Source organism: Muscardinus avellanarius (genome assembly GCF_963383645.1).
Source record: "Muscardinus avellanarius genome assembly, chromosome: 5".
NCBI classification, from domain to species: Eukaryota; Metazoa; Chordata; class Mammalia; order Rodentia; family Gliridae; genus Muscardinus; species Muscardinus avellanarius.
In genome coordinates, this window is record NC_137790.1 from 129934062 (window position 1) to 130005625 (window position 71564).

The following is a 71564-nucleotide window of genomic DNA, read 5'->3' on the forward strand; positions in this document are numbered from 1 at the left end:
AGCATCGCAGACCTGTGGGGCTCGCACCTGGTCAGTTCTCAGAGCCCAGGTGCCTGTGGCCAAAGGCTCACATTCCAGGCAGCAGTGGAATTCTGCCTCCCGATTCCACTGGAAAGGCTCTGACAGGCTGCACTTCCTTATAATCGTCCTTTTATTTTCCAAATGCAACACATAGAATGTTTCTCTCCCCCCCTCCCCCCCCTCTCCTTCTCTCTCTCTCTCTCTCTCTCTCTCTCTCTCTCTCTCTCTCTCTCACATCTGATAAATTCAGATGACCTTTCTGTGTGTGTGTGTGTGTGTAAAGATTAAAACATAGAGAAAATCATTATCCTGCCAGTCAAAACTGTCCTGTTTGGTGTAGATGCTGTGTGTGCACTTGCAATCCCAATCCTTAGGAGACTGAGACGGGAAGACGACAGGTTCAAAGCCAGCCTTCATCACTTAGGGAGGTCCTCAGCAACTTAGTGAGACTCTGTTTTTATTTTTTTTTATTTTTTGGTGGTACTGGGGTTCCTGGAAGCCCTTCTATCTCCGGGCTACACTCCCAGACCTATTTTTACAATTTTTAAAATTTGGAAACAGTGTCTCCTAAGCCAGCGCGCGGCTGGCTTCGAACCTGCGTGATCCTCCAGTCTCTGCCTCCCAAGCGCGGGGATTACAAGCGTGCGCCACCACGCCCGGCTCTCAAGACTCTGTTTTTAAATAAAAAATAAAAAATAGAAAGCCGGGCGTGGTGGCGCACGCTTGTAATCCCAGCATTCGGGAGGCTGAGACAGGAGGATCGCGGTTCGCAGACAGCCTCAGCTACTTAGGGAGGCCCTCTGCAACTCAGTGGGACCCGGTTTCAAAATAAAGAATAAAATATAGGGCAGGGGGTGTAGGTCAGAGATCAAATGCCCCTGGGTTCCATTCTCAGACCCGCAAAAAAAAAAAAAAAGGATTGGGAGTGTAGCTCAGAGATAGAATGCCCCTTGGTTCCATCCCCAGTACCACACACAAAAATAAATAAATAAATAAATAAGTAAATATTAAAAAAAAAGAAAAAAAAAGATGCCCAGGCTCTTAGACATACCCTAGCTTCTGTGGGCTGTGTGCCTGCCAGGCTTTGGTGTCTAAAACAGGAGATTAATTCAGAGTGAGTTTTTTTTTTTTTTTCTCAAGCCAAAAAAAAAAAAAAAAAAAAAATTTGGCAATTGCTAGAACTAAGGAAACGAGCTGAGAAAAAGCCAAGCAAAGAATAGTGGTTGGGTGATTCATGAGGTGGGGTTCTCCTTTCTGGTAAAATAATAATAATATTATTATCATAAGATCGCAATCTGCCTGTGGCTGTCTTGTTCCCTAATGACCATGTTTTCATTGGGAATTCTAAGTGTAGGTTAGGCCTGGGAAGGGGAGGGAGTTGAAATGAAGGACTCTGATTATAAGTGGCCTATTGTCTCTGGAGGCCCCCCCCACGCAGGCTGGGACATGACCTTTTGCTGGCCTGCAGCTCCGGCGCGGTTGTCCCTGTCTGGGCAATGTCATTCATTATATATATATAGATAGTTTGTTTTTTTCCTGTGGTACTGGGGGTAGAACCCAGGGGCTTTTCTACCTCCGGGTTATACTCCCAGACTTATACTTTATTTGGAAACAGGGTCTCACTAAGTTGCTGAGAGCCTCACTAAGTAGCTGAGGCTGGCTTCGAACCTGTGCGATCCTCCTGTCTCAGCCTCCCAAGCGCGGGGATTACAAGCGTGTGTCACCACACCCGGCTACGTCATTCATCATTCATTACTACATTTTTTTTTTTTTTTTGGTATTAGGGATTTAAGTTATACCCCCACCCCAGGCCATTTTATCTTATTTTTTATTTTTTATTTTTTGGTGCCGGGATAGAATCCAGGGGGCATTCTATCCCTGAGCTAAACCTTCCATTCCCTGGGGATGGAACCCAGGGACATTCTACCTCTGAGCTACACACTCAGCTCTATTTTTTATTCTTTATTTTGAAACAGGGTCTCACTCAGTTGCAAAGGGCCTCACTAAGTAGCTGAGGCTGTCTGCCAATCACATTCCTCCTGTCTCAGGCTCCCGAATGCTGGGATTACAAGCGTGTGACACAATGCCCGGCTGCTCTAAGGCAGATTTTTAGAAGCTCTTTCCTAAACAGGCGTGGTGTGGCAAACCTGTCATCCCAGTACTTGGGAGGCTGAGATAAGAGGATCGCAGGTTCAAAGCCAGCCAACCTAGTGCGATCCTGTTTCAAAATAAAAGTAAGCTGGGGCTGGGCATGGGGGTGCACACTAGTAAATCAAGCATTTGGGAGGCTGAGATAGGAGGATCCTGGTTTGAGGACAGCCTCAGCTACTTAGTGAGGTCCTTAGCGACTCAGTGAGACCCTGTTTCAAAATAAAGAATAAAATATAGGGCTGGGGCGTAACTCAGAGGTAGCATGCCGCTGGGTTCTATCTTCAGTACTGAAAAAAAAAAAAAAAATCTGCCTTGGTAGCCAGGCGTGGTGGTACATGCCTGTAATCTCAGTATCTTGGAGGTTGAGACTGGAGGATTGGACTTTCAAAGCCAGCCTCAGCAACTTAGTGAGGCTCTTATCAACCCTGTTTCAATTAAAAAATAAAATAAGGCTGGGGGTATGTCTTATCCCCTGAGTTCCATCCCTAGAATCACATACACACACACAGACATAAATCTGCCTTGGTTTGCTGGAAAAAGAAATAGAGATTCTTTACAGGTTCCTTTAACTTCTTCCTTATTGCTATTGTGAGGACTTTCATTGTTTTAACCAATAATAGCAGAGGTGCAGCCAGGACTCTTTCCTTCAGACAGGAAGACCCCAGGAAGAACCGTCAGTGAGATACGGTCCACAATATACAATTGGTGGCTGGCTGTCAGTTCCAGAGCTAAGGAAGTTTTCTAGGCATCCAACTCTGACCAGATTAAGAAGAAAAATGGGCCATTGTCCTCTCAGAGAGCACTTGCAGGGGAGTCCCTTCAATGATGATAGTTTAGCTGGGTATAGTGGTGCACGCCTGTAATCCCGGGACTTGGCAGGCTGGGGCAGGAGGATCGCCAATTTGCAGCCCGTCTCAGCTATGAGTCAAGACCCTCAGCAATTTAGTGAAAGCCTGTTTCAAAATAAGTACATAAAAGCTGGGCGTGGTGAACCACTTTTATAATCCCAGCATTTGGGAGGCTGAGACAGGGGGATCACGGTTTGAGAACAGCCTCAGCTACTCAGTGAAGCCCTTTGCAACTCAGGGGGACCCTGTTCCAAAATAAGGAATAAAAAATAGGGCTGGGGGGATAGCTCAAAGGTAGAATGCTCCTGAAAAAAAAAAAAAAGGACATAAAACAGAACTGGGGGTGTATCTTGGAGGTAGAATTCCCCTGGGTTCTATTTAATAGTACTACAAATAAACAAACAAACAATGATTTGTCAGCAAGACTGACCCTGTCTCAAAATAAAAATAAAAAGGGTTGGGGGACAGCTGGGTATGGTGACACTCACTTGTAATCCAGTACTTGGGAGGCTGAGACAGGAGGATCACAGGTCTGAGGCCAGCCTCAGCTACTTAGTGGGGCCCTCTGCAACTTAGTGAGACCCTATTTCAAATAAAGAATAAAAAATAGGGCTAGGGCGTGTAACTCAGAAGTAGAATGTCCCTGGGTTCCATCTCCAGTTCTGCAAAAACCAAAAAAGAGTTGGGGGTGTAACTCAGGGGTAGGGCACACCTAGGTTTAATCCTTAACACCACAAAAGAAGAAGAAGAAGAAGAGGAAGAAGAAGAAGAAGAAGGAGGAGGAGGAGGAGGAGGAGGAGGAGGAGGAGAGCTTTTTATCAATCATCACTTAAAAAAGAAATTTTTATTTTTAATTTAATTTATTTATTTGTTTTGCGGTCCTGGGGATGAAACCCAGCCTCCCAAATGCTGAGATTACAAGCGTGGGCCACCAAACCCAGTTTAAAAAAAAAAAAAAAAAGGAATTTTTATTTTTGAGGGTCTGGGGAAAGAACCCAGAGGCATTTGACCTCCGAGCTACACCCCCTGCCCTATTTTATATTCTTTATTTTGAAACAGGGTCTCACTGAGTTGCAAAGGGCCTCCCTAAGTAGCTGAGGCTGGCTGAGAACCATGATCCTCCCGAATGCTGGGATTACAAGCATGCGCCACCACGCCCGGCTACAAAAAAAGTTTTTTAAAAAGCAAAAGTTAGATAAAAATATCTTTTCCTTAGGGAGAGGGAGCAATGACAGGTGCTGGGTGTGTGGTGGTGTAGAGTGGCATAAAATTCCAGTGACACATTTTTTTTACTGGAAAATTGGGTGGGGACTAGCTGGGCCCAGAAGGAAAGAATAGATAAAATTCCCCTTCCTGGGGCTGAGGGTGTGGCTCCGTAGTAGAGCTGAGTTCAGCAGGTATGCGATGTGCAAGGCCCTGAATTCAATCCCCAGCACCCACACCCCCACACACCAAAACAAAAATCCTTTTTCTTTCTTTTTTTTTTCTTGGTGGTACTGGGGGTGGAACCCAGGGGCTTTCTACCTCCGGGCTATACTCCCAGACCTATTTTCTATTTTATTTGGAAAAAGGGTCTCACTAAATTGCTGAGAGCCTCACCAAGTAGCTGAGGCTGGCCTCGAACCTGCACGATCCTCCTGTCTCAGCCTCCCAAGCGCGGGGATTACAAGTGTGTGCCACCATGCCCGGCTTACAAAAATCCTTTCCACAACTGAAAACTAAGGGGTGTGAGGCTGGACCTGGTGGCGCACACCTGTTACCCCCACACTTCAGCAACTTAGCAACACTCTCAGTGACTCTGTGAGACCCTGTTTCCAAATAAAAAACTGACAAGGGCTGAGGGTTTAGCTCAGAGTAAAATGTCCCAGGGTTTAATCCCTAAGACAATAACAACAACAAATAGATAAAATAAAAATAAGGATGTACTGATAATCTCTGGTTACATCTGGGTTTTGGAAACTGTGTGCTTGTAATTGAATCTTCAAAGTATGTGTGTTCTTTTTGTGTGTGTGTGTGAGTTTGGGGATAGAACCTAGGGGCATTTGATCTCTGAGCTACACCCCCAGCCCTATTTTTTATTCTCTATTTTTTTTCTTTTTTCTTTCTTTCTTTATTTATTTTTATTGGTGCACTGTATTCATACATCTTAGTGGGATACAAACTTTTGTAGACATACATGCACACATCGCTCAGTCAGCTATTTTTTATTCTCTATTTTTTTTTTTTTTTTTTTGGTGGTCCTGGGGGTGGAACCCAGAGGCTTTCTACCTCCGGGCTATACTCCCAGACCTATTTTATATTTTATTTGGAAACAGGGTCTCACTAAGTTGCTGACAGCCTCACTAAGTAGCTGAGGCTGGCTTTGAACTTGTGCGATCCTCCTGTCTCAGCCTCCCAAGCGCGGGGATTACAAGCGTGCGCCACCACGCCCGGCTTTTATTCTCTATTTTGAAACAGGGTCTCACTAAGTTTCAGAGGGCCTAAGTAGCTGAGGCTGGCTAGGAACCTGTGATCCTTCTGTCTCAGCCTCCCAAGTACTAGGATTACAAGCATGAGTTGCCATACCTGGCTATTTTTTATTTTATTTTTTATTTTTTGGTACTAACGATTAAACCCAGATTACCTCCAAGCTCCACCCCAGGACTGATTTTATTTCAGATTACCTCCAGCTCCATCCCCAGACTGATTTCTTTTATTGGAAACAGGGTCTCACTAGGTTGCTGAGAGCCTCCCTTAGTGGTTGAGGCTGGCTTGGAACCTGTGATCCTCCAGTCTCAGCCTCCCGAGTACTGGGATAGCAGGTGTGTGCCCAGCTAGAAGGTGACTTGTAGTGAGGCCGCGGCTGCTGGGCCACTGTCCTCTCTCCAGGTTTCCTCCCTGCTGCTCCGGTTCAGGTTCTCCTTCTGGCTTTTGTCTTCTTACCCTCATCTCTTAGATGCGGTTTCCAGTTTCCGGGGCATTTCTCCGTCCTTCTGCCTGGCGAGTGATGGCTTTGGGCATGTGACTCGCTTGATTTCTGCCCCGTGGCCTTGCCCAGCCTCTGCGAATGGAATCGAAGCTTGAGGCAGCCCTGCTGGGTCCTGGGCCGTCGGTGATGTGCTGGTAAACGCTTAACAAGCGGTTCTCCAGGAAAAACAAAAGCGCAGCCTTGGTTTGTAAACTTTGACATTTTTTGTGGTGCCCGCGCACCCACTGGACCAGTTCTGAACTATTGATGTAGCTCAGCTCTGCGCGTGGAGTCGGGAAGAGGAGTGTGGTGGCCCCTGGCCTGCCAGAGGCCACATTTCGGATGGCCCAGCTTGTCCAGGTGGAGAAGACCAGGCAGACACATCTTTCCCTGCAATCTCCTCTGAGGGAAACATCCTGCGCATGCTCTGGTGGAGTTTTACTCTCTGGTGCCTCCCGCTGTCCTGCCTCTCACCGAGTGGGGTAGCGCTGGCCTCATCACAAGGCAGATGCCGGGGGCCAGCTCCTCCTGAGAGGCACCTGTCCCATCTGTGTGGCTCCAGGGCTGTTCAGGAAGAAACCAGCAACTTCCTGTAGCAATGGCAGCTAAGCGCCAGCTGATTGGTCTGTGCTTATTTATTTATTTTTATTTTTATTTTATTTTTTTGCTACTGGGAATGGAACCCAGGGGCATTCTGCCACCAAGCTACATCCCCAGCCCTATATTTTAATTCTTTCCTTTTCTTTCTTTCTTTCTTTCTTTCTTTCTTTCTTTCTTTCTTTCTTTCTTTCGCGGGTGTGGGGATGGAACTAGGGGCATTTAATCTCCAAGCTATACCCCCTGCCCTATTTTTTATTATTTTATTTTGAAACCGGGCCTGTCACTCCAGTTCTTGGGAGGCTGAGATAGGAGGACCGCAGGTTCAAGGCCAGCCTTGGCAACTTAGTAAGCCCTTGTTTCCAAGTAAAAATTAGATTTGGGCTAGAGGTGTAGCTCAGAAGTAAAACACCAGCCCGGCGTGGTGGCTCACGTTTGTAATCCCAGCATTCAGGAGGCTGAAACAGGAGCATCTCAGTTCGCAGCCAGCCTCAGCTACTTAGTGAGGGCCTTTGCAACTCAGTGAGACCCTGTTTCAAAATAAAGAATAAAAAGTAGGGCTGGGGGTGTAGCTTGGTGGTAGAATGACCCTGGGTTCCATCCCCAGTAATGCAAAAAAAAAAAAAAAAGTAAAAAACCCCTGGGTTCAATCATTCCCCTATAATTAGCAGAGAATACAGATTTTAGTTCCTGGTTATGATCTTCTTAAGTTCCCGTTCCCAAATCCAATGGATATGTTTATTTCATCGTGGATGACCAAATGACCAAGAATGGGCTGCGGAGGGAAGAGCTCGCTGACCAGACAGTCCCCTCCATCACGCCCAAGTGGCTGAGCTTTGCTCAAATGTTGCTGACGGAGGCGCGCAGCTGTAAGGGGGCTGAGAACCCCAGGTGTCGGCACAAAGCTGTGCACCGGAGTCAGCCGTGCTGTTTTATGGGCCTGGCCCTAGGCTGCCAGCCAGCGGGGCCTACAGGGCAGCCGCCCCGGAGCCAGGCGCGGCCCAGGGCATGGGAACGCGTGTTTGTCCGCCTGAGCTGTTATTTCACTATTGTCTGCCGTGTGACTGGTTATGACATGTACCAGATCGGCCCTCGCCCCCTCGTCCTCCTGGCACGCCTTAAAACAACTCTCACCAAGATCCAATCTGGATGTGTCTGTTAGCTGCGCTGTAACTTTCCACTTGCAGGCAGATACAGTAAGAGATTGCAAGCCCGAAATTCACAGCTTTCAAAAACAAGGATTTAAAAGCATTAACCTGGGAGAAATTATTATTATTAATTATTATTATTTGGTATTGGGGATTGAGCCCAGAGGCATTTGACCTTCAAGCCACACCCCAGCTGTTTTTACTTTTTATTTATTTATTTATTTACTTTTATGGGTCTGGGGATGGAACCCAGGGGCATTTGACCTCCGAGCAACATCCCCTGCCCTATTTTTTATTCTTTATTTTGAAACCAGGTCTCACTGAGTTGCAGAAGTCCTCACAGTAGCTGAGGCTGTCTGCAAACCGCGATCCTCCGGTCTCAGCCTCACGAATGCTGAGATTACAAGCTTCCGCCACCAAGCCCGGCATATTTTTATTTTATTTATTTATTTATTTATTTATTTATTTATTTTGCAGTACTGGGGATGGAACCCAGGGGCATTCCAACTCTGAGCTGTACCCCCATCCCTATTTTTTAGTCTTTATTTTGAAACAGGGGCTCACTGAGTTGCAAAGGGCCTCACTAAGTAGAAGCTGAGGCTGTCCGCGAACCCACATCCTCCTGTCTCGGCCTCCCCCATTTTATTTTGAAACAAGGTCTTGCTAAAGTTGCTGAGGGTTTGCTTAGTCATGGAGACTGGTCTCTATACTGTAATCCTCCTGTCTCAGCCTTTCAACTACTAGGATTACAGACGTGTTCCACCAGGCCAGTCTAAAAGACAGTCTTTTAAAAGAGGAGAGGTAACTGGATTTGGCGTTAATTAAAAGATAACAAGAATTAAATAAAAATTACAGGAGGCCTTTGTTTTGGACTAAGATCCAGGGCAGAGATAGAATTGACCAACCAGGATATATTTCTAAAATAAGTCAGAAGTCTTGAGAAAAAATAAGCCTTAGTTTGTGGTGTGTGTGTGTGTGTGTGTGTGTGTGTGTGTGTGTGTGTGTGTGTTGCTAGGGAATGAACCCGGGGGCCTCCACCCCTCCAAGCTACACCTCAGTTCTTTTCCTGATTTGGAAACGGGCTTTCACTAAATCACTGAGGCTGGCCTTGAACTTGCAAGCCTTCTGTCTTAGCCTCCCAGATATGCCTATTTTTGTACTATAAATACACCCACTGAGGTCGGGTGTAGTGGCACATACAGTAATTTGGAGGCTGAAGAATAACCTCAGCAATTTAGCTGAGGCCCTCTGAAACTTAGTTAAGACCCTGTGTCAAAATAAAATAGGGCAAGCCGGGCGTGGGGGCGCACGCTTGTCATCCCCGCGCTTGGGAGGCTGAGACGGGAGGATCGCGCAGGTTCCAAGCCAGCCTCAGCTACTGAGCGAGGCTCTCAGCAACTTAGTGAGACCCTGTTTCCAAATAAAATAGAAAATAGGTCTGGGAGTATAGCCCGGAGGTAGAAAGCCTCTGGGTTCCACCCCTAATACCACCAAAAATAAAATAAAATAGAGCTAGGGGTACTGCTTAAAGGTAGAATGCCCCTGGGCTTAATCCCCAGCACCATACATACATGCATACATGCATACATGCATAAATATACCCACTGTGCCTGTTTCAAACTATTAAAACAAGCCCCACCAGACCAGGCTAAAAGTCAAAATGAAGTCGTTTACGCTGAAGTTCCATAGCGCCAAGCTGAAACGAAGCTGTTTATCCAGCCTTTTGAGAAATCGCAGACGAGAGGAATAAACAGCCAACCGTCCCAAACAGGGGAGTTTCAGTTGGCATGATAACAAATTTCCTTCGGCTTAATCTTTACCAGGGATAGGTAACCTGAGGTGACCTGTGTTAACCAATCAGTTCCTTTTCTATTGTTCTGAAATGAGCGTGTTTTTGTTCTTTGGTGTTCGCTCTCATTAATCCTTTCCTGCTCTCTAAAACCCACCTCTTCGGCTGGGCTCCGTGGAACACTTACTCTATTTTATGGGAGAAAATGTCACCCGATTCTGCAATTGAAAAGAAGGTCAATTATGGTTGTTAAACTAAATTGTTACAACTTTGTTCCTTGGCACAAGAGAAGTAGGAAAAATGATAGTTCCACATTGGCTAATAGGGATATTCGCCAAAGGGCTAAATGTAAAACATCCCACAATTTAGAGGGAGGCGTGTTCGCGTGGCCGGGGCTTATCCTGGGCTGTGTTCTTGGTCCTGTAATAAGGCGATAACAATGTCCAGCCCTGAGATAACACTGTTGAAAGAATGAATCTAGACATTGATTATTTCTGAGGACATAAACAAGCGTAGTCCCAGCCTGGCGTGGCGGTACACGCCTGCAATGTCAGTACTTGGGAGGCTCAGAGAGGAGGACTGCAGGTTTGAGGTCAGCCTGGCTAATTTACCGAGACTCTGTCCCAAAATTTAAAAAGAAAAAGAAAAAAGGCCAGAGGTGTAGTTCAGTGGCAGAGCTGCCCCTGGGTTCAACCCTCAGACACATGCTCACATGTACACACACACGTAGTTGAAAAGGATTTTCTCATCCCTACAAAATAAATAAATACGCAAATAAAGAAATGATTTAAAACACAAGGATTTTTGTCTGTACCTAAGCTTGTCCTTTTTTTTTGTGTGTGTGGGTCTGGGGATGAAACCTAGGGGCATCCGAGCTACACACCCCCTGCCCTATTTTATATTATTTATTTATTTATTTATTTTTGGTGGTACTGGGGTTCCTGGAAGCCCTTCTACCTCTGGGCTACACTCCCAGACCTATTTTATATTTTTGAAACAGGGTCTCTTACGCCAGCGCGGCTGGCTTCGAACCTGCGCGATTCTCCTGTCTCCGCCTCCCAATCGCGGGGATTACAAGCGTGCGCCACCACGCCCGGCCTTATATTCTTTATTTTAAAACAGGGTCTCACTAAGCTGGGGAGGAGCTCACCAAGCAGCTGAGGCTGTCCTCAAAACCGTGATTCTCCTGACTCAGGCTCCCAAGTAGTGGGATTACAAGTGTGTACCACCATGCCCCGCTCCCCATCCATGTGTGTGTGTGTGTGTGTGTGTGTGTGTGTGTGTGTGTGGTGCTGGGGATTGAATCCAGGGGCATTCTACCTCCAAGCTCCACCCCAGCCCTATTTTTTATTCTTTATTTTGAAATGGTCTCACTGAGTTGCGGAGAGGCTAAGTAGCTGAGGTTGGCTGCAAACCCAGGTCTTCCTGTCTCAGCCTCCCAAGTACCGGGATTACAATTGTATGCCACATGCTTGGCTTCCCCCAGATATTTTTTTTTTTTTTTTTAATTTTGAAATAGTGAGAGTCTCACTGGTTGCTGAGGCTGTCCTCGAAACTTCTATCCTCTTGTTTCAGACTCCCAAGTACTGAGATTACAGGCATGTACCCAGTTTATAAAATATATTTAAAAATGATTCCTAGATCTGGGCGTGGTGGTGCACACTTGTAATCCCAGCATTCGGGAGGCTGAGACAGGAGGATCACAGTTCGCAGCCAGCCTCAGCTACTTAGTGAGGCCCCTGTTGCAAAATAAAGAATAAAAAGTAGGGCTGGGGGTGTAGCTTGGAGATAGAATGCCCCTGGGTTCCATCCCCAGAGCCCCCCCCCACACACACACACACAAAAATTGGGCTGGGATTTTAACTTGGAGGTAGAATGCCCCGGGGGTTTAATCCCCAGCACCACCAAAAGAAAGAGAAAGAAAGAAAGGAAGGAAGGAAGAAAGAAAGATTATTTCTAAGTGAGACTTAGTCCAGGAACTCTGCTCTGAGCCCATTGAAGACATGCCAGGGAATCGGGACGAAGGTGGCTCTTACCCTGTGGAACCAGCGGTCTCATTGCCAAGTGGCTTCCACTAGACCTGGATTAATCAGCTAGACCTGGATTAATTTAGCACTTGCTGAGCCCTCGGGGTACCTGGTAAATCTCTGGCGCTTTCTTTTTTCCTCTGTAAAAATCAGATAATTCCGGCTTTACAGGATAACTGTGAGCACTGGATTGTAGTAGGTGATAAAGAGTCCAGGCAGGGCTTGGTGGCACACGTCTGTAATTGCAGGACTCGGAAGGCCGAGAGAGGAGGCTCACAGGTTTCAGCCTCAGCAGTGGAGTGAGACTATCTAGTGAGACTAATGTTTCAAAAAGGAAAAAATAAAAGAGGGCTAGAGGTGTAGCGCAGAGGTAGGAGCACCTCTGGGTTCAACCCCAATAACACACACACACACACACACACACACACACACTAACAAAACAGAAAGGTAGTCAAGTGTACATTTCCAGCACACAGCTTGTGCTCCTATGTTTTAGCTTTTGTTGGTTTTTTCCCTCCACAGTGCTGGGGGTTGAAACCATGGCCTTGTGAGCTCTAGGCAAAAAATTCTGGGCCACTGAGCTACCAACAGCCCTCCTCCTCTTCCTCCTCCTCCTTCTCCTCCTCCTCCTCCTCCTCCTCCTCCTCCTCCTTCCCCTCCTCCTCCTATTATTATTTTGCGGTACTGGGGGTGGAACACAGGGACATAAACCCAGGGGCATTCTGCCTCAGAGCGACACCCCCAGCCCTATTCTATATTCTTTATTTTGAACCCGGGTCTCACTGAGTTGCGGAGGGCCTAAGTAGCTGAGGCTGTCCACGAATCATGATCCTCCCGCCTCAGCCTCCTGAATGCTGTGATTACAAGCGTGAACCTTCACGCCCGGCAATAATAATAATAATACCAATTATTATTGGTAGGCAATGCGGTCACCAACACTGACCAGCTAACTGTTTTTGGAACAGACATGTAGACTTGCTGCAAAAATGACCTAGCAATGGTACCCAGGGACAGAGGACCAATTCAGCTCAGTTTCAGATTCAAGCAGCCCAGTGGAGTACTTACAATTACGCTTACAATCGCTTATAAGCGTGCGCCACTCTCCAGCTCACCATTGACTTTTTAGCCAGTTTTCTGAATTCATGGACTACAGATAATTTTGTGGTTCTGGGGATGGAACCCTGAGCCTGACTCACACATGCTAGGCAAGTGCTCTAACACTCAACTACATTCCAGCCCCTTTTTTGGGGGGTGGGGGTGGGCTAGGGATGGAACCCAGGGGCATCGACCTCCAAGCTACACCACCTGCCCCAGTTTTTATTCTTTATTTTGAAACAGGTTCTCACTGAGTTGCAGAGGGCCTCACTAAATAGCTGAGGCTGTCCGTGAACCATGATCCTCCAGTCTCAGCCTCCCTAATGCTGGGATTACAAGCGTGCACCATCACGCCCGGCTCCTCCAGCCCTTTTGTTTTATTTTGAGACAGGGTCTCGCTCGGTTGTCCAGACTGGCCTCGAATTTGTGAACCTCCTGCCTCAGCCTCCCCGGTAGCTGAGATTATCTAGCCACCACACACGGTTAGGTGTTTGTTTTTGTTTTTACTATAAATATCTCTCATTCAACATTTGGAACATATTTATACCAGAAAAAAAGAAATCATTCCTTGTCTCTGTGCAATTCAGATATAACTGGCCATCCTACGTCTTGTCTGTTAATCCTGGAGGGAGCTAAGGGGAGCTAAGGCGCGGGCTCTGGGACCCTGCCTGCGGTGGGTGCGGCTCTGGAATGTTCCTTTGCACACCTGGCCCTAGGGCTTCTTCCTGGGTGCTCCTGGCTCCTGGCTTTCTCCTCCTTGTTTCTACCTTTCCCAACAGTTTTTCCTGCCAAACAGCAAGCCTTGCTGCAGGAATGAACTAGCCAGCTGGCAGAAGGGAGAGGCAGGGCGCGGCGGAGCCCTGGTTTAAAAATAAACAGCGGCCAGCTGGCCCCAGGCATCGCAGCCCACTCCCGGTCCAGGAGATGCTAGCTGCCTGCTGGGTCCCCGCACCCCCACCACCCTCTGTTTAGGGACTCATCTTCTTGCGGTGTGTGTCAGAGAATGAAAGGAGGAGGACTCTGGCTGAGAACTTTTGCTTGTGGAACCAGAATTAAAAAAAAAAAAAAAGAATCTCAGGTACCCTGTTCTTGGTTGGGTTTCTGGATATTTCTCAAATAAAGTTAATATCACGCCTGTCCATCAGAAATAAAATTGAATGCATGGGGAAGATTTGATGTGAAGGCATTACCATAAGTTTATAGAGTGCAAGACAGAAGCCCACGTGTATGTGGAGGGAAGGAAGGTTGAAATGAATGAGCCAACGGACAGAGACCTGCTTGAAGGATACTGCTGCAGAACTGACCCCTGCCAGCTGGGCATGGTGGCGCATGCTTGTAATCCTAGTGCTGGGGAGGCTGAGACAGGAGGATCAGAGGTTCGAGGCCAGACTAAGCAACTTACTGAGGCCCTCCACAACTTAGTGAGACCCTGTTTCAAAATTTAAAACGTTAAGCTGGGCGTAGTGGCGCACTCTTGTAATCTCAGCATTTGGGAGGCTGAGATAGGAGCCCTTTGCAACTCAGTGAGACCCTGTTTCAAAATAAAGAATAAAAAATAGGGCTAGGAGTGTAGCTCAGAGGTAGAATGCCCCCAGGTTCCATCCCCAGTATCAGAGGAGGAGCAGGAGGAGGAGGAGGAGGAGAGGAAGAAGGAGGAGGAGGAGAAAGGGTTAAGCTGGGTGTGGTAGAGCACTCTTGTAATCCCAGCATTCGGGAGGCGGAGACTAGAGGATCACGGCTCACTGACAGCCTCAGCAACGTAGTGAGGCCCTTTGCAACTCAGTGAGACCCGGTTTTAAAATAAAAAATAAAAAATAGGACTGGGGTATAGCTCAGTGGACAATTTCCCTGGGTTCAATCCCTAGTACCAAAAAAGAAAGGAAGGAAGGAAGCCGGGCGTGGTGGCGCACGCTTGTAATCCCCGCGCTTGGGAGGCAGAGACAGGAGGATTGCGCAGGTTCGAAGCCAGGTGACCCTGTTTCCACATAAAAATATATAAACAATAGGTCTGGGAGTGTAGTAGCCCGGAGGTAGAAGGGCTTCCAGGAACCCCAGTACCACAAAAAAAAGGGGGGGGGGAGGAAGGAAAGAAGGAAGTCAAAAGGAGAGGTAGGAAGGAAAGAAATGATAAGATTTAAGTGAAGGTACAGTGGCACAGGCCTGTGGTCCTGGTCCTTGGGAGGCTGCGACAGCCAGACCGCAGGTTCGTGAGACCAGCCCCAGTAACTTTGCTAGAACCTCAAGAATTTGGTGAGACCCCGTCTTTTTGTTTTGTTTTGGTTTTTGCTGGTCTGGGGATGGAACCCAGGGGCATTTGACCTCTGAGCTACACCCCCTGCCCTATTTTTTATTCTTTATTTTGAAACCGGGCCTCCCCAAGTAGCTGAGGCTGTCCGCGAACCGCGATCCTCCAGGTCTCAGCCTCCTGAATGCTGGGATTAGGAGCCTGTACCACCACGCCCGGCTGAGACCCTGTTTCTAAAAAAAAAAAATTGGGCTAGGTGTGTATCTCGGAGGTAGAATGCCTCTGGGTTCAATCCCCAGTACCACACACACACACACACACACACACATACACACACACATCTACTTCATACAAAGGACATTTAATTAGCTAATTAGTTAATTATAGTACTGGGGATTAAACCCTGGGTCTTAGCATGTTAGGTACGTGCTTTACCACTAAACTATACCATTAACCTCTAAAAAAAATTTTTTTTTTGGTGGTACTGGGGTTCCTGGAAGCCCTTCTACCTCCGGGCTGCACTCTCAGACATATTGTTTATATATTTTTATGTGGAAATAGGGTCTCCTAAGCCAGCGCGCGCGGCTGGCTTCGAACCTGCGTGATCCTCCTGTCTCTGCCTCCCAAGCGCGGGGATTACAAGCGTGCGCCACCACGCCCGACTAACCTCTAAATTTCTATTAATCCCAGTACTATAAAAACTATGGAACCAGCCAAGATGTCCATCAACAGATGAATGGGTTACAAAACTGTGGGATATGTACACAATGGAATTTTACTCAGCCATCAAAAAAAACTCAATTACATCATTTTCAGGGAAATGGATGGAACTGGAGGACATTATGCTAAGTGAGATTAGTCAGTCACAAAAAATAAGAAATCGGATGCTTTCCCTAATATGTGAGAGCTAGGGAGAAATGGGTCGTAGGAGGAACTCTAGATGAAAAAAGAGATCCTATAGAGGAGCAAACAAGACAACCTAAAGGAGGAAGGAGGGGGAAGAGGAAAATCTCTAAAACACACAATGTACTTAAACATATCGAAGTCAATCACTAAGCCAAGCAAGGGAGGGAGGGGAGGGGAGGGAATGGGGTGGGAACTTTTAGGGGTTAAAATGGCGATGTGTACATGTTTGTACACACAAGTTTTTTACCCCAATATGATGTTTGAATATAATGCACCAATAAAAAAATTTAAAAGGAAAAAAAAAAAAAACGCCCACCACACCTGGCTCAGACAGTATTTTTCATTTAGGGAACCAGGCATGAATGTGAAATTTTCTTTGGGGGGGACTGGGAATTGTACTCAGGGGCATTCTGCCTTTGAGCTACAACCCCAGCCCTTTTTTTACTTATTATTTTTTTAATCTTGAAACAAGGTCTAAGTGGCTGAGACTGCTCGAGCTGGTGATCCATAGCACAGCCTCCCAGGTACTGGGAGTATAGGCATGTACGACCATGTCAGGCTTGAAATAATTTGATTATTTAGTCCTTGCTTCTCAGGACTTGCTGGAGGCATGAATCATTAGATTCTACGGATCAGCTTTTAAAAGATTATTATAGGTATCATTAGGGAAGAATAATAAGACTTAAGTCATCAAATTTTGGACAATAAAATGTAATAAAAACTAATTAGTGAAAACAATTTTTTTTTGGTACTGGGGATTGAATCCAGGAGAATTCTACCTCCGAGCCAAACCCCCAGCCCTATTTTTTATTCTTTATTTGGAAACAGGGTCTCACTGAGTTGAGGAGGGCCTCACTAAGTAGCTGACCCTCCTGTCTCAGCCTCCAAAGTACTGGGATTACAAGCGTGCGCCACAAAACTGGCTCAATTTTTGCTTCTTAATTGGTTGTTCTTGGCAGTTGTAAGCCTTAACAGAAAAAGTACTACAAGGAAAAAAAGATAAGCATAAGAAATCTTTTGTGAAGCCAGGCATGGTGGCACACACTTGTATCCCAGTACTCGGGAGATAAGATAGGATGATCTCAGGTTCATGGTTGGCTTCAGCAACTTAGTGAGGTCCTGTTTCAAAATTTAAAAAATAAAAGCCAGGCGTGGTGGCGCACACTTGTAATCCCAGCACTGGGGAGGCTGAGACAGGAGGATGGCACAGGTTCGAAGCCAGCCTCAGCTACTTAGTGAGACCCTGTTTCCAAACAAAGTATAAAATAGGCCTGGGAGTTTGGAGGTAGAAAAGCCCCTGGGCTCCATCTCCAGTACCACCAAAAATAAATAAATAAATAAATAAATAAATAAATAAATAAATAAATAAGCTGGACGTGGCGTAGCACGCTTGTAATCCCAACTTTCGGGAGGCTGAGACTGGAGGATCGTGGTTGGTGGACAGACCCAGCTACTTAGGCTCTTTGCAACTCATTGAGACCCTGTTTCAAAATAAAGAATTAAAAAAAATAGGGTTGGGGGTGTAGCTCAGAGGTCGCATGCCTTTGGGTTCCATCCCCAGAACTGCAAAAAATTAAATTAAATTAAATTAAAAAATAAAATAGAACTAGGAATCCAGGCATGGTGGTTCATGCTTGCAATCCCTGTACTTGGGAGGCTAAGACAGGAGGATCACAGGTTCGAGGACAACCTCAGCAAGTAGTGAGATTTTCATCAACCTAGCAGGACTCTGGGGTATAGCTTGAAGGTAGAATGTCTCTGGGTTCAACCCTTAGTACTGCAGGAAAAAAAAAAAAAGAAAAAAGAAAGAAAGAAAGGGCTGATGTATATTTCAGAGATAGGAAGAGAAAGCAAGAGAGAAGAAGAAGGAGAGGGGGAAGAGGGGGAGGAAGAGGAGGAATCTATGAATCTGCTGGTTACTCCTGTGTCCTGCCTCGGTGACTCAGAACTCTGCAGTTTCCCAGTTAGGGGTTAGAGCACCAGAGAGCTCACTGAGGACGGAGGGAGTGGCAAGTGTCTTGGAGTGCACTAAGCTAGGACTCCACTCCCAGGGGATTCTTCTTACTTCTTCCAGATATGGCCAATGCTGTCCTGCAGTTGAAGGTTTCTCTTAGCTGGATTCTAGCTAACCAACATTTTTTGGCCCTGTGTCTTACAAGCTTGAATCCCGTACTCATGGGACAAAACTTTAAAACTGACGTTGGCCAAGTTTTTTAACACTGAGCCAAGTGAGATCTCCTGATGGGCCCACTTTTTTTTTTTTTTTTTTTTGGTAATACATTCACTTGGATTTCTGGGCGTGGTGGCGCACGCTTGTAATCCCAGCATTCGGGAGGCTGAGACAGGAGGATCGCAGTTCGCGGACAGCTTCAGCTTCTTAGTGAGGCCCTGTGCAACTCAGTGAGACCCAGTTTCCAAGCAAAGAATAAAAAATAGGGCTGGGAGTGTAGCTCGGAGGTAGAATGCTCCAGGGTTCCATCTCCAGTCCCCCCCCCCCACAGTATCCAATGCTGAGATTCTGTTAAGTGGATATGAATAATCTATACTGCAATCGCTAAAATTACATTTTTTGTGATTTACTTATTTTTATACTTTTACTGGTGCATCCTAATCTCACATCATACTATGGTTTATAGTGATATTGACACACGCACACAACACTTGGGTGGGCTTTTCTCAGGCTCCTTTCAAACTCCTATGGGTTTTGGATATTGGAAAGTTGTTGCCAGAATGTATAATCAAGATAGGCATGATGGCTGGGTGTGGTGGCGCACACTTGTAATCCCTGCGCTTGGGAGGCTGAGACAGAATGATTGTACAGGTTCGAAACCAGCCTCGGGTCCTTATTGAGGCTCTCAGCAACTTAGTGAGACCCTGTTTCCAAATAAAATATAAAATAGGTCTGGGAGTATAGCCCGGAGGTAGAAAGCCTCTGGGTTCCACCCCCAGTACCACCAAAAATTAAATTAAATTAAATTAAAAAAAAAGATAGCCATGATGCCTCATGCCTGCAATCCCAGAACTTGGGAGGCTGAGACAGGATTCTAGGTATGAGGTCAGCCTCAGCAATGTATTGAGACTCTCAGCAACCTAGGGAGACCTTGTTTCAAAAAAAAGATCTGTGGTTATAGTTTGGAGGTAGAATACCCCTGGGTTTAATCCTCAGCATCCCTCCCCCAACAAAAAAACCAAAAACAGTATAATAGGTTGTAGTCCAGTGGCCAAGGGTGCTTGCCTAGTATGTGTAGGGCCCTGAGTTCAATCCTTACTACTGAAAAACAAAAACAAACAGAGCCGGGCGTGGTGGCGCACGCTTGTAATCCCCGCGCTTGGGAGGCTGAGACAGGAGGATCGCACGGGTTCGAAGCCAGCCTCAGGTACTTAGTGAGGCTCTCAGCAGCTTAGTGAGACCCTGTTTCCAAATAAAATATAAAAAAGGTCTGGGAGTATAGCCCGGAGGTAGAAAGTCTCTGGGTTCCACCCCCAGTACCACCAAAAAGAAGAAAGAAAAAAAAAAAAACAGAAAAACAAAACAAAATGTATGATCAAAATTTGGAGCAACTCAAACAAAGACCTACGATGGTTTGGGTAAGTGTCCTCCAAAGTTTTACGTATTGAAGGCTTGGTGCTCAGACTGTGACACTGTTGGGGTGGGGTGGGGCCTTTAAGAGGTGGGGCTTAGCAGAAGGAAGTTAGGTCACAAGGAGGCGTGCCCTAGAAGAGGATTTAGGGACCCCAGTTACTCTTCTTCCTCTTTCTGCTTTCCTGTGGCCAGGAAAGCCTGACCTCCTCTTCTGTGAATTCCCTCCAAGAGGTCAACCATGGGGTCAACCAACCATGGGCTGAGATCTCTGAAACTACAAGCCCAAATCCTTCTCTCTCTCTCTCTCTCTCTCTTTCTCTTTCTCTCTCTCACTGGGGATTGAACCTAGGGGGGGGGCTTCTACCTCCGAGAGACACCCCCAGCCCTACTTTTATTCGTTATTTTGAAACTGGGTCTCACTGAGTTGCAAAGGGCCTCACTAAGTAGCTGAGGCTGGCCGCGAACCGCGATCCTCCTGTCTCAGCCTCCCCAATGCTGGGATTACAAGCGTGCGCCACCTTTCTCAGGTATTTTATTATAGCAACTCAAAGCTGACTTACTGGACCCAGGTGTATTAGCAGGTAAATATACATGGTGGTATCTACCAAATATTTTTGTGTATGTATAACTGAAGAACCAAGAGCCTCACACGAGCTTGGCAATGCTCTGTAATTGGTCTACATCCTCAGCCCCTTGGAGAGATTCTTTTGAAGCTGGGTGTGGAGGCGCACCCTTGTAATCCTAGGTCTTGGGAAGCTGAGACAGGAGGACTGCAGGTCAAGACCAGCCTCAGCAACATAGCGAGGATGCCCTCAGCATCTTATTAAGGCCTTGAGCAACTTAATGAAACCCTGTTTCAAAACAACCACGAAGAGTCAGGCGTGGTAGCACACGCTTGTAATCCCAGCATTCGGGAGGCTGAGACAGGAGGATTGCGGTTTGAGGACAGCCTCAGCCACTTAGTGAGGCCCTCCGCAACTCAATGAGACCCAGTTTCAAAATAAAGAATAAAAAATAGGGCAAGGGGTGTAGCTCAGAGGTAGCATGCCACTGGGTTCCATCTCCAGTACTACATACACAAAAAAATTTGAGACAAGGTGACTTTGAACTTACTCTCCTGCCTCTACCTTGAGTAGTGGGGATTACAAGAATGTGCCACTGCTTCTAGTATATCTACTTTTTTTTTTTTGGTGGTACTGGGGATGGAACCCAGGGGCATTCATTCTTCTTCTGAGTTCACTCCCAGCCCAATTTTTTACTGTTTTTTTTTTTTTTTTTTTTTTTTTTGGTGGTACTGGGGTTCCTGGAAGCCCTTCTATCTCCAGGCTACACTCCCAGACCTGTTTTTACATTTTTATTTGGAAACAGGGTCTCCTAAGCCAGCGCGCGCGGATAGCTTCGAACCTGCGCGATCCTCCTGTCTCTGCCTCCCAAGCGCGGGGATTACAAGCGTGCGCCACCACGCCCGGCTTTACTGTTTATTTTGAAACAGGGTCTTACTAAGTTGCAGACGGCCTCAATTAAGTAGCTGAGGCTGGTTGTGAATCTGTGATCCTAACAGTCTCAGACTTCCAAGTACTGGGATTACAAGTGTGTGCCACCACGCCTGGCTCAGACAGTATTGTGTGTGTGTGTGTATGTGTGTGTGTGTATAACTGGGGATCAAATGCAGGGGCATTCTACCTCTTAAGTTATAGCCTTAACCCTATTTTTTATTGTTTATTTTGAAACAAGGTCTCACTAAGTTGCAGAAGGCCTCACAAGTTGATGAGGTTAGCTTTGAACCTGTGATCCTCCTATCTCAGCCTCCCCAAGTACTGAGTTTACAGGCGTGTGCCACCACAGAGGCTGACATTATTATTATTATTATTATTATTATTATTATTATTATTATTATTAGCGGTACTGGGGATGGAACCAAGGGGCATTCTACCTCCGAGCTACACCCCCAGCCCTATTTTTTATTATTTATTTATTTATTTATTTATTGCAGGTCTGGAGATGAAACCCAGAGGCATTCGACCTCTAAGCTACACCTCCTGCCCTGTTTCTTTATTTTGGAACAGGGTCTCACTGAGTTGCGGAGGGCCTCACTAAGTAGCTGAGGCTGTCCGCGAACCGTGATCCTCCAGTCTCAGCCTCCCGAATGCTGGGATCACAAGCGTGCGCCACCACGCCCGGCTTATTATTTTAAAACAGGGTCTCACTGAGTTGCAGAGGGCCTCACTAAATGGCTGAGGCTGTTCTTGAACCGTGAGCCTCCTGTTTTCAGCCTCTCAAATGCTAGTGATTTCAAATTTCAGCAGTGTTTGGGAATCACTGGCAGATGGATTGTACATATAAGCAATTCATAGCAGATCACTTAAAAGACTCAACTAAAGCTACAGCAAGCCGGGCGTGGTGGCGCACGCTTGTAATCCCCGTGCTTGGGAGGCTGACACAGGAGGATCGTGCAGGTTCGAAGCCAGCCTCAGCTGGCTTAAGAGACCCTGTCTCCAAATAAAATATAAAATAGGTCTGGGAGTGTAGCCCAGAGGTAGAGGGCCCCTGGGTTCCATCCCCAGTACCACCAAAAAAAATTAAAAAAAAAATAAGGCTACAGCATACTTTATTTATTTAACTACTTATTTATTTATTTTTGAGGCACTGGGAATGGGACCCAGGGGCATTCTACCTCCGAGCTACAACTCCCAGCCCTATTTTTTATTCTTTATTTTGAAACACAAAGTTGGGTAGGGCCTCACTAAGTAGCTGAGGCTGGCTGCGAACCGGATCCTCCTGTCTTAGCCTCCCAAGTACTGGGATTATAAGCGCGCACCACCATGCCCGGCTCTACGGCATACTTTAATTTCCAGACTTTATGAATGTTTACATTAAAAATGCTGCAACATTATGATAATAAATTCCTTCAAAAAACATGCAACTCTCAGTGATCTTGAAAATTATTCTGTAGTCTGAAATCTTGCCAAAATATTAACAACCCATTCCGTTCTGAGGGAAAACTATTAGTAAGATTGACTTCCATCTTCAAACTTTTTTTTTTTTTTAAGTGCCAAAGCAGAAGAGATGTTGAAAGCTGAAAGGGAAGACAGAATCCAAACAAAGAAAAGCGAAATGGTTATTTACTAAGAATCGCAAATGCTCATTTTCTGGGTACACCACAAACTTCTGTTCTCTGCTGCGGGACTTGACGTACTCCATGAAGACATGATAATGACGGCTCATACTTTTTGTTTATCAGAATAAACCCGAGTGTTTCTCTCCCAGCTCTCAGGGAAAAGGAAGACTTCACTGATTTTTTTTTTTTTTTTTAGTACTGGGGATGGAACCCAGGGGCTTTCTACCTCTGAGCTCCATCCCCAGTCCTATTTTTCATTCTTTATTTTGAAACAGGGTCTCACTGAGTTGCAGAGGGCCTAAGTAGCTGAAGCTGGCTGTGAACCTCGATCCTCCTGTCTCAGCCTCCCGAATGCTGGGATTACAAGTGTGCGCCACCACGCCCGGCTGACTTTACTGATTTTTATGGGGAAGAAAAGGGGGTAAAGAAAACCCTTGTTAAGGGCAAGCTCGCCTGCCCTTTGATCTGTTCTGTGGTTGAAACGCTCCCCCCCCCATTGATGGGCCTGAGATTTTTGTGTTAGGGACCTTCGAAGTGACATCATCCGAGACTCCTGCTTCCCGTCTGGTGGAACAGTTTACAATAACAGACACACGCCAGACTTGAATGAATTACCCTTCCGGGAACCTGCCGGCCTGTTGGGGTCATTCAGCTCTTCAAACAGTCCTGTTTCTAGAATTTCTTCCTGCCATGCGACGGGGACAGCACCGGTGGCGAATCTTTGGAAGAACTTGTGATCTTTGTCATCGAACTCCACCCCTCGAACCTCAGAGAAATCTTCTATGTCAGCGATGTCCTTGGCGTAAACCACCAAAGGGTCCGGCACGAATGGGGGCTCCACGAGGCCCGCTTCCAGGCGGGGGAAGTTGATGGTTTTGAAGAATGGGTGTTTCCTGGGATCGTCAGACTTTTCTCTGCGAAGAAACAGGTGATCCATACAAACTCGATGAATCATGCAAAGCGTGTAGCGACTTTTTTCTCTTCGTTTTATTTATTTTTTTATTGTTTAGTGGCACGGGATCGAACCTAAGGGCATTCTACCTCTGAATCACACCCCTTGCCCTAATTTATTTTTAATCTTGAAACCGTTTCTTGCTAAGTTGCTGAGGCTGGCCTTGAACCTATAACCTTCCTGTCTCAGCCTCCCAAGTACCTGGATTACAGGCTTGTACCACCATGCTGAGTACCTTCTTACCCTTTCCTTCTCCTTCCTTTCTTCCTTCTTTCCTTTTCATTTTTTTTGGGGGGGATATGGTACTGGAGGTTGAACCCAGGGGCATTTTACCTCCAAGCTATACCTCCACCCCGATTTTCTTATTTGAAAACAGGGTCTTGCTAGGTTGATGAGAGTCTCACTTCTTGCTGAGGCTGTCCTTGAACCTGTGATGTACCTACCTCAGTGTCCCAAGTACTGAGATTGTGAGCATGTGCCACCACACTAGCAGTTCTTTTTATTTTGAAACAGGGTCTGGCTAGGTTGCTGTGGTTGTCTTTGAACCTGTGATCCTCCCATCTCAACTTCCCAAGTACTAGGATTACAGGTGTGAGTCACCATGCCTGGGAACTGTATCATTTTAATTGCAAAGACAATGTGTGTGTGTGTGTGTGTGTGTGTGTGTGTGTGTGTGTGTGGTGCTGGAGGGATTGACCCAGAGACATTCTAACTCTGTGTGTGTGTGTGTGTGTGTGTGTGTGTGTGTGTGGTGCTGGAGGGATTGACCCAGAGACATTCTAACTCTGTGTGTGTGTGTGTGTGTGTGTGTGTGTGTGTGTGTGTGTGTGGTGCTGGAGGGATTGACCCAGAGACATTCTAACTCTGTGTGTGTGTGTGTGTGTGTGTGTGTGTGTGTGTGTGTGTGTGGTGCTGGAGGGATTGACCCAGAGACATTCTAACTCTGTGTGTGTGTGTGTGTGTGTGTGTGTGTGTGTGGTGCTGGAGGGATTGACCCAGGGACATTCTAACACTGTGTGTGTGTGTGTGTGTGTGTGTGTGTGTGTGTGTGTGTGTGTGGTGCTGGAGGGATTGACCCAGGGACATTCTAACTCTGTGTGTGTGTGTGTGTGGGGGTGCTGGAGGGATTGACCCAGGAACATTCTAACTCTGAGCTATACCCCCCAAATCGATCCTATTTTATTTTTTATTTGGAAAGAGAGTCTCCCTAAATTGATATGAGCCTCACTGAGTTGCTGAGGCTGACTTTGAACCTGTGATCCTCCTGTCTCCACCTACCAAGTACTGGGATTACAGGAGTGGGTCACCATGCCCTGCACAAAGACAATTTATTTTTTATTTTTTTTAACTTTTTGTGGTACTGGGGTTGAAACCCAGGGGCCTTCTACCTCCAGGCTATACTCCCACAACTATTTTATATTTTATTTGGAAACAGGGCCTCACTAAGTTGCTGAAAGTCTCACTAAGTAGCTGACACTGGCTTCAAACATGCTTGATCCTCCTGTCTCAGCCTCCCAAGTACCGGGATTACAAGCGTGCGCCACCATGCCCGGTTCACAATCATTAAATTATGATGAAACCTTCCATTCCTGTGCTAGGAAGTATTCCAGAATCTTGCATAGAAAGAAGGAAAAAGTATGTTCCCAAGTGTGTACAACCTTTTGTATTAGGTATCTGTTGAGTGTTACAAATTGCCCTCAAATTTAATGGTCTAAAACAATGAACATAGCTGGGAATGGTGGGGCACGCTTGTAATCCCAGCATTAGGGAGGCTGAGACCAGAGGATCGCGGTTTGCAGACAGCCTCAGCTACTTAGGACCTCTGCAACTCAGTGAGACCCTGTTTCAAAATGAAGAATAAAAAATTTGGCAGGGGGTGTAGCTCAGAGGTTGAATGCCTCTGGGTTCCATCCCCAGACCCACAACAAAAACAACAACAACAACAACAACAACAACAACAACAACAACAACAAAAACAACAAAAAAATATAGCCAGGTGTTGCTTGTAATCCCAGTATTTAGGAGGCTGAGACAGGAGGATTGCACAGGTTTGAAGCCAGCCTCAGCTATTAAGTGAGGCTCTCAACAACTTAGTAAGACCCTGTTTCCAAATAAAATATAAAAAAATATGTCTGGGAGTATAGCCTGGAGGTAGAAAAGCCCCTGGGTTCCATTCCCAGTACTACAAAACAAAAACAAAAACAAAAACAAAAACAAAAAACAGAAAAAAACCAATGAATGTTTAGTATTTATTATCTCTGTTTCTTTTTTCTTTTTTGGTGGTACTAGAGATTGAACTCGGGGCCATTCTACCTCTGAGCTGCACCGTTAGCCCTATTTTTATTCTTTATTTCGAAACAGGGTTTCACTAAATTGTGGAGGGCTTCGCTAAGTAGAAGAGGCTGGCCTCGAACCCGGATCCTCCTGTCACCGCCTCCCAACCACACCGGGCTATTAACTCAGTTTCTGTGAGTAAAGAATGCAGACATGTGAGGTAGGGGGCATATGCCTGGAAGGTCTCTGGGTTCAATTCCCAGTTATTAAATAAATAAATAAATAAATAAATAAATTATCTTCAGAGATACTAAAGGCAGCCGGGAGGGGCCTGGGACTCTGTACAGGTGTTGGCCTTGGCTTGGCAGGACAGCACTGCATATGGCAAACATTATTCCATTTGAGTGAATTTTTTTTTTTTTTTTGCAATACTGGAGATGGAACCCAGGGGCATTCTACCTCTGAGCTATACCCCCAGCCCTAATTTTTAATCTTTATTTTGAAACAGGGTCTCACTGAGTTGCAAAGGGTCTAAGTAGTAGCTGAGGTACTTGAACCACGATCCTCCTGTCTCAGCTTCCCAAATGCTGGGATTACAAGTGTGTGTCACCATGCCTGGCTTTAAAAAAAAAAAAAAAAAAAAAAATATATATATATATATATATATATATATATATATATATATATAGTCTTGGAGAGTGTTTCATATCCAGTACTTAGTGTGGGAAAGCACGGGACACACTTAACCATATGAAATGCAAATATTACATATCGAAGTCAACCACTAAGCCGAGCAAGGGAGGGAGGGAAGGGGAGGGAATGGGGTGGGAATTGGGTAGGGGTTAAGTCAGTGATGTGTGCATGTTTGTACACACAAGTTTTTTTTTACCCCAATATGATGTATGACTATAATGCACCAATAAAAATTAAAAAAAAGAAATGCAAATATTAGAAACATAGGAACCCTTCATTTCAAGACTGGCCACCAAGCCAAAGCGCCCCAGCAGCGGGCGGTGCGGCCCGGGAGGCGCCCCGTGGTGGCCGTGTACCTGCTTCCTAAGCGATGCTCGGGCTTCTTGGCCAGGAGGAGTGTGCAGATGTCTCTGGCTTCCTCCGTGAAGTTAGCATGCTGGAAGACCACCTCCTCCTGGAGGGTTCTCTGCTTCAGATCCTCTCTGCTGACCTTTTCCTTGTAGTCTCTGAATGGCGTTCGCCCAGCCACCATTTCGTAGATGCTGCACCCCATAGCAAACCAGTCCACGGGGTAGGAGTAGCTCACCTCTTCCATCAGGATCTCGGGGGCCATGTATCCACTGGTTCCCGCCTGGAAGTACAAAGAGCCGAGGGAAAGTGCTAAAGAGAGTGGGGAGACCCTTGGCTGCTACCCCATTTCCATCGCCCTTGCTTGCCTTGTTAAGGGAACCTTAATTTGTTCGGCAGGGCAATACGTCTAGCCCATTCTCTCACGCTGCACAGCAGCTTCTGGCACAGCCACGGGAGTCCATGTAGCCCACTTGGCCAATAGGACGTGAAGAACTGTTGGCTGGCGTCATTGCGTTTTTTATTTTTGCAGTACTGGGGATGGAACCCAGGGGCATTGTACCTCCAAGCTACATCCCCAGCCATATTTTTTATTCTTTTTCTTTTCTTTTTTTTGCGGGTCTGGGGATGGAAGCCAGGGACATTTGACCTCTGAGCTACACCCCCTGCCCTATTTTTTATTCTTTATTTTGAAACTAAGTCTCACTGAGCTGCAAAGGGCCTCACTAAGTAGCTGAGGCTGTCCACGAACCGCGATCCTCCGGTCTCAGCTTCCCAAATGCTGGGATTACAAGCATGTGCCACCACGCCCGGCTTTTATTCTTTTTATTTTCTAAACAGAGTCTAACTAAGTTGCGGAGGCCTTACTAAGTTGTTAAGGCTGGCCTTGAACCTGCGATCCTCCTGTTTCAGTCTCCCAAGTACTGGGATTATATGCGTGTGCCAGGACACCCGGCTAACTGGAGCCATTATAAGAGTGACAGATGTGGCCGCTCACTAAGCTAGGCTATCATCTTATCATCCCATCTTTGTGTGTGGTTGTGGCGTAGGGGTCAAACCAAGGCCATTACTCATGCTAGGCAAACTCTCTACCAGTGAGCTACACACACACACACACACACACACACACACACACACACACGCAACCCTGTCATTACCAAATCTTTAAGATGAGGGTTCAAATGGAAGTCACCAAGATTTCCTAAGCTCCTGCTTCTTTCAATCTCTTTTTTATTTTATTCGAAGACAATAGAGAAGCAGGGCATGGTGGTACATGCCAGCAGTCCCAGTACTTGGGTAGCTAAGACAAGAGAATTACAGGTTCATGAGCAACCTCAGCCTCTGAGTGCGGCCCTCCACAGCTTAGTGAGACCCAGATCAGAAAACAACAACAACAAAAATAAAACAAAAATAAGCCGGGCGTGGTGGCGCACGCTTGCAATCCCAGCGTTCAGGAGGCTGAGACAGGAGGATCATAGTTCGCGGACAGCCTCAGCTACTTAGTGAGGCCCTTTGCAACTCAGTGAGACCCTGTTTCAAAATAAAGAATAAAAAATAGGACTGGAGGTGTAGCTCAGAGGCAGAATGTCCCTGGGTTCAAACCCCAGCTCCACAAAAAAATATAAAGTAAAAAAATAAAAAATCGGGCTGGAGGTGTAACTTTTGGTGGTGCTGGGTTCAATCCCCAGCACCACCAAAAAATAAAAAATAAACAAACAAACAAAGTTCCAGGATCTCACCTAAAATTTTATTTAATGTACATCACTATATATGTGTATGTGTGTGTGTGTGCGTGTGTGTGTGTGCATTTGTGTATAGTCAGCACATCTCATGGACAATATAGCAAATGATTAGAGTTAATGCACACACACACACACACATACACACACACACACACACTGTAAACTATTTCATCAGTATTATCAGTATTGACTACATTTATATTGTTGAATAACCAGTCTCCAGAATTCTTTTCATCTGAAACTGTGCACCCATTAAACACACGCTTCCTGTTTCCGTCTCCCCAGCCCTTTTACTTTCTGTTCCTGTTTACTTTCTGTCCTGTTCCTGTGCATCTGAAGGCTCTCGTACCACGTGACCTCTCGTGATGTCTTGTAAGTGGAATCATGTGGTTTCTTTCTTTTTGCAACTGCATGTGATTTTCCTTTTTCTTTTCCTTTTTCTTTTTCTTTTTTTTTTTTTTTTTTGGTGATCCTAGCCATGGAACCTAGGGCCTCTCACATGCCAGGCAAGGACTCTGCCGCAGGGCTCCACCCCCAGTCTGACTGCATGTGATTTTAATACAGTCATTCATTCAACTAATATTTAATGGATTCCTACAACACATATTGTAAACATAAAGTATGTATTTATATTTTAACAGTTCTCACAAAAACGGTAATTACTTTTGGTAGAAGCACAATGAATAACGCCTAGAGTGATTAAAAATATAAACAGAAGGTACCCTACAATGACCACAGGCTTCTATTTTTTTTTTTTCTTTCTTTTTCTTTTTTTTTTTTTTTTTTCTTCAGTGCTGGGGATGGAGCCCAGGGGCATTCTACCTCTGAGTTCTACCCCCAGCCCGATTTTTTATTCTTTATTTTGAAACAGGGTCTCACTGAGTTGCAAAAGGCACCACTAAGAGTAACTGAGGCTGTCACAAGTTTTCTGCTAATGATTTGAGTTATTCTTTTTATGTGTTAATAGAAGCTGGTTAGCTGGGCATGGTGGTGCACGCTTGTAATCTCAACGTCTGGGAAGCTGAGATGAGGATCGCGGTTCGTGGACAGCCTCAGCTACTTAGTGAGGCCCTTCACAACTTAGTGAGACCCTGTTTCAAAATAAAGAATAAAAAAAACATAAGCCAGGCATGACAACACATGCTTGTAATCCCAGCATTTGAGAGGCGGACACAGGAGGATCCTGGTTTCCGGGCAGCTTTAGCTACTTAGTGAGGCCCTGTTTGTAACTCAGTGAGATCCTGTTTCAAAATAAAGAATAAAAAATCAGGCTGGGGGTGTTGCTCGGAGGTAGAATGCCAGCCTCTATTCCATCCCCAGTACCGCAAAACAAAACAAAACAAAACAAAAAATTGGCAAGCCTGGGGTGGTGGGCATGCCTGTAATCCCAAAACTTGGGAGGCCAAGACAGGAGGATTGCAATTCAAAGCTAGCTTCAGCAATTTTGTGAGGCTCTCAGCAACTTAGCAAAATCCTTTTTTGCAGTTCTGGGTATGGAACCCTGGGGCATTCCCTGGGTACTAGACCCTTCAGATGCACAGGAACGGGACAGAAAGTAAACAGGAACAGAAAGTAAAAGGGCTGGGGAGACGGAAACAGGAAGTGTGTGTTTAATGGGTGCAGTTTCAGGCTAGACCTCCTGCCCTATTTTGTTATTCTTTATTTTGAAACAGGGTCCACTAAGTCGCAGAGGGCCTCACTAAGTAGCTGGGGCTGTCCGTGAACCGCGATACTCTGGTCTCAGCCTCCTGAATTCTGGGATTATAAGCGTGCGCCACCACACCCAGCTGTGAAATCTTATTTCCAAATAAAAAATAAAATACGGCTAAGGGTTGTAACTTGGAGAAAGAATGCCCATGGCTCAATCCCCAGTACAAAAAAAAAATTATTGTCAGAGGTGTGGAAAACAGACAAATGTTCTCTACAAACTGAGATTTTTAGGAAAGCAATCTAAAGCAATGGGAAATGCTTTGAACAGCTGTTGAACTCTCCCTGTCCCAGCTCTGAGGCATGTATCAAGCCAAAGAAATAACTAGAAGAAAGAAAAAGGAATCATCTATGTTGATGATCAAAACATCAGTATTCATAATGTTCATAAACTGGAACCCCGCCCCAAGCTCATCTATAAAGACAACAAACCAATCTCTCAGATCATTTATATATGTCCTGGACATCACACACTGATTAGAACGACACATTTCAGTCCATCACAAAAGGTCGAACCAAGTCCAGCGTGGTGGGCCACACTTGTAATCCCAGTATTTGAGAGTTTGAGACATGAGGATCACAGGTTCAAAGCCAGACACAGCAATTTAGAGAGGCCTTCAGAAACCTCGTAAGACCCAAATAATTAAAATTAGCTAGGGGTGTAACTTGGAGGTAGAATGCCTCCGGATTGAATCCCCAGTACAATAGAATTTAAAAAAAAAAAGGTCAAGCCAGGTGTGGTGGCCCATGCCCACAATGCCAGTACTTGGGAGGCTGAGACAGGAGTATTGCAGGTTCAAGGCCAGCCTCAGCAACTGAACAAGGTCCTCAGTAACTCAATGAGACCCTGTTTCAAAATTAAAATACTAAAAAAATAGGGCTGGGGGCGTGGCTTGGGGGCAGATACTCCTGGCTTTAATTCCCAGTAACACACACATACACACACACACACACACACACTCACATATACTCACACTCACACACATACATACATACACACACACACTCACATATACTCACACACATACATACGCACACACTCACACTCACACACACATACACTCACACACACACTCACACACATACATACACTCACACACACACTCACACAATACATACATACACTCACACACACATACACACACTCACATATACTCACACACACTCACACACACACTTACATACTCACACACATACATACACTAACACACACACTCACACACACATACATACACTCACACACACTCACACACACAAACACACACAAGATGGAAACAAATTTTACTGTTCATTAAGTAATTTTCTTCCTGTGTCATTACTTAAATATATTTTTATGGGCACAGTAGATATGATGATGTATGAATATAAAATTTCATGGATAATTTCTAAATGGTCCAAGCACAAACGGAGGGCAATTGTCCTGACCAAGAAAATTCTGGAAGTGACTAGGGTCTCTCAGGCCGGGCAAGAGTCAACACTGCAATTTTCATCGAAGCTGGTGTATAATTTAGGCGGCCATGTGTTCTAGTTTGCCTGGGCGGCCCTGGCTCCCTCCATCCTGGAGTCAGCCCGGTTTTGCATTTGTCCAAAAAGGTCCCATAGGCGTCTCTGAGGCTCAGGGTGGCCCCCTTCATCCCTGTACCCAGACCCGGGCATCTCCACAGGGGCGCTCGCCGCATCACAACAGAACATTTTTTTATTTTTTATTTTTTGGTGGTACTGGGGTTTCTGGAAGCCCTTCTATATCCGGGCTACACTTGCAGACCTATTTTTTTTTATTTTTGGAAACAGGGTCTCTTAAACCAGCAAGGCTGGCTTCGAACCTGTGCGATCCTCCTGTCTCCGCCTCCCAAGCCCGGGGATTACAAGTGTGCGCCACCATGCCCGGCTTATTTATTTATTTATTTATTTTTGCAGTAATGGGGATGGAACCCAGAGACATTCTACCTTCGAGTTACACCCACAGCCCTATTTTTTGTTCATTATTTTGAAACAGTGTCTCACTGAGTTGCAAAAGGCTTAAGTAACTGAGGCTGTCTGCGAACCGTGATCCTCCTGTCTCAGCCTCCCGAAAGCTGGGATTATAAGTGTGTATCACTGTGCCGGCTGGCAAACATTTATTAAGTCATAGCCTGCAATGAGTTCCAGGGACATGTAGACATACAAGGCTTGGCCCCCGCCCTTGAGGACTTAGAGATTGGTGGAGCCAGGTCAGAAGGCTAATTTAATAGAGTAAGCTGGGGTGGTGGTGTACGCTTGTAATCCCAGCATTTGGGAGGCTGAGACAGAGGGATCGCGGTTCGAGGCCAGCCTCAGCTACTGAGTGAGGCCCTTTGCAACTCAGTGAGACCCTGTTTCCAAATTATAACTTAAAAAAATAGAGGTAGAGGCTGGGCGTGGTGGCGCACGCTTGTAATCCCCGCTCTTGGGAGGCTGAGACAGGAGGATCGCGCAGGTTCGAACCCAGCCTCAGCTACTTAGTGAGGCTCTCAGCAACTTAGTGAGACCCTGTTTCCAAATAAAATATAAAAAAGGTCTGGGAGTATAGCCCGGAGGTAGAAAGCCTCTGGGTTCCACCCCCAGGACCACCAAAAAATAAATAAATAAATAAATAAAATAGAGGTAGAATGCCCCTGGGTTCCGTCACCATTACCACACATACACACACACAGAAAATAGAGTAAGGATGAAATCAGAGGATGAAACAAAGTGTGTGTGTGTGTGTGTGTGTGTGTGTGTGAATGTGAGTGTGTGTGTGTGTTAGAATATTTCCTAGCCAGCTGTGGTGGCGCACGCTTATAATCCCAGCATTTGGGAGGCTGAGAAAGGAGGAGGATCGCAGTTCGCAAACAGTCTCAGCTACTTAGTGAGGCCCTCTGTAATTTATTGAGACCCTGTTCCAAAATTTAAAAATAAAATATTTTACTCCATTAAGATGTACAACTATAGCCAGGCATGGTGGCGCACGCTTGTAATCCCCGCGCTTGGGAGGCTGAGACAGGAGGATCTCACAGGTTCGAAGCCAGCCTCAGCTACTGAGTGAGGCTCTCAGCAACTTAGCGAGACCCCTTTTCTAAATAAATATAAAATAGGTCTGGAGGTATAGCCCGGAGGTAGAAAGCCTCTGGGTTCCACCCCCAGTACCACCAAAAGAAAAAGAAAAAAGATGTACAACTATAATGCACCAATTTAAAAAAAGGTGCATCTGATTTTGTCATAAAAATAAAGGAATATAAAAACAAATAAAATAGGGGCTAGGGTGTAGCTCAGAGGTAGATGCCCCTGGGTTCAATCCCCAGTACAACGCACACAGAAAAATTATAGCCCAATAAAGCTATTAAGAGAGTCAGTGCTAAACTCTAGGTCCTGTATTTCATGGGCACTTGCTGTGGAATTCTTTCACCTCTGTTCTCTGCTTGAGATTTTTGATAACAGAATGCAGAGGGCAAGAAACGAGCGAGGGAGAGGAGTGAGCTGGGCTGGCACCTGGCTGGCCGGGCACAGGGAGGAGCTGCCGTGGAGGGGAACCTGACTGCCTGGGTTCCCATCTTCTGAGTCAAAGATTTACTCAAACAGCTAACTTTGTATTTCCAGATACCTATCATTGTCGTTAGTGGCCGCCGAGAAAGAGAGAGAGAGAGAGAGAGAGAGAGAGAGAGAGAGAGAGAGAGAGAGAGGAGAAGGGAGAGGGGAGAGGGGAGAGGGGAGAGGGGAGAGGGGAGAGAGGAGAGAGGAGAGAGGAGAGAGAGGAGAGAAAAGAGAGGGAGAGAGAGAGGAGAGAGAGAGGAGAGAGGGAGAATGAATTAAAAAGGAGGAGGAGAAGGAAGAACAAGAACAAAAACAAGAAGAACAAAAAGAGGAGAAGGGAAGAGAAGAAAAAGGAGAGGAGAGAGGAGAGGCGGGATGGGATCCTGGGAGTCAGGAGAGGCTTGTGGCCAGGACTCCAACCTCATAAAATTTCTCAGTCATGTACCCTGGTGCGCACTCATTCCATCCAAGCTGCTGAATATGAGCTGGCCCTCCATCCAGAAACCCGTGGCTGTCTGTATTAGGAAATTTTCTCACTGTTTTTTTTTTTTTTTTTCCCTTTTCGGTACTGGGGATGGAACCCAGGGCATTCTACCTCTGAGTTGCACCCTCAGCCCTATTTTTTATTCTTTCTTTCTTTTTCTTTTTTCTTTTTTTGGTGGTACTGGGGTTCCTGGAAGCCCTTCTACCTCCGGGCTACACTCCCAGACCTATTTTTACATTTTTATTTGGAAACAGGGTCTCCTAAGCCAGTGTGCGCGGCTGGCTGCGAACCTGCGCGGTCCTCTTGTCTCCGCCTCCCAAGCGTGGAGATTACAAGCATGCGCCACCACGCCTGGCTTATTTATTTATTTTTTAAACAGGGTCTCACTAAGGTGCTGAGAGCCTTGCTATGTTGCTGAGGCTAACTGCAAACTTGGAATCCTCCTGTTTCAGCCACCCAAATATTGGGTTTACTGGCAGGTGCCACTGTGGCCACCTCTTCCCATTTTTTGGAAATCCTAAATTTATTCTTTAAGTTTGTTACCTTTTGCTCCTATTTTATCCTCCTTTATCTTTGTTTTCTTTGGGGAAGGAAATATGTGTGTGGGATTCCTCTATTTTTTCTCCAACTTTTCTATTTTTTGGGGGGGAGGTTATGGGGATTGAACCCAGCAATATTTTACCAGTGAGCTACATTTCCAGCCATTTTTCTTTCCTTTTTTTCTTTTTTTCTTTTTTCTTTTTTTGTCTTTTTGAGACAGGATGAGTCTCCCTAAATTGTAGAGACTGGTCTTAAACTTGTAATCTTTCTGTAACTGGGATTCCTGTGACTGGTAAACACATTTCTTCTTCTTCCTCTTCCTCTTCCTCTTCTTCCTTTTTTTTTTTTTTTCTTTCAGTACTAGGGATTGAACCCAGGGGTATTCTACCTCTAGGGTACCTCCTCAATCCTATTTTTTATTTTGAAACAGAGTCTCACTAAGTTGCAGAGGGCCTCACAAAGTAGCTGAGGCTGGTCAACGACCTGTGATCCTCCTGTCTCAGCCTCCCAAGTACGGAGATTACAAGCGTGCACCACCAGGCACAGCTTAAATTTTTTTTTTTTTTTTTTTTTTTTTTTTTTTTTTTTTGCGGGTCTGGGGATGAAACCCAGGGGCATTCAACCTCTGAGCTACAACCCCCTGTTTTTATTCTTTATTTTGAAACAGGGTCTCACTAAGTTATGGAGGGCCTCACTAAGTAGCTGAGGCTGTCCGTGAACTGCGATCCTCCTGTCTCAGCCTCCCAAATGGTAGGATTACAAGTGTGCGCCACCATGCCGGGCCTAAATTCTGATAATTGAATACACTCATGTAAGTACCACCCAAACCAGATACAAAATTTGTCTATTCATCTAGAAAGTCCTCTTTTGTCTCTTTCCAGCCAATTTTCCTGCCCCACTTCCAGGTAACCACTTTCTGATATCGTTACCATCCTTTTCTCTGTTTTTGAATTTCATATAAATAGAATTTATGGTAGGTACTCATTTGTGCCTGACTTATTTTTAACAAAATGTTTTTGAGATTTACACCATCCTGCAAACATCTTTGTGTATTTTTTTTAATTTCCAAATGTCTTTGATGTTCTTGTCTGAATTTCCTTGTTTTATAGTATTGTTCTTACTTCATGGATGTCTGTCTCTCTCTCTCTCTTTTTGCAGGTCTGGGGATGGAACCTAGAGGCATTTGACCTCTGATCTACATCCCCTGCCCAATTTTTTATTCTTTATTTTGAAACAGGGTCTCACAGAGTGGCAAAGGGCTTCACTAAGTAGCTGAGGCCGTCCGTGAACCGTGATCCTCCTGTCTCAGCCTCCCGAATGCTGGGATTACAAGCATGTGCCACCATGCCTGGCTACCAACCGTGTGTGTGTGTGTGTGTGTGTGTGTGTGTGTGTGTGTGGTACTGGGGGTGGAACCCAGAGCCTTTCTACCTCTGGGCTATACTCCCAGACCTATTTTATTTTTTATTTGGAAACAAGGTTTCACTAAATTGCTGAGAGCCTCACTAAATAGCTGAGGCTGGCTTTGAACCTGTGTGACCCTCCTGTCTCATCCTCCCAAGTACTGGGATTCCAACCTTGTTTTACTTTTTTTTTTTTTTTGGTGGTACTGGGGATGGAACCCAGATGCTTTCTACCTCTGGGCTATACTCCCAGACCTTTTTTATACTTTATTTGGAAACAGGGTCTCACTAAGTTGCTGAGAGCCTCGCTAAGTAGCTGAGGCTGGCTTCGAACCCGCGCGATCCTCCTGTCTCAGCCTCCCAAGCGCGGGGATTACAAGCGTGCGCCACCACGCCCGGCTTGTTTTACTTTTTCATTTTGAGACGGAGTTTCACTATGTTGTTGAGGCTGGTGTCGAACCTGCGATCTTCCTGCCTCCGCCTTTCAAGTAGCATTTCCTTCCAGGACTTACTTTCTCCATCTTAACGACTTCTCTGTCAAGTACTAAGTCCTTGGTCTTGGGCCACCCTTGCTTAGGCTTCTTCCTTGCCCGTTCTGCCCAGTGAATTCCTAATGTTCCTGAGGCGGGCTGGACTGCTCTCTACAACAAAGGTTTCTGGGACGTGGGGACCAGATTGTGAGCCACGCGCTGGATCAACCCCGTCTCCCAAGGCAGTATCCTAGACTCGCCAGGTCTCTCCGGCACTCCCCTGGTGTGGTCAAAAGCCCACGGGACGGCAGAATGCGGGGGAGCCTTAGATTCATTCCAAATAATTTTCAGGACTAAATTCACCTCTTGGTCCTTAAGACAGCAAATGTCAGCCATGAATTTTTGAAGGGCACCGCCTCCTAGCCGACTGGACGTATTTCACCGAGAACGGAATTAGAGGCTCATGCCAGACGCTAAGCACCCACATTCCATCCCAGCCTCCAGCTGAAAAAATGAGTCGCCTGCCCTCTCTGCCATTGGTCTTCTCCTGCGCGCGAGCTGCCTCCTCGGAGCGGGGTGGGAGGATCTGAGAGCGCGCCAGGCCGCGGGCAGGTCTAGCGCTGACCTCTCGCTGCTCAGCTTAACTCCTGCAGTGGCGAAGGGCCCTGCACGTCACTGTCTTCAGCATCGAAACAGTCTCAGGTCTCTCTCAGCCCATCGCCGGGGCTGAAGGGCTCGCCCCAGAGTCCGCAGCGACAGACCTCTCAATGGAGGATTTTTTTGTGTGTATAGTCAAAAAAAAATTTTTTTTCCAGTACTGGGGATGAAATCCGAGGACATTAGACCTCTGAGCTAAACCTCCCGCCCCCCCCCCTTTTTTTTTATTCTTTCTTTTTGAAACAGGGCCTCACTAAGTAGCTGAGGCTGTTCCTGAACCGCGATCCTCGGGTCTCAACCTCCCAAAGGCTGGCATTACAATCGGGTGCCACCCCGCCCGGCTTAGTCAATTTATTTTTAAATTTTGTTTGCTTTTGGTTATATGGGAGCCATCATACCCGACTAAGCAAAATTACACATTCTGAGTCTTGTAGCACCCCCAGTCAGACCTCCCAGGGTTCAGGAAACCTGGCAGTGCCTGTGCCCCTCCTCCAACATCTCCACGGGTGGCAAGAAGACCCTCTATCTAGTTCCAAGAGTTCAAGCGGACTGCCTAGTTCCATCCAAACTCTGAGGAAGGTGGGCATCTTAAGTAAGATTAAGATTCAGATCCGGAGCTAGGTATGGGGGTGCAAATCCCAGTATCTGTGAGGCTGAGACAGGAGGACAATAGGCATGAGGCCAGTCTTAGCAATTTAGCAAGAGTCTCAGCAACTTAGGGAGACGTGGTTTCAAAACAAAAAAGTAAAGCCAGGTGTGGTGGCGCACGCTTGTAATCCCAGCATTCGGGAGGCTGAGACAGGAGGATCGTGGTTCACGGACAGCCTTGGCTACTTTGCGAGGCCCTTTGCAATCATCGAGACCCTGTTTCAAAATAAAGAATAAAAAATAGGGATGGGGGTGTAATTTGGAGGTAGAATGCCCCTGGGATCAATTCTGGTATTTTTGTGTGTGTGTGTGGGGGGGGGGGCCTGGGGATGGAATCCAAGGTCATTCGACCTCCCAGCTATACCCCAACCCTATTTTTTATTCTTTATTTTGAAACCGGATCTCACTGAGTTGCAAAGTAACTAAGTAGTTGAGGCTGTCCACGAACCATGATCCGCTGGTCTCAGCCTCCCGAATGCTGGGGTTACAAGTGTGCCGGCATTTAAAAAAAAAAGCTGGGCGTGGAGGTCCACGCAGTATAATCCCAGAGCCTGGGAGGCTGAGACACGAGGATCACACAGGTTTGAAGCCAGCCTCAGCTACTTAGTGGGGCTCTCAGCAATTTAGTTGAGACCCTGTTTCTAAATAAAGTATAAAATAAGTCTGGGAGTATAGCCCAATGGTAGAAAAACCCCTGGGTTCTACCCCCAGTACCACCAAAAAAAAAAAAAAAAAAAAAAGAAACCCAGATCCCAGATCCTGGAGGGACCGGTCTAGACACCGCCTCCCTTGCTCCCGCTGTTGATTTGACCAGAGGTCTTTGCGTCTCTCGATCAGGACCCATGGGGGCGGAATGGCAGCGCCCGAGTGGGTGAACTCTGTACTGTGCCCAGTCCCAGTGTGACCCTGGACAGCAGTGGACTGTGACCCCGAACAGAAGAAGACAGGAAGGGGCGCCTGGGCAGGGCAGAGAGCACAGGTCACATCTTAACAGTTTTGCACAGCCCTGTAAAAGGCAGGCAGGTCCTCGGAGGCCAAGGTCACCGGCCAACCTCTGGCTGTCACTATAGCTGAGAAGTTGGCAGCCTGAAATTCCATCAGTGAAAGGAATGCAGGTGCCGGCAGGTGTGGCTCGCCAAGGAAGCTCTGCGAGGAAGCACGCTGGCCAGCCCCGACAGAAAAACCCCGCGGCCGCCTCTTCCCCAGCTCCTCACAAAGCAGGGCCGGTCGCCGGCACAATCCAAACAGACAGGGAATCAGAATGTCCATCTTTTGTTTGCCGTGGCAGGAGAACTGTTGAGCAGAGGGAAAAACCCAGCTGAGCTTAGCGCTGTCCGAGGCTTCCTGGGGCTCGCCGCTTCCTCCCCCTGAGGGGGCCTGGCCGCTTTGTTCTCGTTCCCAGCTGCTCCGCTGTGGCTTTAAGTGGTGGCCTTTGGAGACCTCGCAGGAATGCGGCCAGGACCCCAGGGGACTTAGCTCTCTGCCAGGGCCTCTGCCAGCCACTCTCTGCGCTCACCAGAGGGGTTTTCTGCTCTCTGACACCTCTGGGAAGACCCTACTTCCCAGAGCCCCACACAGGGGTCCAGAGAGAGATGCCCCCTGCAATGCTGACTACAGAGATACAAATCGGGGTGTGATCCCCACACGGGCGTTTGTTTGCGTGGTTGAGATCTCAGCTCTGCCCATCCTTAGCTGGTCCCCCCGGCCTGTTACTCAACCTCTCTGAGCCCCAACGTCTCTTACTGCACAGGAATGCAAGGAAGATTCAGGCCATAAGAGGGGGGTGTGGGGCCTTCCGGACGCCTGGCCCATAGAGGGTCCCCAAGAGGTCACTGCTGTCACCAAGGACAGCTACATGAGATGGGAAGCTCAGAAGCTTTTCAAAGTCCGTCGTCTTGAAAGAGAAGGCCTGGCCCCCCTCAGAAATCAACAGCGAGGACTCCCCCCCCCCTTTCTTTTATACTGGATGTTAAACCCAGAGGCACTCTACCTCCAAGCTGCATCTTCAGCCTTATTTTTATTTTAACTTTTAAAATCTTGAAACAGGGTCTCGCTAAATTGCTGATGCAGGCGTTGAACCTGTGACCCTCCCATCCCAGCTTCCCAAGTACTAGGATTATAAGCCTGCACCACCGCACTCGGCTGGACCTTTTCTCTCTGCAAATGTACCCAGCCCAGGGTAGTCCTATCGGCTACGTGGGGCGAGACAACGGCCGGTGCCTCTGCTCAGTCTCCGTTCAGCCCGAGCCCGGCTGCGCCACTGCTCGCTTAAACTGCAGCCTTTTCAGAGAACAGGCCGCTCACCTGGGCCCCAAAGAATTGCAACAGTGGAGACTGGCTGAGGGGCTGGGGCTGGTTTCTTGTTCCGCTATTTCTGGTGAACCTCTGTGGTGGCTGCCCTCTGCTGAGGACGGAACCCTGGTGCATGCTAGGCCAGCTCTCCCCCGCTGAGCCACACTCCAGCCCCTCCGCGTTTCTTAACCCTTTCACAGCCCTAATAAGCAGCCGGCATTAACCAGGCGTGGCGCAGGGGCCTGACCTGCCCATCGTGGAGAAGGCATTCTGAATGGCTGGTTGTCAACTGCCTCCAGCCCCCCAGATTGGCCCCGCCAGGGGTTCGCCTGTGCCTCTGTTCAGGCAGCAGCACGAAGTGGCTGTCTATCTCCTGGACCCTAAGGACCACAGTTGGTCGGTTGCATGTGGTCTAAGGGGATGCTCTGGGTTCCCAGCATGCATCTGTAACACATTCCTGATGTGCTACGGTCTGGTCCCTGGACTGTTATCTTACATGCCAGCCTCTTCCTGCCCCATCCTGCAGACCTCCTGGCTCTGTCTGTCCTCACTCCCACGACCTCACTGGACCGTGTTCCTGCCCACCCAGATCCCAAAGCCTCTGCTCAAGTCATTCCCTCCCTCCCTTCCCGTGGTCCTGGGGATTGAACCCAGGGCATTCCACCTCTGAGCTACATCCAGCCCTTTTTATTTATTTATTTATTTATTTTGGTGGTACTGGGGATAGAACCCAGGGGCTTTCTACCTCCAGGCTATACTCCCAGACCTATTTTATACTTTATTTGGAAACAGGGTCTCACTAAGTAGCTGAGGCTGGCTTCTAACCTGTGCAATCCCCCGTCTCAGCCTTCCAAGCGCTGGGATTACAAGCGCGCACCACCACGCCCGGCAGCCCTTTTTATTTTGAAGCAGGGTCTGGCTAAGTTGCTGAGGCTGGCCTCTCACCTGCGATCCTCCTGTCTCAGCCTCCAAGTACCTTCCATGCCTGGCCCGACCCCCCTCTCTCTGGTAATTCTTCAAGGATCATCTGTTACCTCCCTACTTTGATTTTTGTTCTGGTTCGTGGCTGAAAACTCCTTCCCCAAGGAAGGTCATAAGGACTCTCTTCCCCAGCTCCGCCGTACTACTGCTCATCATGAAGTTCTGTGGGGCTGGGGGTATAGCTCAGAGGTCGAACACGTGCCCAGCACGCCCAAGGCTCCGCCCCCCCCCAGCCCTCTTGAGCTACCTTGTCTGATAGCAGGTGATAAAAGGATCCTGCCCCACACCTAGGAGGAAGGAAGGCTGAAGAATCTGCAGGGACAGGCCTTGTTCACCGTCCCCACCCGGCTATCAGCAATAGATTGTCCTCTCTAGTCCAATCTCATCTCAGCGTGGTGTCCATGCCTCGGCCATGCCGGGGCGTGAAGTCTCCATAAACCCCAGGAGGACAGAGTTCAGATTGCTGCTGGGGAGTGGTACATGTGGAGGGGGCCCTGGAAGTGGGGTTCCAGACAGGGCGGGGAAGCCCCTGCCCTGCCCCTCCTCACTCTGCCCTTGAACCTTTGTGAAGGCCTTTAGAACAATCCAGCTAGCAGGCTCCCTGGGCTTTGTGAGGCGCTTGGGAATATTACTGAACCCAAGGAGGGGGTGCTGGGAAGCCCAGCTTATAGTGGGTCAGAAGTGCAGGTAAAATGACCTAAGGCATCTGAGGTGAGTGTGCGTGAGTATGCGTGTGTGTGTGTGTGTGTGTGTGTGTGTGTGTGTGTATGTGTGTGTGTGTGTGTTGGCGACGGGGGGTGCTGGGACTGAGTCCTCAACCTGTGGATCTGATGCTATCTCCAGGAATGTGGCGTCAGCACTGAAGTAGGGGATGCCACTGGTGTCCACTGCGGAATGGGCTGCTTGCTTGGTGTCCCGTCCTGGTAACCCGACACCCTGGTGTCTGAAGGGAGCCTTCGTTGGGTTGGGCATAAAGCTGCACACCTAGAATCCCAGTATTTGGGATGCTGAGACAGGAGGACTGCAGGTTTGAGGCCAGCCTCAGCAACTTAGCAAGACCCTGTTTCAAAATGAAAAATAAGCCAGGCATGGTGGCGCACGCTAGCCATCTCAGCATTTGGGAGGCTGAGACAGGAGGATCGTGGTTCGCAGACAGCCTCAGCTACTTAGTGAGGCCCTTTGCAACTCAATGAGACCCTGTTTCAAAATAAAGAATAAAAAATAGGACTGGAGGTGTAGCTTGGTGGTAGAATGCCCCTGGGTTCTGTCCCCAGTACTGCAAAATAAATGAATGAATGAATAAATAAGTAAATAAATAAATAAAACAAAATTATTGTCAGACCTGGGTGTGGTGGCACAAACACCTGTCGTCCCAGTACTTGGGAGGCTGAGATAGGAGGATCACAGGTTTGAGGCCAGCTTCAGCAACTTAGGAAGACCCTCAGCGACTTAACAAGACACCATATCAAAAATAAAAAATAGCCGGGCATGGTGACGCACGCTTGCAATCCCACCGTTTGGGAGGCTGAGACAAGAGGATTGAGGTTTGAGAACAGCCTCAGCTACTACGTAGTGAGGCCCTTTGCAACTCAGTGAGGCCCTGTTTCCAAAATAATAAAGAATTAAAAATAGGGCTAAGGAGCCGGGTGTGGTGGCGCACGCTTGTAATCCCCGCGCTCGGGAGGCTGAGACAGGAGGATCGCACGGGTTCGAAGCCAGCCTCAGCTACTGAGTGAGGCTCTCAGCGACTTAGTGAGACCGTTTCCAAATAAAATATAAAATAGGTCTGGGAGTGTAGCCCAGAGGTAGAAAGCCCCTGGGTTCCACCCCTAGTACCGAAAAAAAGAAAAAGAAAAAAAATAGGGCTGAGGATGTACGCCCTTGGGTTGCACCCCAGTACTGCAAAATGAATGAATGAATGAATGAATGAATGGATAAAATAAAAATAAAATCAGGCTGGGAGTGTAGCTCAGGGATAGAATCTTCTTGGGTTCAACCCCTAGTAAACCCCATACGCACACAAATTATCAGTGAAGGGCCACTGAAGCAGCCAGTCCCTTTGCTAACCCAACTCTTCTTTTCCTTATCACCCACCTACATGCCGTTTACACCTCGACTGGGTCATCCCTTCCTCCTGTCGGCCCTTCCTGATCCTGTAGCCCCACGGAACCAGGCCGGGCGGGCCACCCTCCTGCGTCCTGACTCAGAAGACTGTGACTACACTGTGTTGTGTGACGCCCACGGGCTCTTTAGCCTTTTCTGTCTCCTGCGGCCACACCATGCATTTGTTTGCCGGGTTCCCCGTTGTGGACTCAGGGCCTAAACCTGCCCCTGTGACATACCTCATGGCATAAATCATCCTTGGCGCGCCTCCCTCCCTTAACCCCACCTCTGAGCCATCACTGGTCGGTGCGTTCTGAATTCTCTCTCCAGTCAGTGCTGCCCGCGCTGCCCGCGGCGTGGCCCAAACTGCCACGCTCGCACCTGGATTACGAAGGGCCACAAGCCACCTTGATCCCTCTAATCTGGTCTTGCTTCGGCTAGGGTCAGCTTCTCAAGACAAAATCCTAAGCGCATCGCCCCCTCGGTTAAATCCTTTCAAAAGCTTTCCAAGTGCAAAACCCTTACCATGGCCTGTAATGCCAGCTCCGTCTGGCCCCTGCCACTTCTTCAGCGTTTTCTCTTGGCCCCCAAACAACAGACACTTGGTGTGCTGGTCAGCTTGTGGCTGTGACCAAAACGCCCAACAAGAGCAGCTTAGAGGAGGAGATTGAGGAGGCTCATGGTTTCAGAGGTTCGGTTCATGGTTGGCCGGCTGCAAGGCAGAGCCTTCATGGTGGCAGGTGGGAGGCAGAAAGAGAGACAGAAAGTGGCCAGGAACAGAGACAGTCCCCAAGGCCACAGCCTTGTCCCACCTCTAAATCTTGCTGTACTGGAAACCAGGCTTCAACACATGGGCCTTTGGGGGGCCACAGTCCAGATCCAAACCATAGCACCCTGGCTATTCCCGTCGCCTGCAATGCTTTCCCCGCCTGCAGTAGACGCTCCGCCTATCCATCCCCTCTTTCGGTTCGCATCCCCTAACGGTCCTGAGGATGGAGCCTTTTTTGTGTGTGTGCTGGAGATGGAGCCCAGAGGCTTTCTACCTCTGGGCTATACTCCCAGACCTATTTTCTATTTTATTTGGAAACAGGGTCTCAGTAAGTTGCTGAGAGCCTCACTAAGTAGCTGAGGCTGGCTTCAAACCCATGCGATCCTCCTGTCTCAACCATCCTCGGTACTGAAAAAAAAAAAAAAAAGATAAATTGGTACAAAGGTCAAGAAAGCCACTGCAAAGCACTAAGCCTGAATGTGGAGATGCTTCTGAGCACACGTGTGTAATCCCTGTACTTGGGAGGCTGAGACAGGAGGATCGCAGGTTCGTGGCCAGCCTCAGCCTCTAAGGCCCTGTGCCAGTTAGTGAGACCCTGTTTCAAAATAGAGAATAAAAAGTAGGTCTGGGGTTGTAGCTTGGAGTTAGAATGCCCATGGGTTCAATCCCTCATATGGCATTAAATAAAATGAAATGAAATAAGATAAAGTGAAGTCCACAGGGATGATGGAGCCTGCGCTGGCGGTTGCTACGGGCTCCCTGGCTTTCAGGGTTCTTGGCCGTCTGCTTCTCTGCCTTCATCCCCACCCCAGCCCAGTGACCGTTACCCCCGTTGGCCCCGGGGCTGTGGGTGCTCATGCCGGGGGCTGTTGAGGGCAGGCACAGGCTTCCACGGGTCCAGCTGTGGGCTGGGGCCCTGGGTGACCGTGAGCAGCTCCACTCACTCCACGAAGATCCCAGAGTCCGAGAGATCATGACACTAAACAGCAAATAAAGACACCATGACCGGCTGAAAATTGGAGCAGGGAATTTCTGATATTTAAAGAAGGGCCCAGTACTTTTGCTTTGGTCTGTGCCCTGCACATGAAGAAGCCAGGCATGGCTGGCTGGGGCCCTTGACTGCCTGTGGCCGCAGCTGCGTCCCCGCCCTGGGCTCTGCCTCTGCAGCAGGGAGCCATCTCCCAAATACATGGCCCCTTCTGGAAGCTCTTCAAGGTCGCTGGCTGGCGTTTGTAGAGATGCAAATGCCTGGACCCCGCTTCAGTTTGGGACAGCTCAAGGGGCCACCGCAACTCCAGAGCGTGCTGGGCACGTGTTCGACCTCTGACCCCTAGGACCGCCTGGGCCAGCTTCTCCTGCCTCCCGCGTGGCTGCATCTCACAAGAGTGCCGCAGGATAAACCTTCCGTGTAGAAATCTGTCTCAGCGTCCCAGGGAATCTGACCCAGGAAACCCAATCCCAAACAGCGTCCTAGCTGCTTTTGTGAGTTCAGTTCTGTCTGTCCTTCTGATGGTAAGTATTTCCCATACGGTTATCTTTCTGATCCTCACTTACGAGCCAGCTTCTCTTTTGAAAACCCCCCATGCCACCCCCATGCCACGACCTCCTAGCAAGTATCCTAACTGAAACTGCATTCACTTGAGTATGGTTTTTATTTTATTTTTTGTGTTATTGGGGATGGAACCCAGGGGCATTCTACCTCTGAGCTACACCCTCAGCCCTATTTTTTATTCTTTCTTTGAAACAAGGTCTCACTAAGTTGCGGAGGGCCTCACTAAGTAGCTGAGGCTGGCCACAAATCTGCAATCCTCCTGTCTCAGCCTTCCAAGTACAGGATTATTATTATTATTATTATTATTATTATTGATAATGGGAGTGGAACCCAGAGGCTTTCTACCTCTGGGCTATAGTGCCAGACCTATTTTATACTTTATTTGGAAACAGGGTCTAACTAAGTTTCTGAGACCCTCACTCAGTAGCTGAGGCTGGCTTCGAACCTGTGGGATCCTCCTGTCTCAGCCTCCCAAGCGCGGGGATTACAAGTGTGCGCCACCACGCCCAACTCAAGTACAGGATTATTAAGGTCGCTTAATACTCAACCAGCTTGAGTATTAAGTTTTATCTCCCCAGTAGATTGTAAATTATGTGAGGTCAGGACTCATGTCTTTTATTGTCCTCCTTCTCCTCTTCTTCCTCCTCCTCCTCCTCCTCTTCCTTCTCCTTCTCTTCCTCCTCCTCCTCCTCCTCCTCCTCCTCCTCCTCTTCCTTCTCCTTCTCTTCCTCCTCCTCCTTCTGCTTTTTCTTTTTTTCCTTATCTTTTGTTCTATCACTCAGTCCTGGCGAGAGGAAAATACTCAACAGATATATATGGAATGAAAGTCTTCTGAATAAAAGAATGCTAAAATTGCTGGGCGTGGTGGCACATGTTTGTAATCTTAGTACTTGGGAGGCTGAGACAGGAGGATCGCAGGTTAGAAGACAGCCTCAGCAACACAGTAAGACCCTGTTTCAAGATTTAAAAAGGGCTGAAGGTATACCTCAGAGGTAGAATACCCCTGAGTTCAATCTCGAGTACCAAAAATAAATAAACAAGTAAACAAACAAACAAACAAACAAAATTCTTGAGAGCTTGTCTAGAATTGGTGAGGCTCTGGGTTTGATCCCCAGCACTGAAACAACAAAAAATACTAAGACTATAATGAAATTGTGTGTGTGTGTGTGTGTGTGTGTGTGTGTGTGTGTGTGTGTCACTGGGGGACTGAACCCTAGGGCCTGGTACTTGCTAAGCAAGTACTTAACACCAAGCTAGATCAAAGCCCTTGCCCTTTCTAGTGGTAATTTTTTTGTGTGTGTGGTACTAGGAATTGAACCCAGAGGCATTCTACCTCCGAACTACATCCTCAGCCCTCTCTTATTTTTATTTTGAAACAGAGTCTCACTAAGTAATTTTTTTTTTTTTTTACAAGACAGGGACTGGGCATGGTGACACACACTTAAAATAACAGTACTTGGAAAGCTGAGACAGGAGGGTCACAGGTTCACATCCAGCCTCAGTCAGTTAGGCTGTCTGCAACTTAGCAAAACCTTGTTTCAAAATAAAGAATAAAAAATAGGGCTGGCAGCATAGCTCGGAGGAAGAATGCCCCTGGGGTTCAATTCTCAGTTCTGAAAAAAGAGCCAAAGGCAACAACAACAAAAAAAACAAGACATGGCCTCACTCCGTTGCTCAGGCTGGCCTCAAAACGCCTCAGCTCAAACCATCCTCCTGCTTCAGTCTCCCACGTAGCTGGGACCATAGGTACATGCCACCGTACCTAGCTGTAGTGGTAAGCATTTTGAGAACAGATTTAAAATTTTTCTTTCCAGCCGGGCGTGGTGGCGCACGCTTGTAATCCCCGCACTTGGGAGGCAGAGACAGGAGGATCGTGCAGGTTCGAAGCCAGCCGCGCGCGCTGGCTTAGGAGACCCTGTTTCCAAATAAAAATGTAAAAATAGGTCTGGGAGTGTAGCCCGGAGGTAGAAGGGTTTCCAGGAACCCCAGTACCACCAAAAAAAAAAAAAATTTCTTTCTTTCCTTCTTTCTTTTTTCTTTTTCTTTTATTTTGTATTTAGAATTGAACCCAGAGGTATTCTACCTCCAAGCTAAACCCCCAGACTGATTTTATTTCTTATTTGGAAACAGAGTCTCACTAGGTTGCTGACAGCCTCCCTAAGTTACAGAGGCTGGCTTTGAACCTGTGAGCCCCCTGTCTCAGCTTCCCAAGTACCATGATTACAAGTGTGAGCCACCACACCCGGCTGAGAATAGATTTGTTTTTTTTTGTTTTGTTTTTGGGGTTTTTTTGCGGGTCTGGGGATGGAACCCAGGGGCATTTGACCTCTGAGCTACACCCCCTGCCCTATTTTTTATTCTTTATTTTGAAACCGGGTCTCACTGAGTTGCAGAGGGCCTCACTAAGTAGCCGAGGCTGTCCGCGAACCGTGATCCTCCAGGTCTCAGCCTCCCTAATGCTGGGATTACAAGCGTGCGCCACCACGCCCGACTCTGAGAATAGATTTGAAATCTTAGTTGTGGTCAAAGTTACTAGGAATTGGGCTGGGGGTGTAGCTCACTGACGGAGTACTTGTCTACCATTCCAAAAGCCCTGGGTTCAATGCCCAGCACCACAACAACTGCAAAAAGTAACTAGGTAATTAAATTTGGTTGATGATCACAGTAATCATTTTGGTTGAGACCAAAATGTGATCATGCAGTATCCAGAATGTCTTTCCTGTGTGGCTCTTAAACTGCTGGTCAGAAGTAAATTCTCAAAGAGAAAACATTTCGGGCAGGCTCGTTGTCATGGTTCAAATCTTGGATGCCCCTGGGAGCCCAGTCTGAAGGCTTGGTCTCTGCTGATGGTGCTCTTGGGAGGTGGTGGGAGCTTTAGGAGGCGGGGCCCAGAGGAAGGAAGTGAGGTCATTGGGGGTGTGTCCTTGAAGGGGATGGAGGGCCTCTCTTCTCTCTCTGTGTTTCCCAGACAGCACAAAGTGAACCCGGGAACTGGGTTCCTGCCAGGTGCGCCACCACGCCCAACTCCCATTCCTCTTTTTAAGACGCTTTTCTTGGGTATCTTGTCACAGTGAACAAAAGCTAATACTGTCATGGTGGTAGCAATGTTAACTTTCAAGGGAACAGAGACCTTTTAGAAATCACTTATTCAGTATGTCTCTGGCATTGCATTTGGTACAAAAGAGGCTGTATAAGATAACAAGACTCTGCAGCTATCCCACTCCCGGGTATCTTTCCAAAGGGACTGAATTTAGAGAACTACAGTGATATATGCATACCCATGTTCATAGCAGCACAATTCACAACAGCCAAACTATGGAACCAACCTAGGTGTCCCTCAAGAGATTAATGGATTACGTAATTATGGGATATATATACAATGCCATTCTACTCAGCATTAAAGAAAAACAAAATTATGTCCTTTGCAGGAAAATGGATGGACCTGGAGAACATTGTTAAGTGACATTAGCCAGTCACCAAAGGTGAAAGGTCATATGTTTTCTTTCGTATGAGAAAGCTAGAGAGTAATGGGGACACCAGAGAGATTTCAGATAACGGAGAAGAAACTTCAGAAGGGGAGAGGGAGGACCAATGAAGGAATCGCTTCCATGAACATTGTATACATCTATGAGAACTTCAATGTCACTCTTAATACCTTATATGGGGAAGGGGGAGGGGAGGGAGTTGAGGGAAAGCTCGCCAAGTACTCTGTGCATGTATGTCAATATCACTGAACTACATTATGGTGTGAGACTCTATAACAGTCTATAAAAATAAATAACATAATAAGACTCCCAATCTCTGTTCCCCATTATCCCTCTGAACATGCAGAGCCTGCCAGAGCCTCAGGCAGGACAAAGTAACTAAACATGTTGCAAGCTTTCAGGTCTGTTCTAAGTCCGTTCCCACTCACTCCTGACAAAAGAGTGAGCGAGTCATAATGACTCACACTGCCAGAAATCTGAAGGTCACCGTTCTCTAAATAGAATGCAGATTTCAAAAAGTTCCAGCATGAGCCCCCACCGCCCAATTTTCCTATTGCATTTACCTAGAATTTCAAAAAAAATTTTTTTTAATGAGATGAGTTAGTTTCACGGTGTGCATGTAGAAGAAGTTGGCAGAGCCCAGGCAGGGAAGTACGGATCACACTTAGTCAACGTGAATGCAGACAGTGGCTGGGAGCACATTTAATTTTACTGTGCTGGTGTGTGGGAGGCTGGCTCTGAGACACGGCACCAGCAGTCCTCTCTGAAGTCTGTCACAGGTTCCGTTTTGCTGTTGGCTGTGTTTGCCCCAGCTCAGGCTGGGGCGCTATACCAACGCCACCACGTACATTTTTTCATTCTGAGATTTTTTTCTTTTTCATTTTCTTTTTGCAGTACTGGGGGTGGAACCCAGGGGCATTTTACCTTTGAGCCACACCCCCAACCCTATTTTTTATTCTTTATTTGGAAACAGGGTCTCACTGAGTTGCACAGGGCCTCCTAAGTAGCTGAGGCTGTCCTCGAACCAAGATCCTTCCGACTCAGCCTCCTGAATGCTGGGATTACAAGCGTGAGCCACCACGCCTGGCTCTGTTCTCCTACTTCTCAAAGACCCCCTCACCTCCCACCTTCCCCACACATTGGTGTTCCTTGGCTCTGTCCCCCACGCTCTTCCCCAACTGTTTCCCAAGTGATTACTGATGCCTGCTGCCCCCGCCATAGCTGCTGGTCTAGCCCAGGTCTTTCCCACAGCACCAGGTCCTCAGGTCTAAAAGCCCGTGAGCATCTCTGCCCCGCAAGCCAGCTACAGTAGCCTCCTGGATGGTATGATCACAGCTCAACTTTCCAGTTTTCCTGCGATTCTGCTTTTCCTTCTGGTTCCTGGAGCTAGAGACCCTCTCCTGCCCTCCCCTTCAAAGTCAGTGGGTCCCCAAGTCCCACCCGACGTCTTTCCAGGGTCCCCAACTTGCTCCTACTTCTCCAATCCCACTGTTCTGTTCAGACCCTGAGGTCTCACTGCTTAACTTGAAAGCCACTTTTTATTTGTGTATTTATTTTGGTGCTGGGGATGGAACCCAGGGGCATTCTACACCTCTAGCTATACCTCTAGCCCTATTTTTTATTCTTTATTTTGAAACAGGGTCTCACTGAATTGTGAAGAGCCTAAGTAGCTGAGGCTTGCCACAAACCACGATCCTCCTGTCTCAGCCTCCCAAATGCTGGGATTACAAGTATGCACCACCATTCCCTGCTTTCTTGATTATTTATTATTATTTGTTTATATGTTTTTGTAGGTCTGGGGATGGAACCCAGAGGCATGTGACCTCCAAGCTACACCCCCTGCCCTATTTTTTATTCTTTATTTTGAAACAGGGTCTCACTGAGTTGTGGATGTTAGATGAATTAGGTTCTTATTTCAGATCCCCCCCCCCATAAGCAAAGTCTCCTGAAAGGCCCTGGTCTGACCAGTTAAGCTACCATCCCCCTCTGACCGCACCTGGTCACTTACCTGGGAGACCTGACCCCTTCTGGTGCCCTTGGCCAATCAGTGAAAGGTCTATTCCCCACTGACCCCTGAGCCAATTACCTTGCCGCACGACCCCCTCTCATGGGACTCTAGCCAATTAGTTCAAAGGGCATTCCTCCTAGCCTATTAGCCCCCAATCCGTAACCCCAAGCCCTATATAACCCTGATCCCAGCACATGTTCTCTCTCTTCTTGGATTCTTCATTCTCTCTCCCCTCTGTATGTCTGTCTGTCTCTCTCTCTGTCTCTCTGTCTCTCTTTCTTCCTTTCATACCGGCCTCTCCAATAAATCTCTTGGCTACGAGGTGGTCTCTGGTGTGGTCTTTATCCTTTCAGTGGAGGGCCTCACTAAGTCACTGAAGCTGTCCGCAAACTGGGATCCTCCTGTCTCAGCCTTCTGAATGCTGGGATTACAAGCATGCGCCAACACACCCAGCTGCCCTGTTTTTGGTTCTGTTTTGTTTTGTTTTGTTTTTTGGTGGTGCTGGGGTTCCTGGAAGCCCTTCTACCTCCAGGCTACACACCCAGACCTATTTTATATTTTTATTTAGAAACAGGGTCTCCTAAGCCAGTGCACGCGGCTGGCTTCGAACCTGTGCGATCCTCCTGTCTCCGCCTCCCAAGCAGGGGGATTACAAGCGTGCGCCACCATGCCCGGCTAAAAAAAACAAACAAACAATTTTTACATTTGTTTTGTAACAGGGTCTCACTACGTGGCTGAGAGTTGGCCTTGAACTTGCAATCGTCCTGTCTCAGCCTCCCAAGTACTGGGATTACAGGCATGGGCCACTGCACCCGGTTTAAAATCACCCTCTGACTCTGTTCCACTCATTTTGAGTTGACAACACAAAACCTTCAGGAAACAGGACATTTTTAGCATCCGGCTCTGTTTGCCCCGGGAGCAGAACAGCCCTCGCCCCTTCTCGCCCACCCTGGCGTCCACTCACCCTCTGGGTGACGGGCTTGTCGTCCTGCACCTGCACGGCCAGCCCCAGGTCGGAGAGCCTGCAGTGGCCGAGGTGGTCCAGGAGCACGTTCTCGGGCTTGAGGTCCCGGTAGATGATGCGCAGGCCGTGGAGGTGCAGCAGGCCGCAGGCCATCTGCGCCGCGTAGAAGACCACCCGGCGGGCGGCCAGGCCCCGCGCGCCCACACTGTAGATGTGGAACTTGAGGTCTCCCCCGTTCATCAGGCTCATGACCAGGCAGAGGTGGGACTTGCTCTCGAAGGCGTAGGCCAGGGAGACGACGAAAGGGCTGCGCACCCGCTCCAGGATCTCCTTCTCCAACAGCGCCATCTTTTCCCCGCGTTTCTTCTTCAGCCGCTTCTTGTCCAGTTTCTTACAGGCGTACATTTTCCCGGTGTTTCTCGCCTGGACAGCACAGACCTGAGAGAGATTGCAAGGTGGAGAGAGAGAGGAGAGGGGGAGGTCAAAATAGAAGCACCTGAGGGATGGGGGTGGGTGCTGGGGAAGATAGCCCAGGTGAGCAGCTTCCTGAGAGAAGGGGAGAGTGAAGGAAGCCGGGCGTGGTGGGCACGCTTGTCATCCCAGCATTCGGGAGGCTGAGACCAGAGGATCCCGGTTCGCGGCCAGCCTCAGCTACTTAGCGAGCCCTCCGCAACTCAGTGAGACGCTGCTTCAAAATAAAGAATAAAAAATAGGGCTGAAGGCGTAGCTCGAAGGCAGAATGCCCCTGAGTTCCAACCCCAGTACTGCAAATAAATAAATAAATAATAATTAAAAAAAAAGAAATCAGCCCAGGTGAACAGCTTCCTGAGAACAGGAAAGATTGAAGGAAGACGGGTTTTCAGCCAGGCGTGGCGGCACGTGTTTGTCATCCCAGCATCTGGGAGGCTGAGACAGGAGGATTGAGGTTCGCAGACAGCCTCAGCTACTTAGTGAGGCCCTCTGCAACTCAGCGAGACCCTGTTCAAGAAAGAGTGGGAAGCCAGGTGTGGTGGCGCACGCTTGTAATCCCAGCGCTGGGAGGATGAGACGGGAGGATCGCACAGGTGCAAAGCCAGCCTCAGCTACTTAGTGAGACCTGTTTCTAAATAAAGTGTAAAATAGGTCTGGGAGTATAGCCCGGAGGTAGAAAGCCTCTGGGTTTCACTCCAGTACCACCAAAAAACAAAATAAACAAACAAAAAGAGCGAGAGTGGGGACAAGCTGGGCGTGGTGGTGCACGACTGGAATCCCAGCATTTGGGAAGCTGAGACGGGAGGATCGTGGGTGCGTGGCCAGTTTCAGGAACCCAGCAAGACCCTCTGCAACTTAGTGAGACTGTTTCAAATTAAAGAATACAAAATAGGGCAGGGGTAGAGCTCAGAGGTCAAATGTCCCTGGGTTCCATCCCCAAACCCGCAAAAAAAAAAAAAAAAAAGGGCTGCAGGTATAGCTCAGAGGTAGACTGCTCCGGGTTCCATCCTGGTAACACACACACACACACACACACACACACACACACACACACACACACATGTTGACAAGGATGTGATAAAAATATAACTCTGGAAGCCTCACTGGTGAGCATATAAATTGTGGACGAGAGATTAGCGACTCTTCCAAAAGTTAACCAGGGAGTCACAGTGGCCCGGCATCTACCCCTGGGCATCTGTCCACTCAAGAGAAATGGAGACAGGCCTTCAAACCAGTGCTGGGTCATAAGTGTCTAGAGTAGCACTTACATGTGATAGCTGAACAGTGGAGCAACGCAAGTGTCCATCAACACGAGTGGACACAAGAGGTGGCCTAGCCAGGCAAGTATTGTTCCACCAGAAAAACTCAAGTATTGCGCTCACAGAGTATCTGCGGCTGGCCCCGAATCTGTCTCAGCTTCCCAAGTGCTGGGATCACAAGTGTGCGTCACCACGCCCCACTTTATTTTTTATTTTAATTAATTAATTAATTAATTACTATTATTGTTTTTTGCGGGTCTGGGGATGGAACCCAGGAGTATTCGACCTCTGAGTTACACCCCCTGCCCTATTCTCTATTCTGTATTTTGAAACAGGGTCTCACTAAGTTTCAGAGGGCCTCACTAAGTAGCTGAGGCTGTCCACGAACCGCATTCCTCCTGTTTCAGCCTCCGGAATGCTGGGATTACAAGCGTGCGTCACCATGCCCGGCTTAATTAATTAATTTATTTTTGCAGTACTGGGGATGAAACCCAGGGGCATTCTACCTCTGAGCTACATCCCCAGGCCTACTTTTTATTAGTGTGTGTGTGAGTGTGTGTGTGTGTGTGTGTGTGTGTGTGTGTGGTACTGGGGATAGATCCCAGGGGCTTTCTCCCTCGGGCTACACTCCCAGACCTACTTATTTTCTATTTTATTTGGAAACAGCGTCTCACTAAATTGCTGAGAGCCTCACTAAGTAGCTGAGGCTGGCTTCGAACCTGTATAATCCTCCTGTCTCAGCTCCCAAGTACTGGGATTACAAGCGTGCGCCACCACGCCTGGCTTTTTTTTTTTTTTTAATTCTTTATTTTGAAACAGGGTCTCACTGAGTTGCAAAGGACCTAAGTAGTTAAGGCTGTTTGCGAACCGTGATCCTCCTTTCTCAGCCTCCCAAGGACTGGGGTTATAGGCCTGGGCCACCACTCCCAAAATTCTATATAAGTTCCCTTGAGACTGAAAACAGGCGAAATACCCCCACCCCACTTTTTGCATTCAGAGACACTTACCTCTCCAAAACCCCCTTTTCCCAGCACTCGGAACTCGGTGAAGTACTTGTCCGACACGGGCTGCATCTCAAAGAGTTTCCACTGAAGAAACTTGTCATAGAATGGACTGGCCAGGAAGTCTTGGAAGGGCTTTCCCTGCAGGAAGGCCAGGGCCTCTGCCTTGGCCAGGGTGATTAGGGCCGCCTGCTCATCCTCAGTGGTGGCCGCTTGGCACTTGGTGGCCAGGCCCAGGCTGAGGAAGGGACGCAGGTGGCCGGGGGCAGGGGCCCGGGCGCAGGTGGCCACCAGCTCCCGCAGTGCACTCTGCCGGGCCAGGCCCTCCTCGGCCAGCTCCCAGCCCTGCACCTGCTCCAGTAAGGCTGCGGCCTCGTGGTACTCGGGCACGGTGGCCACGAAGTCGTGGAAGAGGCGGCGGCCGATGGGCTGCTGCTCACACAGGCTGTGGAAGTGCGGGGACAGTGTCCTGCGCAGCTCAGCACAGCCCTGCGGCCCGGGCAGGGCCAGGCTCCGGCGGCGCCGCTGCAGCTCCCGACTGTCGCTGTCAGACGTGTTCCGGGCCTGCAGGTAGGCCGTGTTGGCGATCAGGTTGTCTAGGCCCCCCATGTCGACCATGGCTGAGGGCAGAAGCGCTCCTGGGCACGACCAGGGCCGGGTGGCACTGCCAGGCGTGTGGAGCCGGGCTCAGGTGCAGGGGATTTGCCCTGAGCCTTTGGTCTGCGCTGGGACTGTTGGATGGACGCAAAGAGGTTTCCCTGGTAAGAAGCTTTGGCTATGTATAGCCGGCAGGGAGGGCACCTGGCAGGTCACGCTCAGGCCGCAACACAAGCTGGCCAAGCTGGCTGCAGCGCTGCAGTGGGGTCCGGAGCCTGCTCCCCCTCTGCCTAGTGCATCTTCAGGGCGAATTTATCCACAGAATGTCACCACCAGCTTTCAGAGGGAGGACAACCGGGCGTGGTGACGCACCCTTGTAATCCCAGCATTCGGGAGGCGGAGGCAGGAGGCTCGCGGTTTGTGCACAGCCTCAGCTACTTAGTGAGGCCCTTTGCAACTCAGCGAGACCCTGCTTCAAAATAAAGAATAAAAAATAGGGCTGGGAGCCGGGTGTGGTGGTGCACGCTTGTAATTTCAGCACTTGGAAGGATGAGACAGGAGGATCATGGTTCGCAGACAGCCTCAGCTACTTAGTGAGGCCCTTTGCAACTCAGTGAGACCCGGTTTCAAAATAAAGAATAAAAAAGAGGACACGGTTGTAGCTCAGAGGTAGAATGCCCCTTGGTTCTATCCCCAGTACCACAAAAATAAATAAATAAATAAATAAATAAATAAATAAATAAATAAAATAAAAAAGAAGAGAGTATGTTAATGTCTTATTTGTTGCAGACAGTGGTAGTATATTAATTGATTCCTTCCTTCTCTCTCTCTCTCTCTTCTCTCACTGGAAATTGAACCCAGGGACATTGTACCTCTGAGCTATATCTCCAACCCCATTTTATTTGTTTGTATCTTTGTTTGTTTGTTTTGAACAGGGTCTTTCTAGGTTGCTGAGAGTCCCACTAAGTTGAGAAGGCTGGTCTTGAGCCTGTGATCCTCCTGTCTCTGCCTCCCAAGTACTGTGATTATAAGCATGTGCCACCACGCCTGGCTGGTGATTCGTAATGTTACTTGTTTCAAAGCAGCAGGCCCAGTCTGCGTAAACTCTGTTTTCCTCCTGGTGTCCAGCAGTCTGACAAATAGGCCAGGTTACAGAAGGGCGCAGTCTGAATTGTGAATCCTCAGACATATCCCGGAGGCCCAGGGATTCAAGCTGTGGCCCTGGTACACCGGATGTGCCCCGAGTCGCCCTCCTGTCTGCAGAAACCCTCCAGCTCTGGTAGCTGGCTCTGAAGAGCTGGTGACCTTGTGTACCTTATGTTAAAAAGGGGGAGGAGTGAAGCTGGACGTGTTTTCAGTCCTTGGGAGAGTGAGACAGGAGGATCTCAGGTTCAAGGCCAGCCTCAGCAACTTAGACTCTGTTTCAAAATAAAAAATAAGCCAGGCGTGGTGATGCAGGCCTGTGATCCCAGTACTAGGGAGGCTAAGACAAGAGGAACGCAGGTTCGCAGCCTGTCTCAGCTGTTTAGTGAGGCTCTCCTAAACTTATTTTTATCCAAATAAAAAATAAAGCCGGGCCTGGTGGCGCACCTCCCAACATTCGGGAGGTTGAGACCAGAGACAGCCTCAGCTACTTAGTGAGGCCCTCTACAACTTAGTGAGACCTTGTTTCAAAATAAAGAATAAAAAATAGGGCGGGGGTGTAGCTCGGAGGTCGAATGCCCCTGGGTTCCATCCCCAGGCCCGCAAAAATAAATAAGTAAATAAATAATAAAATAAATAAAAAAAATAGGGCTGGGGGAGTAGCTCTGAAGTAGAATGGGTTCAATCCCCAGTAGCACAAGAAAAAAAAAAAAAAAGAAAAAGAAAAACCCAAATAAAAAATAAGCCGGATGTGGTGGCACATGCCTGTAATTCCAGTATCTGGGGGGCTGAGACAGGAGGATCACAGGTTTGAGGACAGCCTCAGCCAATAGTGAGACTCTCGGCAACCTAGAGAGACCCTGTTTCAAAATAAAAATTAAATAGGCTCAGAGGTAGAATGTCCCTGGGTTCAATCCCCAGTACCACGCAAAAGAAAAAAAAAAAAAATAGGGCTGGGTGTATTGCTAGGAGGTAGCTCATCCTTGGGTTCAATTTCCAGACACACACACACACACACATACACACACACACACACGAAGAAGCAGGAGAAGCAGGAGGAGGAGTCGTCTGCTGGGAGTGTGGGCTCTGAATGAGGCCAGAATTTTCCATGACCCCAAACACAGAAAGCACACCACTCCACAGCACGCGCAGTGACCACCAGCGCAGTGGAGGCTGCTCGGCCGCTCCGGAGGCCAGGGGCCTGCCCCACAGGCTGTCGCTGGCCACCCCTTCACCAGGAACAGAAATCCACTTAGAGATCTCGCCAAGGACCTCAGCACTAAAAACAACAACTTGCGCCCGGCAGGAAGGAATCCGCAGGCTTTTTTCTTAACAAAGCAAGGTTCAGGCAGCTTAGAAACAAAATCATTCATTATAATGCCAGTGTGTCTAAGAGAGAGGGAGGGAGAGACAGAGACAGAGAGAGTAGTTGGTGATTTTGTTTTCCCATACAAACAACTTGCGCACACTGTCAGAACCTCGCCCTGCCCGCCTCTGCGGCCCTCAGCCCTGACCTGTCCCCACAGCAGACACACTTGGCTGCCTGCTCCCAGGAATTATGTAATGGTCTCGTGGGCGCCCTTTGGCCTCGCACGGCGGAGCTGTAAGCGATCACTTCTGTCACAGAGATGGGCGATGGGCCTGAGTAACCGCTGCTCTGGATCCTGCTGTCTGCCCCGAAGCCCAAGTGAGAAATGCAGGGTTTTTCCTCAATCCTGATCTTGGATCCACATTTCTAAGCCCTGAAAAAAATCAGTCTGAGAATTTCTTCTGATGCCAACATGCCTCTTCCCGTTCTTGGAAAACAGGGACGATCTTGACAAGACAGAACCTGATCGCCTTCACTGATGATCTCAGATGCTACCAACTGCTCAATTTCATTCACTACTTAAAATTTTTTATTTTTAGCCAGGTGTGGTGGCGCACACTTGCAATCCCAACATTCAAGAGGCTGAGACTGGAGGATCGTGGTTCACAGACAGCCTCAGCTACTTAGTGAGGCCCTTTGCAACTCAGTGAGACCTGTTTCAAAAATAAAAAATAAAAAATAGGGTAGGGGGTGTAGCTCGGAGCTTGAACATCCCTGGGTTCCATCCCCAGACCCACACACACACACAATATTTTTTGCTGGGTGTGTGGTGCATGCTGGTAATACCAGTGTTCCGGAGGCTGAGATAGTAAGATTGCGGTTCATGGACAGACTCAGCTACTTAGTGAGGTGCTTTGCAACTCAGTGAGACCCTGTTTCAAAATAAAGAATAAAAACTAGGGTTGGGCTGGGCATGGTGGCGCACGCTTGTAATCCCCGCGCTTGGGAGGCAGACACAGGAGGATCACGCAGGTTCGAAGCCAGCCTCTCTGGCTTAAGAGACCCTGTTTCCAAACAAAAATATAAAATAGGTCTGGGAGTGTAACCCGGAGGTAGAAGGGTTTCCAGGAACCCCAGTACCACCAAAACAAACAAACTAACAAACAAAAACAAAAACAAAAACTAGGGTTGGGGGTGTAGCTTAGAGGCAGAATGCCCCTGGGTTCCATCCCCAGTACCACAGAAAATAAATAAGTAAATAAAACAGCCAGGCATGGAGGTGCACGCTTGTAATCCCAGCGCTTGGGAGGCTGAGACAGGAGGATTGCACAGGTTCGAAGCCAACCTCAGCTACTTAGTGAGACCCTGTTTCCAAATAAAATATAAAATAGATGTGGGAGTATAGCCTAGAGGTAGAAAAGCCCCTGGGTTCCACCCCCCAAATAAATAAATAAATAAAATGAAGAATAAAAAATAGGGCTGGGGGTGTAGCTCGGAGGTAGAATGTCCTTGGGTTTCATCCCCAGCACTTCAAAATAAATAAATAAATAAATAAATAAATAGGAGGAGGAGGAGGAGGAGGAGGAGGAAGGGGGGAAGAAGAAATAGGGCCAGGAGTGTAGCTCAGAGGTAGAAGGCCCCCTGGGTTCCATCTTTAGTACCACAAAATAAATAAATTTATATACATATATATGTGTGTGTATATATATATATATATATATATATTAATATTTGGGGATGGAACCCAGGGGGCCTTCTACATCTGGGCTATACTCCCAGACCTATTTGTATATTTTTTTATTTGGAAACAGGGTCTCTTAAGTCAGCTGAGGATGGCTTTGAACATGCTTGATCCTCTTGTCGCAGCCTCCCAAGCACAGGGATTGCAAGCGTGCACCACCACGCCTGGCTAAATAAAATAATTTTTTTTTTTTTTTTGGTGGTACTGGGGTTCCTAGAAGCCCTTCTTCCTCCGGGCTATACTCCCAGACCTATTTTATTTTATTTTATTTTTTTTGGAGACAGGGTCTCTTACGCTAGCTTTGAACCTGCGCCATCCTCCTGTCTCCGCCTCCCAAGTGCGGGGATTACAAGCGTGCGCCACCATGCCTGGCTTTAAATAAAATAATTTTTAAAAATTAAAAAATTCAACCTTAGAGTCAGGCCTGGTGGTACACACTAACAATCCCAGTACTTGAAAGGCTAAAATAGAGATCGCAATCGTTTGAGGCCAGCCTTAGCAACATAGTGAGACTCTCAGGAACGTAGTGAGACCCTCTTTCCAAACAAAAATTCAAAAGTGCTGGGAGTGAAGCCGGGCGTGGTGGCACATGCTTGTAATCCCCGCGCTTGGGAGGCTGAGACAGGAGGATCGCGCAGGTTCGAAGCCAGCCTCAGCTACTTAGTGAGGCTCTCAGCAACTTGGTGAGACCCTGTTTCCAAATAAAATATAAAATAGGTCTGGGAGTATAGCCCGGAGGTAGAAAGCCTCTGGGTTCCACCCCCAGTACCACCAAAAAAAAAAAAAAAAAGTGCTGGGAGTGTAGCTCAGAGCTTGATGCCCCTGGATCAATCCTAGATCCTAGTACCACACACAAAAAAGGGTCTCGGGGTCCCACTTTGGGACTAGGAACTTGGGTCCCACTTTCCTATCCAGGCCTCTTTTCAGTGCACCCTGTTTGTGGTGTAGGAGCTGGGGGAAGGAGGGGGTTAGAACCCAAGCTAAAGCTGGGGTTGCATTGACAAATCACTCTTGTGCTCTGTTCCCCATTAAAATGGAGAATTTTATTTGTCTCTTTACTTTACTTTGGATACTGGGGATTAAACCCAGAAGCATTCTACCTCTGAGCTATTTATTTATTTATTTATTTATTTATTTAGTGGTACTGGGGTTCCTGGAAGCCCTTCTACCTCCAGGCTACACTCCCAGACTTATTTTTTAATTTTTGGAAACAGGGTTTCTTAAGTCAGCTGAGGATGGCTTCAAACCTGCGTGATCCTCCTGTCTCCGCCTTCCAAGCACGAGGATTATAAGCGTGCACCTCCACGCCCGGCTGAGCTATTTATTTTGAAATAAGGTCTCACTAAATCGCTAAATCCCTGAGGTGCAACTTGAACCCCGGATCCTCCCGTCTCAGCCTCCCAAGTACTGGGATTACAAGCATGCACCACTACACCTGGCAAATGGAGGGTTTCTAGTTCTGAGCCTTGTCTAGTGTCATGGTATAAAACTTAGCATCGAGCCGGGCGTGGTGGCGCACGCTTGTAATCCCAGCATTCGGGAGGCTGAGACCTGGAGGATCACAGTTCGCGGACAGCCTCAGCTACTTAGTGAGGCCCTCTGCAACTCAGTGAGACCCGGTTTCAAAATAAAGAATAAAAAATGGGCAGGGGATGTAGCTAGGAGGTCAAATGACCCTGGGTTCCATCCCCAGACCCGCCCAAAAAAAAAAAAAAAAAAAAAAGTAAAATTTAGCGTTGAAGTCAACTCTCTTCCAGTTGATAGTGAAACAATTACTTTAGTCTGAGGAGAAAAGCCTTTTATCAACAGGAAGCCAGATCTTCCTTCCAAGTCATACCAAGAAGAGATAAGGAGAGCTCTTTCTTACCTTCTCTCCTTTTCTTTCTCTTTGTTGTCCTAGGGATTGAACCCAGGGCTGTTCTACCTCTGAGCTACACCCTCAGCCCTATTTTATTTTAAAGTTTGAAACAGAGTCTCATTAAGTTGCCGAGGGTCTCACTAAATGACTGAGGCTGTCCTCCAACTCCATCCTCCTGTCTCAGTTTCCCAAGTACTGGGATTACAGGTGTGTGCCACCACACTGAGCTCAGAGGATATTCTTTTTAAACAAGAACCCATAAACCTGGTGTGGTAGCGCATGCTTGTAATTCCAGCATTTGGGAGGCTGAGACAGGAGGATCGAGGTTCACAGATAGATAGCCTCAGCTAATTAGTGAGACCCTTTGCAACTCAGTGAGACCCTGTTTCAAAATAAAGAATAAAAAAAAAAAAATAGGGGTGGAGGTGTTGCTCGGAGTTAGACTGCCACTGGGTTCCATCCCCAGTGCTGCAAAAAAAAAAAAAAAAAAAGAAAAAAGAAAAAAGAAAAGAAAAGAAAAAGAAACCACAATAGCTGAGAGAGAAAAATCAAAAGTATATTTCAAGGAAGTAGAAGTTACTTCCTGATAGAGATTCACCTTTCAACTTGGAAATGAGTGACGGCAGCCATACAAAAGGACTGCATGTGTTCACACAGGGGGACTTCTCAATCCTATTTGTCTGGAAAATAAAAGACTCCATTAGCGGACACCAGACAATACCACGTTAGCAAACAAAAACCAACATAAATTCCACAAACACATATTTGATTGGTAGGGAAGGCGTGGGGGCTCTCTGGAAAAATGTCTTGTGGTTATCATGAGAATGAAAAAAGAGGATAAAAAGCCAAGTTATTTTTAGTTGAACACAGACACTTTTGTTAGGCCGTGGATTGGAATGTTTCCCACAGGCTGGTGTGTTGAAGACGGGGCTTCCGGTGTGGCAGTGTCCAGGGGTGGGGCTCTTGGAAATGGATTGAGTCCCAGTTATCCAAACTCAATGACAGATTCACCCGTTGATGGATTAATAATCTAATAGCACGCTTGTCATCCCAGCATTCGGGAGGCTGAGACCGGAGGATCGTGGTTTGCGGACAGCCTCAGCTACTTAGTGAGGCCCTCTGCAACTCAGTGAGACCCTGTTTCAAAATAAAGAATAAAAAATAGGGCAGGGGGTGTAGCTTGGAGGTCAAATGCCCCTGGGTTCCATCCCCAGACCCGCAAACAAAACAAAACACAACAAAACAAAAAAACTAATAGCTTTACTGGCAGGTGATAGAAACTGGAGGAGGTGGGGTCTACTCAGAGGAAGTAAGTCACTGGAGGTGTGCCCAGTGTGTTTCAATCTCTGTTTCTCCCTCTCTGCCAGGAGAGGAGCAACTCTCCTCTGCCGTGTCCTTTCGCCAAGATGTTCTGCCTCTGCCACGGCAATGGAGTGGCCCACCCTGGACTGAGCCTCGGTAGCCATGAGCCCAAACAAGCCCTTTCTCCATCACGGCGCTCATATCAGGTATTTTGCCACTGTGATGGAAGGAGCTGACTCACACAACTTTCTCGAATGGAGATATATTCGGTGTTGGCTACACATTTTGGTAAGTCTGCTTCTCCCCCCACATCCAATGGAGAATAAAAACAATCAAGTTGAGAAATTAGGGAATTATAAAGAAAAAACTAAGGGCTGGGGATGTGGTTCAGTGGTAAGTGCTTGCTAACGTATGCAAGGCGCTGGGCTTGAACCCCAGCGTGGGAAAACATTAAAGTTTCCCAGGGCTCCTTTTATACATCAAAATCACAAGCTCGGCCGGGCGTGGTGGGCACGCTTGTAATCCCCGCGCTTGGGCGGCAGAGACAGGAGGATTGCGCAGGTTCAGAGCCAGCCCTGCTGGCTTAAGAGACCCTGTTTCCAAATAAAAATGTAAAAATAGGTCTGGGAGTGTAGCCCGGAGGTAGAAGGGCTTCCAGGAATCCCAGTACCACCAATATAAATAAATAAATAAATAAATAAATAAATAAATAAATATCACAAGCTCAGGAGTAAAGAGTTTAGGTTCTCCCACAATGGACACGCCCCAGCAGTTTCTTTCAGCAAGAGTGCAAGTCAAGCGGAAAGAAACCAGGAAGAGCCTTGTGCAGGAGCTGACAACCCACGCCTGTTCCTTCTGTTGTCCACCTTTGAATTGTTTTAAGGATAGAAAGTTCCCAACGGCCTTTGTCTCCCTGCAGGTGCAGGCTAGGCAGGAGTTACAGAAGTCACACAGGCAGTTATGTGTGACTAGCAGGGTACCTGGTGACGACCGTCAGTTCTCAGGCTGCCGCACACTAGTGCCCTGGGGTCACCTAGGGTCACGTCGTGGCGTTACTGAAGCCAAGGCCTAAGCTCACTTTACTACAAGCCATTATGTTTAGAAAAAAAGTTTGTTTTTGAGGTACTGGGGGTGGAACCCAGGAGCATTCTACCTCTGAGCTACACCCCCAGCCCTATTTTTTATTCTTTATTTTGGCGGTACTGGGGTTCCTGGAAACCCTTCTATCTCTGAGCTACACTCCCAGACCTGTTTTTTAATATATATATATTTTTTATTTGGAAACAGGGTCTCTTAAGCCAGCATGGCTGGCTTTGAACCTGCGCGATCCTCCTGTCTCCGCCTCCCAAGCGCGGGGATTGCAAGCGTGCGCCACCACGCCTGGCCTTTATTCTTTATTTTGAAACCAGGTCTCACTGAGTTGTGAGGGCCTCACTACAGGAGGATGGCTGTCTGAGAACCGCCATCCTCCTGTCTCAGCCTCCCGAATGCTGGGATTACAAGCATGTGCCACCACGCCCAGCTGCAAAAAATATTTTAACCCTCAATAAATAATAATAATGTTAGAGTCTTAACATTATGGTGATAATGACTTATTTTATTTCCTCTCCTCAAGCGAGGTAATAGAAAGTTGGATTCTTGGCATGCGCTACGCTAAAGAAATGCCATATCCAATTAGTGACATTCTATTTATTTATTTCTGGTGCTGGGAATTGAACCTAGAGGCATTCTACACCCATAGCCCTATCTTATTTTATTTTATTTTATTTTTTTGGTACTGGGGATAGAACCCAGGGGCATTCTACCTCCAAGCTACACCCCCAGCCCTATTTTTTTTATTCTTTATTTTTAAAACAAGGTCTCACTGAGTTGCAGAGGGCCTCACTAAGTAGCTGAGGCTGACTGTGACCCCGGATCCTCCTGTCTCAGCCTCCCAAATGCTGGGATTACAAGCGTGCGCCACCACGCCTGGCTTTCTAATTTTTTAAAATTTATTTATTTATGTGGTGCTAGGGATTGAACCCAGGGGCATTCTACCTCTTTTTTTTTTTTTTTTGTGGTACTGGGGGTGGAACCCAGAGGCTTTCTACCTCCGGGGTATACTCCCAGATCTATTTTCTATTTTATTTGGAAACAGGGTCTCACTAAGTTACTGAGAGCCTCACTCAGTAGCTGAGGCTGGCTTCGAACCTGCGCGATCCTCCTGTCTCAGCCTCCCAAGCACGGGGATTACAAGCGTGCGCCACCACGCCCGGCTGCATTCTACCTCTAAGCTACACCTTGAGCTGGATTTTCTAGTCTTTATTTTTGGAACAGGGTCTCACTAATTTGTAGAGGGCCTCACTACGTAGCTGAGGCTGTCCACAAATCTGGATCCTTCTGACTCAGCCTCCCATGTACTGGGATTACAAGTGTGCGCCACCAAACCCAGCTTAGAATTTCTTTTTTTAAATTTGAAACAGGGACTTGCTGAATTGCTGAGGTTCTAGCAAAGTTGCCAAGCGGCCTGCAAGCCTCCTGTCTCAGCCTCACAGAAACTGGGATTATAGGCATGATCATGCCAGCCAGTTAGTGACGTTTTAAGCACCTCATTCTTGATTGTATATTGCAAGTTGTGGTTGTGATGTATGAAAAGAATCTAGTCAAGGAGGGTTGAGCGCTGGAGTCCACACATGACGCTCCCGGCTTGGCTTTCATCTGCCTACTGAGTCTATGCCCCACCCCACAGCGTGTCTGCCGCTCTGTATTCTTGCTTTGATCGTGCTCTTTGCTGGTCTCCCGGGTTCGCTCGCCATCTCACATGGGTTCACTCAGAGCCAGTGAGGCAGCATTGGCTGGGCTCGGCGGGCAGGGTTGGGGTAGGTTCCCCCCAGCGTCCCTGGTTTTTCCTCCCAGGCAGCCTCAGAATGTAATGGCCTCAGGGCTGTTTACCTGAAGGCAAAAACTGCAAGTTGTCTGTCTCTTTCTCTCTTTGGTGCTGGGGATTGAGCCCAGGTGCATTTTACCTCCAAGTGCCACCCCCAGCCCTTATTTTACTTTCTTTCTTCTTCTCCTTCTCCTTCTCCTTCTCCTTCTCCTTCTCCTTCTCCTTCTCCTTCTTCTTCTTCTTCTTCTTCTTCTTCTTCTTCTTTTTTTTTGGTGGTACTGGGGTTCCTGGAAACCCTTCTACTCCCAGGCTACACTCCCAGAACTATTTTATGCTTTTTTTTAAAATTTGGAAACAGGGTCTCTTACTTCGAACCTGCGTGATCCTCCTGTCTCGGCCTCCCAAGCTCGGGGATTACAAGCGTGCGCCACCACGCCCGGCTTACTATCTAGTTTGAAAGAAGGTCTTGCTAAGTTGCTGAGGCTGGCCTCAAACTTGAGATCCTCCGGTCTCAGCTCCCAAATACTGGTATTACAGGCGCACACAAGGTCTCTTGCAGTGGATGCTCAGGAGCTGGGGTGTCATTACCTCCGCCACGTGCTATTGGTCACCACAAGTCACAAAGCCAGCCTGGATCATGAGAAGTGGCTGCAAAATATCGTGACTGTGTTTTTTAACCCCACGATGGGGTTAAGTGCTGTGGAGACAAATAGGGCGGGGTGGGAGCTGCTGGGGTGTCCAAGGGAGAAGGCTGTGAATCCATGTGTTTATTTATTTCCTGGGGCCGGGGATGGAGCCCAGGGCCTCCTGTGTGCTAGCCTGTGGCTGCCCGACTGCAGAATGGTCTCGGGACAATAAGCAGCTGGTGAAAAACAGCAAGAAGGAAGGAGGGGCAAAGGGCAGGAAGTCCCCTCAGGTAGTGGCCAGACCAGTCGCCACTACTGTCACTGCAAAAGCTGGGCCTCCCTGCCTCCATCCTTCCCTCCCCAGGGCATTCTACCACCGAGCCACACCCAGTCCTTCTTATTTTTTGTTATTTATTTTTGCAATACTGGGGATGGAACCCAGGGCATTCTATCTCTGGGCTACACTGCCAGCCCTGTTTTTTGTTTTTTGAAACAGGGTCTCACCCTTATGGAGGGCTTCACTACATTGCTGAGGCTGGCCGCGAACCTGGGGTCCTCCTGTCTCAGCTTCCCAAGTACCGGGGTGACAAGCGTGCACCACCACCACACCCGGCTATTTCTTTTTTCAGCTCTGGGAATGGAACCCAGGGGCATTCTACCTCCAAGCTACACCCCCAGCCCTATTTTTTAATTCTTTATTTTGAAACAAGATCTCACTGAGTTGCAAAGGGCCTCACTAAGTAGTGGAGGCTGTCCGTGAACCGCGATCCTCCTGTCTCAGCCTCCCAAATGCTGGGATTACAAGCGTGCGCCACCACGCCCAGCTTTTTACTTTTTTGTTTTAAAACAGGGTCTCGCTAGCTTGCTCCAAATCTCCCTAAATTGCCCTCTCAAATCTGTGATCCTACTATCTGAGCCTCTCTGGTGCCAGGACTACAGAATCCCGGCTGGGGTTTTCATTCTGAGCGAGATGGGAGGTTTTCAGCAGAGGCCTGTTGCAGGAGGATAGGTTGGGAGGAAAGGTGTGTGGTGTGAAATAATCCCCCCACCACCCCCAGACACACAGAGACAAACAGAAAAACCGTGGATTCTTGTCCTAAGCTAAGAATAAATATTCATCGCTTGGACAGCTGCTGCAGATTTAAAGAAGTTTATTAAAAGATAGAAATATAGAGATAGTCACAGCCCTGTGCCGGAGGAGACACAGGGGGGCAATTCGAACGAAAATGCCAAAGAACTCCCGTTTCACTGACTTTTTATCCTGTCTAAGTCCAGCAGGTCCCTTTGATTTTTGGAGATCATGTTACACCTTATCGCCAGCCCCGGCTCTGGTTCTGTTATCTCTCCAGCTGGGTTTATGGCCTGAAAGGGGGAGACATCTCTGTCTCCAAACACAGGCCCAGATTTATGGCCTGAGAGGGAGGTATCTCTATCTCCAGACACAGGCTTTTACCTTTCGTCTTTTCCCCCAAAATGTGTTAAATTGTTCTTAGGAATGCAAGGACATGTTAGCTTAACCCTGGCTTTCTTAGTAAAGAAGACATATTTTAAGATTGGACATCTTTCCCAGTATTGACACATTAATACTTTTTAAACTCTCTTCCCAATACCAGTACAGGCCTGCTCCACCTGGGCAGGCATTTAACAGGGTCTTAGACTGCAGGGGACAAGGGTGGAAACACAGAATTCAGTCTGGGGATCCCTGGGGTGACCCCAACGAGGAGTCAGCAGAGGGAGTAGGGAGGGCTTGCTTATGGATTCCAGGTGGGTATGACACAAAGAAAAGGGACTAGGGAGACTGTAAGGTTTGGGGTCTGAGTAACCAGAAGGATGAAGTTCCCATAAATGGAGCTGAAGTCCCCGGAGGCCACGCACTCAGTCCCACGCCTGTCCCACTAGGGCAGCCAAACGGAGGTCCCCAGTGGTCCCCTGGGCCTGTGTGTCTGGAAGCGGGAGGAGGGAGCTGGGGTGGGGAGAGTGGGTAGGAGGCATCCGTATATAGATGGCACTTAGAGCCGCGCACTGGGTGTGATCGCTCAGGGGCCAGGGCAAAGAAATCTATGTTCTAGAGCCTCAGGAGGCGAGGGTGGCGGGGTACTTAAGAGCCAACAGAGGGTGGATCCTAGAAGCCGTGTAAAGAAAGACTATCAGCCGGGCATGGTGGTGCACACCTGCAGTGCTAGTACTTGAGAGGTGGAGACAGGAGGATCACAGGTTTGAGGCCAGCCTCAAAAGCTTAGACCCCCAGCAACTTAGTGAGACCCTGTTTCAAAATAAAAAGGGTGAAACAAGGGGCTTGAAGGTCGAAGGCCAGCCTCAGCAACTTAGGCCCTCAGCAACCTAGCAAGACTAAAATAAAACAGGGCTTTCAAAAGTAAAATAAAATAGCTGGGCGTGGTAGCGCATGCTTGTAATCTCAGCATTTGGGAGGCCGAGACAGGAGGATCGTGGATCTCCCAGGGCCTCAGCTACTACTTAGTGAGGCCCTTTGCAACTCAGTGAGATCTTGTTTCAAAAAAAAGAATTTTTTGTTATTTATTTTTGCAATACTGGGGATGGAACCCAGGGCATTCTATCTCTGGGCTACACTGCCAGCCCTGTTTTTTGAAACAGGGTCTCACCCTTATGGAGGGCTTCACTACATTGCTGAGGCTGGCCGCAAGCCTGGGGTCCTCCTGTCTCAGCTTCCCAAGTACCGGGGTGACAAGCGTGCACCGGCACCACACCCGGCTATTTTTTTTTTTTTTCAGCTCTGGGAATGGAACCCAGGGGCATTCTACCTCCAAGCTACACCCCCAGCCCTATTTTTTTATTCTTTATTTATAATCGGGCTGGGGGTGTAGCTTGGAGGTAGAATGCCCTTGGGTTTCATCCCCAGTACTGAAAAAAAAAAAAAAAAAAAAAACAAACCAACCAACCAAACAAAACACACACACACACACACACACACACACACACACACACACACACACACAAAAAAAAAAAAAAAAAAAAAACCCAAAAAACAAAACTATACTAGGGCTGGAGGTATAGCCCAGAGGCAGAATGCTCTTGGGTGCAATTCCCAGTACCTAACACACTTGCACGGAGAGGCAGGAGCTAGCATCTTCTGAGAAAACAGGGGAGCCACTGGGCAGGTGGGGGGCACAGGAAGAGGGAGTCTCATGGCTTGAGGTACTGAGCTGGCTGTTTCTAGGGAGGGACCAGCAACAGAGGAATGAAGGCATCCTGCAGGTCGCAGGTCCAGTTTATTAAAAGAGGAACTGCTATGAGATCTCAGCTCGGACCCACGGCCTACCTCAATTCTTGTCTCCAAGAAGCAAACAGCTTGGGCTTAGGAGACACAGGAATCCAGCGACATCATTTAATAGGAGACAGGGAAAGGCGACTGGGGCTCGTGCACTGAGGAGAGGCCTCGAAAGGGTCACGGTGCTGCTGCTGCTGTGCAACCGCGGCAAATGGCACCCTGCTCCTGCTGAGCTCTACTCTTCTTCTGGCTGGCAAGGTTCTGTGCTGGAGAGACTAGTTTATATAGCATGGCAACTCCTCTGATTGGTCCTTAAATCTGGGCCTTGATTGGTCCTTAGATCTGACTGATCCCTGATTGGTCCTTAGATTTGGCCCCCTGATTGGTCCACTTTTTGTTTGGGCTGTATTGAGGATTGAGCCCAGTGGCATTCTGTCTCTGAGCTACGCCCCCAGTCCTGTTTTATTTGTATTCATTTATTTACTTATTGATTGATTGAGGTTCTGGGGATTAAACCCAGGGACAGTCTACCTTGGAGTTACGCCCCCAGCCCGATTTCTTATTCTTAATTTGTAAACAGTCTCACTTTAAATTCTTGAGGGCCTCACTAAGTAGCTGAACCTGGCTGGGAACCAGATCCTCCTGTCTCAACCTCCCAAGTACTGGGATTACAAGTGTGGGCCACCATGCCGGCTTCTGTTTTATATTTATTTATTTATTTATTTATTTATTTATTTATTTATTGCGGGGCTGGGATGGAACTCATGTGCATTCTACCTCCGACCTACACCCCCAGGCCTATTTTTTATTCTTTATTTGGAAACAGGGTCTCACTAAGTTGCTGAGAGCCTCGCTAAATTGCTGAGGTTGGCCTCAAACCTGTGATCTTCCTGTCTCAGCCTCCCAAGTATTAGGGTTACAGGGGTGCACCCCCCAGTGCTGACTGCTCAATCCCTGGTCAGTCTTGAACCGAGGGAGGGAGGGCTGCCAACAGCCCTGACTCACCCCCCTTCATCCTTTGTTAGTACCTGGGGGGGTCGGTGGGATCAGAGGGAGCATTGCTTCTGATTGCCATATGGGAAATCCAGGCTAAGAGAGAAGAGACAGAACCACCTCTCAGAGAGGGAGGAGGGTGGTGGTATAAAGGAGGAGTTGCAGAAGCTGGGCAGAGAGGAGGACTAGCAGGGAGTGTCAGGAATGTCTTTGAATCATATTGGAAAGAACAGAGGTAGCCTAGAAAACTGTTGGCCAGTCTAGATGTGAGGCGCAGGATGAGACCCCCGGACTCCAAGCACAGGTGGCGGCCAGACCTCGAGGGCTGAGGGCAGAGCGAGGGGCAGGCCTTGCCAGGGGCAGAGCCAGGACAGGCTCTGGCTCCACTGCTGATGGAGCCGCGGGGTCTGAGGCAGAGGACCAGGCCCGCCAGGGTGTCTGCACACAGGCAGAGACCTCTGTTCTGCACGTCTGTCCCGGGGAAACCCAGGGTCACAGCCTCAGGGGTGGTAAGGGCTATTTCAAGTGTAAGGGAGGGAAAGACCCAAGCCCCTATATTTTTTTTAATCCTTCAAGAAGATTTAAGCCAGTTATTAGGAAAATGAGAGTTCAGAGTTCAATGGAGGATTTCAAGCTATGCAAAGTTTTCATCTTCTAACTGGGGGAGCTCGAAGAACTTCGCACACTTAAAACCCTGAGAAATGATCTAGGAGACCTGGCACGAAGAAAACATTTTCCCTTAAAAAGGCCCTCTTCTTGAATTTCTCATTTCTCCTGCATGCTGATCAACTTCCTAACGAACTCGGAGGAGATTTCTCGCATTACCTCCGCGGGGGACCAGAACAGGACGAGAAACACAATTATTTTGATTTGAGCGCGTGCTTGAAGAGTTGAACGAGGCGAGCGCAGCACTGTTAGCGCGTTTCTTGCATTTTCTGTTTAGTCGCACGTGTAAAAGGGTGTTGGCTATGGTCTTAAATAATCACAGCCATTTCTCCCCTTTAAAAAAAAAAAAAAATTCAGGGTGTATTCATTTCCCGTCACCCCCCCATGCCATTTTGGCATGGGGCTGTATT

General features: G+C 47.8%; 1 protein-coding gene across 1 annotated transcript; it reads right to left on the reverse strand.

The window, feature by feature from the left end:
• Positions 1–23052: 23052 nt before the first annotated feature.
• Positions 23053–55424, reverse strand: GRK7 (G protein-coupled receptor kinase 7; the record flags this gene model as incomplete). Its single annotated transcript, XM_080696814.1, has 4 exons — positions 23053–23389; positions 26751–27025; positions 52076–52513; positions 54813–55424. The coding sequence occupies 4 exons, from the start codon at positions 55422–55424 to the stop codon at positions 23053–23055; spliced, it is 1662 nt and encodes a 553-aa protein (XP_080552940.1).
• Positions 55425–71564: the final 16140 nt, after the last annotated feature.